Below are 72,089 nucleotides of genomic sequence, written 5' to 3' on the forward strand. Positions count from 1 at the left end.
AAAAATACTAAAATTTAGGAAAACTTATGAGAAATTTAGTAAAGTTATATTAGAATTTAATCAATATTTTTGATATTTTGATATAAATATATTAAATTTCTCATAACTTTTCTTAAATTTTATTATTTTTTATATTAAAATTTCTCATTGTTGCATTTTTTCCCTAGTTTGTAAAATACTTTTACAAAATTTAATATCAATTTTCTCTGCGTGTACAATTAAAGAAATTTGTTAATAAATTGTAATAGAAAATTTTTTGAAGTACCTAATAATTTTTAGAGTGAATCAGAATATATTCTTTATAGTGTTAGGGAAAAAGTCAAAATTTTGTTAGGAAATCAGAGAATAGTCAGGGAAAAACAAAATTAAATGTTTGTGACAATCCTCTGTTTATAATTATAAAAAGACTTTTTTAAGTAAAAAAAAAAATTGATTTTTTTTGAAATCCTTGACCAGAAAGTCACCTTAAATACATACACTCTAAAAAATTTAGGGAGTTAACGGACTCGGGAGTTGGGAGTGAAATTTTTCGAGTTAAAAATCAACTCCAAAAGAGAGTTAATTTCTAACTCCCTTCATTCAACACCCGCGCGAGTTATTTTTTCCATGGGGAGTTAGCATTTGGGTGTGAAATTTTAACTCTCTTTATTTAACTCCCCTGGCATTAACTCCCCAATGGGTGCGACTTTTATAGACCCCCCCGGGGAGTTAAAATTTAACTCCCTTTTTTTACAGTGTAGAAAAATAAAAAATTCCTCAACGGAAGACTGAGGTTTATGATGTGAAATGAGTGCAAAAGTATATAACCAAGAACATTCACGTATATGGTTATATACAAGTTGCAGGTACACGTGTCCTAGCGGCTCGCCTTTACGACACACACACTTTGATTCATGGAGGTCTGACTAGTGCGCGGCGTTTTTTTTACACCTGCAACACGACTTTATTAGAAATTCTGATGAAGCCGCTGCACTGAAGAGAGTGACACTCGATTCGAAGTCAACGACCGTATTTGATGCAATATCGTCATCTAATCATTCGATTTCTTGCTCGATAGCCATCACCGTTCTCCTATATATAAATAAAAGACCGCGAGGAACTTAATTGCATGTCATGGATGTGGTGACGTGATGACTATATTGACATGGTGTACCCGGTTGTTGTTTCTGGCATAAGCTTCCTTCTCTCCCTGTATACATGTATATATATTGCGAAACAGATGAAAAAAAACTAGTTTTGTTGTGCACCATAAAGGGAAATATTGCATTAGAACCGGGTGAAATTTTCTTATCCTGATTTTCTAATGTGTCAACAATTAATTTTACGATCGGTGTGCGTATTCCCGTTTTGGCGCAATTTTCCGTTTTAACATATGTATAACGCTTCACGGTAAAAAAGAATGCAAAAAAAATTTTAAGATTGGTTTTATGGTTGAAGATTTATTTTTCATAATTTGACATCAACACAGTTTTTACAGATTAAATTGCATAGAATAAAGAATTGAATATATAAATAATACATTATACAGAGAACAAATTGTTTTTATTTATCTTCACTTTAACCCTTTAACGCCTTACTTTTGTTTAGAAAAGAATTTTTTATAAATATTTAAAATTGCGAATGAATTTTTTAGAAATATTTCAAATGACGGATGAACTTTTTTAAATTAATCGGATTCGTTTGAAACTTGTTACTCTGGCTTTTTGGAGTCGCTGATTACGAATGTAAAATCAGTTTTTCAAATTTCAAAATGGTGGATCCAATATGTCGGACAAATTTTTAAAAATGGAATAAAAGTTCTATAACCTCCTCGTGGTTGATCTTGGTGATTACAAATAAAGTAGGCAAATTAAAGAGCCTCGCAAACATATTATTATAAAAATCCAACAAGTTTTTTAAAACTCGTCCGCCATATTGGATCCGCCATTTTGAATTTTGAATAACTGATTTCATATTCGTAATCAGCGAACCCAAAAACCCCCGAGTAACTATTTTCACACGAATACGATCAATTTGAAAAAATTCGTCCGCCATATTGGATCCGCCATTTTGAATTTTGAATAACTGATTTCATATTCGTAATCAGCGACCCCAAAAACCCCCGAGTAACTATTTTCACACGAATACAATCAATTTTAAAAAATTCGTCCGCCATATTGGATCCGCCATTTTGAATTTTGAAGAACTGATTTCATATTCGTAATCAGCGACCCTATAAACCCCCGAGTAATAAATTTCACACGAATACGATCAATTTTAAAAAATTCGTCCGCCATATTGGAACCGCCATTTTGAATTTTGAAGAACTGATTTCATATTCGTAATCATAGCGACCCCATAAACCCCCGAGTAACTATTTTCACACGAATACGATCAATCTGAAAAAAATTCGTCCGCCATATTGAATCCGCCATTTTGAATTTTGAAAAACTGATTTCATATTCATAATCAGCGACCCCAAAAACCCCCGAGTAATAAATTTCAAATCAAACCCATCAATTTTTCAAAATTCGTCCGCCATATTGGATTCACCATTTTGAATTTTAGAAAACTGATTTTATATTCGTAATCAGCGACCCCGAAAACCCCCGAGTAACAATTTTCAAACGAATCTGATCAATTTTCAAAAATTCGTTCGCCATATTGGATCCGCCATTTTGAATTTCGAAAAACTGAGATCGGATTCGTAATCAGCCACCTCGAAAACCCCGAAGTAGTCATTTTTCCTAATGTGTTACTGAAGAATATATGTTATTTATTTTACTTCATAAATTACCTACAATTAGTGACTCATGGTGACTCATAAATCACTTGGTCCAACACTTGAGAGTCAAAAGTCATTATGAGTCTTTAAAGAGTCTTTTACTTCTGATAAACGGTAAGTGATTTTCGAGGGGCTATACTGTTTCACAGTGACTCGCATGTGATTCGTTTTGACTCTTGGTGACTCATAAATGACTCAAAAATCACTTCTACAGGAATTGCTTAGAAGACAAAAGACAATATGATTCTCTAATAACACTACTATAGGGTTATTAGAGAATCATATTGTCTAATAATCTACAAGAGACTCTTGAAGACTCATAAATTAATTCTACAGGTGTCACTCATAACATTCGTTATGAGTCCGTTAAATATTTTTGACTCTGATTATGAGTTCGTCATGACTCTGTAACTTATCTGATAGTCTAATATAAGTGGCTCTTGAAGACTCTTAAATTACTATTAAGTGATGATGTCACTTTGGAGCCAAAAGTCGTTATGAGTCACTAAAAAGTCTCTGAATCTTGATAGGCGGTGGTGGAGAAACTCATAAACAGAGTCAGAAATATTTAAGATTCTTTGACGAATTGTAAATATTTTTTACAAGAATTACTTTGGATGTTAGGAGTCATAAAGAGTCTCAAATGAAACTGAATTTTTTAATAACTGATTCCTGAGGATTATTGATATAAATCATAGAGTGATTTTTGAATCATTAAGAGTATAACATACTGGTGTGACTCACTCTTAATTCAAAAATCATTGTCAGAGGAGTCATTTAGTAATTTAAGAGTCCTTATAAGACACTCAAAAGTTTATGACTCTTGATAATCCGCGTATAGGTGACTCTGGATAAATCATAAATCACTCCTGAAAAAATCACTTGGGAGTCAGAAATAAATATAAGTCTCTCTCGACTCTATTACTGGCTGATAATCCTTAAGTGACTCTTAAAGAATCAAAAATTACTTTTGCAGAAGTAAATTAGAAGTAAAAAATCGTGAGTCACTCAAATTTTTGACTCCTGTTAATCAGCGTCAGTGACTCTTGATGACTCAAATTACTTTTACAGGAAACAATTGAGAGTCAAAAGTAATTATGAGTCTTTCATGAGTCTCTGGTTCTGGATAATATGAAAGTGGATCTTGAAGTCTTATAAATCACTTTTTCTGGAGTCAACAAAGAGTAAAAAATTCATTATGACTCACTTAAAGTGACTCATAAAAATTTATGAGGAATCACTTTCACTCGAATAAGTTCGGAGTCAAAACTAATTATTAGTTTTTCATGAGTCTCGGACTCATAATAGTCTAAGTGTCTGTTAAAGACTCATAAATATCTTTTACAGAAATTACTTGAAAGTCAGGAGTGATTATGATAGTCTTTCATGAGTCTCTGATTCATGATTACTCGTAAGTGATTCCATATGACTTCTGCATCACTTGTGAGTCAGGAGTGATTATGAGTCTCACTTCTAATCAAAAGTAACCAGTAATTGATTCTTTGTGACTCATAAATCACTTGAGATTAAGGACTGATTTATGAGTCTCTGATTCACGATTGCGCGTAAGATATTCCACATGACTCATAAATAACTTGTGAATCAGAAGTAATTATGAGTCTCTAATGAGTCTGACTTCTAACTCATAAATCACTTGGGAGTAAGGACTGATTTATGAGTCTTTGAGTTATGATTCCCGGAAAGTGTTTCTATATGGCTCACAAATTACTTGAGAATCAGGAGTGATTATGAGTCTCGCATAAGTCAGACTCCAGATTATCATAGAGAGTGATTATTTGTGATTTATAAATCATTTTGAGCTAAAGAGTAATTATGAGTCTCTGATTCATGATTGACCGTAAGTGACTCTTTATGACTCATAAATCAGTTTTGCAGGAATCACTTATTAGGAATCAGTAGTAGTTATGACTCTGTGATTCCTAATAATTAGTTCATGAAAATTATTGATTTATAAGTGAAGGAGTCTTAAGGACTCATAAATTAGTTTTACTCTAAATTTTTAGAGTCCAGAGTCACTATAACATATATGTAACATAATTAACTTATTCTGACTCTTGTCTCCCGAAAGACTAGTATAAATGTGATTTATGAGTTATTAAGACTTTCTAACTTCTGAGGAAAGTTAATTGTCCTTTCAAAATCTCATGAATCAAGAACTCTCCTGAACAAGTTATTTGTTGTCACAGACTCATGTGAAACTCATAACTTTTTCTAAATCCTATTGAGTGACTTATGACTCATAGATGAATTCTAATGAGTGACTCCTGACTCTTTGGATGAATCACAACACTTCAAAAAGAGGTGTCTTATTTTGAGACATTTTTAGCGTCTTAGACACCAAAAACTTCTTAAATTAAGAAGACACAAAAAACACACACAAGTTTTTTGTCTAAGACACAAAAAACGTCTCAAAATAAGACGCCTCTTTTTGCAGTGAATGACTTGAGTGACTCATGATGTCTGCTAGATCACTTGTTCAACGAAAAAAAAATAATTTTTGTTTAAGGCTACTTTTTTTATGTATCCGTATGCGAGGGCGACTTCCAAGTGATCACAAGTCATTGAGTTAGTTAGGAATCTCAACATAGATAACAACTCTCACTGGGAAAACAAAATAAAAAAAGATAGATACATAAGTCTTCAATGATTGATAGAATCAAATATACTCCATTTGAATAGAAGTTTTAGAAAAAGTTTTCATAGTTAATTTTTCAAATTCACATATGCCACACAATTAGCAACATCAACTGCCCACTCATCATCTTCTCATCAGCTGACATTCACAACAAATAATCTGCTAATGACAACTTTCTTTAAAGAGTTGTGTTGAAAACCCTCATCCCCCCACAAATTTCCAAGCGCGAAACGAAGCACGTGGTGTTCCAACACCAGCACACGAGAAGAGACCCATTCGAATTGTGAGTGAACAAGGATGCGTGTGACTCTCTCATGCAATAGAAGAACATAAAGTATATGCAAAAGATCCAATAGTGTTTGAGTGTGGTAAGCTTTCGAAGTAGTCAAATGTTTATGGAGGGGGGATTAGGGGAATCGTCTCTTCAAGTGGAAGAGATAGCCAGTTCACTTGAGAGGGGAAGGGGAAGGCATAAGTAGTGGTGGGATACGAATGTTAAGGGGAAGGGGACGCCGGAGGCGGGCGCGCGCCTCAATTCACCAGCAACCAACACTCTCACCACATCTGGTGAGCAACTGACACACTATCTCGATTTATACATTTTTTTTTCTCAAAAAATTAGATATTTCTCTTCTTTTTAACCCTTTGGGGTTATTCTCGAACGATTTGTGGCAATATTACAGGTTTTGATCTTTGGCGATTGAGTGAGAGAGAGAGAGAGAAAGAGAGCGCCTCTCACGCTCTATGATTTATAAGGAACGAAAGGGTCAACAGGTAGTCGATCGTCTCCGAAGTTAAGTGAGGAAAATGAAAGGCCGCTTCAGATAAGAATCTTTCTCTCTCTGTCTGTCTGTCTCTCTCTCTCTCTCTCTCTTTTTCTCGAAGAGAGAGAAGAGAACGTACAGAGAGAGAGAGAGAGAGGAGTCTTCAACTTTTGATATTCTCTTGTATTTAGAGTTGAAGACACTGGGGAGTATAATCCGCCAAGATTGAGCTCCGCCTCGACACCCCTCTCTTTTCTCCTCACACTAGCACCCCTCCCCCGCTGCATCCCCCTTGACCAACTGGCTACTACGTCACACATGCTTCTGGCGCGAGCCGCCAAGGCTCTCCTCAGAGTTCAGTCGTTCAGTGAGTTACGAGTTGTGTCCGGGTTCGCCGGCGTCAATTGTAAACTACAAACTTTAGGTTTGTTTGCAACAGGTTTTTTTTTTGAATTTATGGGACAATAAAAAGAGTTTGGGTGCGTGGTGCGCGTCTCCTTTTTTTTTCCTGAATCGGATCCCTCTTTTAGCAAATTGTTCCTCGTCGCCCTAAAAGAGCGGTGGCTATCAAACTCTCATAAAACTGTCAGCCGTGAACCGCTGGGCTTGACTTATATGCTCGCCCCTTCCAGGTTTGGTCCCGTTCCTCGAAAACAGGATTCATGTGATGATCTTGACTTTGGAGAACATGAATGTTTGAGAAGAAGGTCTTCTATTTTGAAGAATGATATCTGATAATAAATACTCTTTTGATACTTTGAAGAATCTCTTCTGATACTTTAAAGAACCTCTTCTGATACTTTGAAGAACGTCTTTTGATAGTTTGGAGAACGCGTATTTTTTGATGATTCCTCTTTGGTGAACTTGTTTATTTTCTCTTCGGGGGGGAAAAGGGGGCGCGTGCGCGATGATCCAGGATCAGAAATAGCGGAAGACTGACGTTTAGACGGCTAAAGAAGAAAAAGACCCCTCCCCACCCTAAGCAAAAGGGAATATCTCTCCATTAGCTATCCCCACTCTTTTCGTAACACCCCTCTCATCCCTTGTGTGACGGGAGCAGCAGCGACGGAAGAACGGGGTTGAAGAATCCACCGCGGCAGCAAGAGAGACCAATCAAGGTTTGACGAACGGCGGGGATTGGTCGGTGTTCCTGACACGCAGCGCGGCACGTGACAGCTACCGCACCGGTTACGAGAACCGCGAGAACCGCGTTCAGTCCGATACCACCTCCCTCCGTGTACGCACCGTCGAGGATATTCCTCTTTTCTTTAATAGAAAGTTAATCCACAAGAGTAGTGACCCTTTCGATACGCCCCCGTGCCATCTTGAAACGTTTTTTCTGCTAATCATCGTCGAGAGTCTTTCTCAATGGGGCGCGCCAATAGGCCCTCACGATGGGTCCCGTAAGTAATTTGTGGTCATAAAGAAGCAGAAGACAGTTTTATAGCCCTCGGCCCACGTGGCGCTCGGTCCCGGTATTCAGCCTCTCTCTATTACTCACCCAAATATCCTCGGCAGGGATCAGGATTTCATTCTTAAGGATTATCGAATCATTTGTGAATATAAGTGATAATGCTCTCGAGTACTTAAATTTTTTTTTTTTTTGTGAATTGTGATTGTGAGTGAAAGAGCGAAGAATCATTAAAAAAAAAAATGAGTTCCTATCAGTTTGTCAATTCGCTCGCATCTTGTTACGCGAATCAACAACCCCAACAGCAACCACGGCCGACGCCAAATTCACCTGGTGAACCAATGCAAGCCGCCTCGCCTGCTGGTCCCGATTATTACAATCCAAACGCAGCGACTAGCAGTTATCCAACACCATGCTATTCCCCGCAACATTATCCTCAACATCCGTACGCAACCCCTGCGGGTGGAATGCAACATCCCGCCCCAACGGGGATGATCGACTACACCCAACTTCAACCTCAAAGATTAAACCCCGCGACAGCGAGTCAACACACTTTGCATTCACAACAGTCGCATCATCATAGTCAACAAATGCATGTCGATCCCACTGCTCCATTATTGCAGGCGGCTTCCGCTGCTGCTGCAGCTGCAGCCGCATCATCAACGTCGAGTTGCAAATACGCGGATTCAACATCCTCGACGAGTGTTGCGTCACCACAGGATTTGACCACCTCAACATCGAGGAATAGTCCCACACCAATGGGCACACCTGGTACCAGTAAAGGTGCATCTGGTCTCACCTCACCACCGGGAAGTTCCTCCAGGTCATCCGCAGCGGCTTCCGCATCATCGCCGCCGAGCGGTAGTTCCCGTGGTCTTGGCGAAGGTAGTTCCACATTGACAAATGCATCGTCAGCATCGTCACCTGCCAGTTCCACTTCCAGTACATCGAGCACTGGAAACAATTCGTCGAATAAAAATAATTCAAGTGGAGGAAATCCTCCGCAAATTTATCCCTGGATGAAGAGGGTTCACATCGGTCAAAGTGAGTAGTTTTTCACAACTAGTTGTTCTTGTTAAACAATTTTTGAGTTGTTGCAAAATGATTTGATTATACTATACTTATTGGACTATTAGGAATTTCTTTACCGAACCGTACCAAAACTCTATAAGAATCAAATCAGAATTAAGAATTTCTTTACTGAACCGTACCATTAAAACTCTATAAGAATCAAATCCAAATCTTAATAAAAAATAAACGGAGAGAAACTGTTCTAATATTTAACAAATAGATTATTTAACTTGATGAGCTATTCGATGTTTGCTATGGTCAAAAAAATGTTCCACAACACTGTTCCATAATTTAAGAAACAGTTTATTAAATTTGATGGGCTATTCGATGTTTGCTATGGTCAAAAAAATGTTCCACAACACTGTTCCATAATTTAAGAAACAGATTACACTCTAAATCAGAAATTCTTTACTGTACTATACCAAAATACGAGAAGCACCAAATAATTAATTCCAAATCATAATTAAAAATAAACGGAGAGAAACTATTAAAAAATTTAACAAACAGATTATTTAACTAGATGGGCTATTTGATGTTTGCTGCAGTCAAAAAAAATTCTAAAAGGTGTGACTACTTTTCAACTAATAGTTCCAATAATACAATAAGTCCTCACATAAATTTAAAAAGTTGTATTAACTAATAACTATACCAAAAAGTAGTTAATAGAACTAAGCATGAGCTTAGAGCAAAATCAGATTTTGTAGTTGTTAATTGAACTAATTTTTTTAGTCAAATAAACTATTGTTTATTAACAACTTTATACTTTTTCTAAAGATGTTAAATTGAGACAAAATAGGAATCAAAATTGTTGCAACGCTACAATTTTTATTCGATAATTCAATAAGTCCTCAAATAAATTTAAAAAGTTGTATTAACTGTACCAAAAAGTAGTTAAAAGAACGAAGAATGTACTTAGTAGAAAATCAGATTTTGTAGTTTAAATTTAAATAATTTTTTCTGTCAAATGAATTTTTTAACAACTTGACAGTTTTACTAAGAATATCAAATTGAGTCAAAAAAGAAATAAAAATTGTTGAATCGCTAAAATTTTGTTTCAGTAATTCAATAAATCCTCAAATAAATTTAACATGTATTAATAAGTCCTAAAATAAATTTAAAAAGTTGTATTAATAAGTTCTCAAATAAATTTAAAAAGTTGTATTAACTACCAAAAAGTAGTTAAAAGAACTAAGAATGTTGGTGCAAGATTAGATTTTCTAGTTGTTAATTTAACTAATTTTTTCATTCAAATGAACAATTATTTTTTAACAACTCTAGAGTTTTGCTAAGGATATCAAATTGACACAAAAAAGGAATCAAAATTATTGCGATGCAACAATTTTCATTACTTTTTTGTGCCAATTTCATATCCTCAGAAAAACTGTTTTTAAAAATAGTAAAATCAACCAGACAAGCATTGTTAGTAATTATCATAACTCAAAAAGTAATTAATTTAACTATTTTCTGATAATGGTAGTTAAAATTTCGACTACATTTCTTTAAAGTACAAAATATTAATAGAGTTGCTTGTAAAATGTCACAGCAAAAAAAAAAAAAGAATAAGAGACACATTCTCTTCTTTTCCATGTGACAATCTGCTAGGGACACTATTAAGATTTTTTTAGCAGACACTAAATAGCCCGGGTTTAATAATCTGTTTATCAAATTTCAAAATAAAATATCCTTCCATGTAATATTTTGTACACTGGAAAAAAATTTAGTCAAAAAATTCAACAACCATTATGTCCACTGAAAAAAATTCTTTTTCAAGTATCAACTACTTTAAGTATAGTAGAGTGAAAAATATAGTTAAAATAATTACATTTTTAGTTAATCTAACTCTGTTTGTATAGTAAATTTTACCATTTCTTATGTAGGAAAAAATTTATAATTTAATCGACTAAGAAAAGTAGTTAAATTTCAAAAACAACTACAAAATTTTATTTCATTAACTACCTTCTTATTTCTGTTAACAACTGTTTTGTGGTGAACATAAATTTTTTAATTTGGTTGAGGACTTAATTGAACTAAGCAGAGTAATAGTTAAAAAGTATCTACTAAGAATTTTTTTGAGTGCAGTCGAGTGAAAAATAGTTAAAATAATTACTATTTTAGTTATGCTTACAATTTTTGTATACGTATAGTTGATTTTACTATTTTTATGTAGTTTTAAAAAATAGTTCAATTTTTATAGTTCATTTGATTAAAAAAATTAGTTAAATTAACAACTGTAAAATCTGTTTGCCTCAACTACATTCTCAGATCTTTTAACTACTTTTTGTTATTTAGTCAACAAATAATAGTTAATTTAGTCAATACAAATTTTTAAATTCAGTTTCGGATGTATTGAATTATCGAGAGAATTATAAAAAAGAAGTCAAATCTACTAGAAATTATTTTGAGTGTATTAAATAGTTGAGAAATTGAGGGTCTCGATCAAAGAACCGGTTATAATTTTTTTGAACTAACAATCATTGTCAAATAAATCACAAGAAGAAAACTTTTTTAATTTTTAGAGGAGTTTTTTCGTAATCTCTAAAAATACGAAATGCTTACAGAAATTATAAAATTGAAAGTCCTTTTTTCATTTATGAGACGTGAATTTTGAGTCTTAAAAAATTATAAACGGTTCTTTGATCGTGGGCCTCAATTATGATGAAAAGGTGAAAACAATAAAACAATACATTAGAATTTGAATTAACAGTCAAAAGTTCTACTACAGAGTTGGTAGTGTAGAAGTTTTTAGGATTTTTAAATAAAATTTAAAATAATATTTTTCGGAAGAACTAATAATAGATGAAGAAGAGGTACATTCTTTGCTTACCACAAAGAAAAAGGAGTTCAATATCAAAAAAGAAGTATTGGGTGTAGCTTTTTTTTACGAAAATACTGGTAGCAATAAAAGACCGGTTATAAGAAATTATCGACTGTTGCCCCCATAATCATTGTGACGAGAAATTTTTTTATTGTCATGATGATAATGGTGAAACATTTCATGGATTTCATTTGATAATTTTCCAAAGAATAAGTTCTTAAAATAATTCAATATTGTTGAACTAAATATAATTCAATATTTTTAATAAGATAAATTTATTGTATTTGTACTAATAATTACAGAAGTAAATACAATTTTTTTGATTTGAAAAAAAATATTTTGTTTGAATAAAAATTGGTTAATTATTATTACCATATTTTATTTTAATATAAATTGGCTCTTATTATTACATAGTATTTTATTTAAATAAGAATTATTTGATACAAACAAATATTTGATAATAGACAACTAGTGGTTTGTATTTGAATCGAATAAATTTTTTTTTCAGTACATTATACATTCTAAATATTAGGTAAATAATCAGACATTAAAATTCAAAAAGTGCGTCAAGATTATTGAAAAGTAGTGATAAATAACGATAATTAATGCCAATTTGCAAAAAAGGAGACCGATTATACAAAGGTATTTGAAAATTCAATTACTTTAAATGTTTCTTTTCTTCCTTTAATTTTCAAAAAACTTAAAAACTGTCAATTATATTACACAATGATGAATAATATTTTCCTCTCGAAATTTATTCATCATTTCTGTTTACTATGAATATTGTTTCTTTTTTTCACAAAACGATTGCTTTCGAGCAAGAAAATTCAAAGTCAATTTCGAAAAAAATCTTTTCTAAATAAAGAAAAAGTTAAGGAAAAAAAATTTCGAAAACCAATTTTCAAACTATTTTTGAAAGCTAGTATCCTCAAAAAAAAATTTGGAGCATACTTTTGTATTTCTATGGGTTTCGCATATAATACAGTTCGGGAAGTTCCTTCAAGAAAACAAAAAAAAAGAGAGAAGAGAAAAAAACCTTGTCTCCGTCCATGTGTGGTCGACAAAGAAAAGGAAGTCACAAAGCGCACATGTTCCGTGTAAGAGAGCATCCAGCGGTATTTTTTTCCGTGCAGATAAATTCGTTTCATGTGCCCGCGCCATTAAGGAAAAACTTTCTCGGACCTTACGCTTTAATTTTTTTCCCTCCCCCTCCCGATTTTGATTAAATTTCCACTAAAGCGGAAGAAATAAATTTCATAATCGAAAATTCTTCATGATACAGAAGATGTAACGCTTAGGCTTTGATTCTTTCTCTTCTCGACTGTTTTAGTTTACTTTTGACTGAAATTATTTACAAGAAGAACTGTTAGGACCATTTTTGACTGAATTTCAGTCCATTTTTGACTAAAACTGTTTACAAGAAATTTAGAATAATTTTTAACTGAATTTCAGTCTTATGAAAGTAGGAAAAAGTAAGTCTTAGTTTCAGCCTATTTTTACTATAACCGTTTACAAGAAATTTAGACCAATTTTTGACTGAATTTCAGCCAACTTTTGACTAAAACCGTTTACAAAAAATTTTTATCAGTAAAATCAGGAAAAAAAAATTATTTTTCAAAGAAATTATAAAAAATAAGATTTTTTTCTACTTATTTTAAAAATTTGAGACTTTTTCTACTTTTTTTCCAAATGTTGCAACAAAATACCATATTTTTTAGAATAATATCCAACTTATTTCGATTTTTATAGTGTAAAAAATAACTATGAAAAAATATTCCAAATTATTTTTGAATTATTTTTTAACATTAATTAAATTTGTCAAATATGTCTCTTAATATTTTTGAATAATAGAAATTTTGTAAAATTTAATTGAAAATTAATAATTTTTGCATCAAGTATTTTGTTACAATTTTTGAAAATCAACTTTTGAAGAATTTTAATTGCAAATTTTGAAAATAATTGAATTATTAAAAATTTTAATAAAAAATCTTAAAATTGTAAATTTAAAAGTGAAAATTAATGAAAATTAGCTTCTAATTTTTTAAAATTCAATATTTTCAGTATTTTCAAATATATATTGCCGAAAATTTAAATACATACAAAAAAATAACATTTTACAATTATTTTAAACATTTTTTGTAAAAAAAATCATTTTCAATATTTTTAAATTGATAAAAATCAAAAAATTACTGAGTATTTTTAAATACTACAATTTTTTTTCAACAATTTTTTTAAGAAATTCAATTATTTTCGCAAAATTATACACTAAAATATTTTTAAAGACTAATTTTTAGAATTTTTTTATGATAATATTTCAAGATTCAATTATCTTCGAACAAAGTAAATAAATATTTATAAAAATTTACTTTTTTAGACTTAGTAAAATTTCGGATAAATCATGGTCATTTTTATAATCGAAATTCTTCAGAACTTTGAATTTATATTTTTCATTTATATTTTTCATATTTATATTTTGCAAAAATTCAATTATTTTTCATAGATTTTACCAAATTTCAATTGTTTGGAAATTTTTCAATTTTATAAATAATTAAAAAACTATTAGCTTTCGAAAATTATTTTAAAATGTTTTTCAAAAATTAATAAATTGTAAGATTTTTTTTATCAGAATTTTTTGAAAATATTATACCTTAATAACTTAGAAAAAAAACATGGACAGTTACAATTATTATAAAGAATTGAGTTTTTGTATTTAAATATTGGAATTCTAAAAGAATTTTCAGAAAATTATTAAAAATAATTAATTTAGAGACGAAGTTTACTTAAAAATAGAAAAGAATTTATATTTTTGGAAGGATTATAGTTGTAATTTTTAGAAATTATTAAAATTCATCAACTTTACTCATTTTTCGTAAATTTTCATATTTTTTCCTTAAAAAAAAAAAAGAATTTTGTCAGGGAAAATAATTTTAATGTCAGTAAATTGTCAGGGAAATTGATAAACTGAAACCTGTGACCACTCTGAATATAATTCCGATCAACTTTCGACCAAAGCGAACGAAATAAATTTCCTACTCGAAAATTTTTTACATATTCAATTTGTAAAAAAATAAGTCACAGATTAAAAAAAATGAAGACATTTGCATATTTCTTCTAGTTTCTGCTTATAAATTTTGCAAAATGAAGAAAAAAAATTGTCAGCTAAAATAACTAATTATATATGCTCAAAAGAACCGTTCTCTTTAAAAAAAAAAAAAATGAAAAATTGTCAGCATTTAACACAAAAATTATTTGAATATAGGTAGCTTGATGTAGAGGTATTACATTTTGTTGACTCAATAAATTTACATAACGACTGTTTACGAATATAAATTTAAAACCATAGTGTTAACTTCCCAACTATTTCTTTTTTTCCTCTCACGCAAATTTCGAAAATTCTTCAAACAGTTGCATAACATTTTTTATTTTCAATCAGTGGGGACAGATTTTTTTCTGTTTTCTTTTCTATTTATTTATTTTTTTTCAAAAGGCCTTTTTTCAAAATTCCTCTTTCGAGAAAAAATAGAGAAAAAACAGAAAATTTTCTTATTTTTCGACTCTTGGCGATAATAACCGAATTATATCGTCGGAGGGATTGAAGATCATGAAGACATGAAAATACGGAAACATGCAAATAGAGAGTTGTTATAGGCTCAAAAAAAAAAAAAAAAGAAAAGAAAAAAAATATCCACCTGCCCCCGCGGTTTCAAAAGAAGATAAGACAGCAGCAGCGGCAGCGTTGGTCGCGTTCACATTAGTCGCCTTGTGATTTACTGTGCGGCAAGTATGATTCAGTCAGCGGGGAATTTGACGAAGAATTAATGGTATTATGATATCGTGTGTAACTCTATGTATGTGCGCCAGGCTATAAATCAGGCCGCATTGTGAGGCGGGGGGGCCCTTCCTTTGCTCTCTTCTCTCAAACTTTAGTATTCTCTCGACCTTATAGCCCACAGTTTGATTCTAGCCCCGTGTGTATATATATGTATAAACGAAAAGCAAAAGTCTTTTCTTCTGCCTTTTTGGCCTCTTCGTTCGTTTCGCTTCTTATATTCCTTGCAAGGTTAATGTGCCATCCTTTTTGAAATCCCGCCCCCCTCCCCTCACTCCTTTTGCCCCCTTTTCACTTCTCTTTCACCCCCTTCTCGCGCCCCTCTCTGCTTTATATTCAAAAGCTGAGAATTTTCAAACAGCCTTTTAAAGTAATTGCCTTAGAATATATTATATATGATGACCAAAATGGTCATGCCTCACGAATTTTACTATTTGCTTTTATTTTTTTTCTGTTTATACAAAAAATAAAGTTGTTTTTTTGTAAAATAAATGTAAATTTGCATAAACGCTAATAATCCCACCGCTGTCACCTATTTGAAAACGATCTTTCGTTTAGTTATCAATTAGCAAATGTTAATTGCACACAATCCCACCGCTGCCACCTTTTACTTTAATTTCATTTTTATCTAATTGTAGAAATGTAGGGCACACTCAGAAAATTTTTATTAATCCAAAAATAAGTAGCAAAAAATAAGTAACCAAAAAAGTATGTTTCAATTAAACATATTTTATAATTGAAATTTGAAATAAACGTTATTTTTATTGAACCAAATTTATTATATATTCAGGCCTCGGATATTATGACTTTTTCTATTTCTGTCGCCTATTTTCAAAGAATGCACCTTTTTTCGACTAATTTTCGAAAATTGCGACTTTTTCTAATTTTCTTTCAAATATGACAACAAAACCTCAAATTTTCAATGTAAAGTGCAACAAATTTGAATTTTCATAGTGTGGAAAATAACTACAGACAAATCTTTCAAAAATGATTTTTCAATCATTTTTCTAATATAATTTTTAAAATGTAGAATTAAAAATACAGTCCTTCCTCTTTCAGGAAGCAAAAGATTTTGAATAATTGAAATTTTGTAGAATTTAATTGAAAATAATTGACTTTTTCATCAAGTATTTTATTGAAATTTTTAAAAATCAACTTTTGAAGAATTTTAATTGCAAATTTGGAAAATAATTGAATTTGCAAAAATGTTAATGAAAAATTGTCAAGTGTAAATTGAAAAATAAAAATTAATGAAAATTAGCAATAATTCTTTCTTTTTGAGGAAGCAAAAGATTCTGAATAATTGAAATTTTGTAGAATTTAATTGAAAATAATTGACTTTTTCATCAAGTATTTTATTGCAATTTTTGAAAATCAACTTTTGAAGAATTTTAATTGCAAATTTGGAAAATAATTGAATTTGCAAAAATGTTAATGAAAAAATGTCAAGTGTAAATTGAAAAATGAAAATTAATGAAAATTAGCAATTCTTTCTTTTTGAGGAAGCAAAAGATTCTGAATAATTGAAATTTTGTAGAATTTAATTGAAAATAATTCACTTTTTCATCAAGTATTTTATTGCAATTTTTGAAAATCAACTTTTGAAGAATAATTTTAATTGCAAATTTGGAAAATAATTGAATTTGCAAAAAATTTAATGAAAAATTGTCAAGTGTAAATTTAAAAATGAAAATTAATGAAAATAAGCATTTTTTGAAAATCAACTTTTGAAGAATTTTAATTGCATATTTGGAAAATAATTAAATTGGCAAAAATTTTAATCAAAAATTTTCAAGTGTAAATTGAAAAATGAAAATTAATGAAAATAAGCTTCTAAAAATTTTATTAAAATATTTTTACAAAAGTAACTCTTTGTATTTATTAATTCTAATTTTTTATAATTTAACTATTTTCAATATTTTCAAGTATATATTTCAGAAAATTTAAATGCATACAGAAAATAATAATATTAAAATCTTTTAGAATTATTTTTAATATTATGAAGAAAACAATAATGTTTAATTTTTAATGAAAATTCTTAAAAAAATTAATTCTTTTTTCAATTATACTGAAATTCATTTAAGAAATTAAATTATTTTAAAAAAATTATATTACAATATTCATGAAATATTAATTCTTAGAAGTGTTTTGTCACAATTTTTTAAGATTCAATTATTTTCGAACAAAGTACATTGAAATTTTTTTAAATTTTACATTTTTAGACTTCTTAAAACTTAGGAGAAATAATGTTCATATTTATCATTAAATTTTAATTTAAAAATTCAATCGAAGTAAATTTAAAATTCTTCAAAAATTTGATGACTTTTTTATATTTATCAAAAATTGAATTATTTTTAGAAGATTTTACCAAATTTCAATTATTTTTAAAAACTTTTATCAAATTTCAATTCTCTTTAAATTTTTCAATTGTAGGTATGTAATTGAAAAATATTATTAAGAATTATTTTAGAAATATGTTTAAAAAAATATTTAAAAACATTTTTTTTTTAATATTAAAAAAATTGATTTTAAGAATTTGTTTATGATAATTTTTTACAAATATTATACCTTAATAACATTTAAAAAAACATGAACAGATAAAATTATTATAAAAATTGAATTTTTTTATTTAAATAATTGAATTCTCGAAGAACTTTGGGAAAATTATTAAAAATAATTCATTTGGAGACGAAATTCACTTAAAAATAGAAAATAATTAAATTCTGAAAGCGTTATAGTTGAAATTATTAGAAATTTTTAAACTTCAGAAGGTTTCAAATTGAAATATTTTGAATCTTATTTCTCGTGGGAAACAAATGAGAAGTAGGTATATTTAAATATTTATTTCTCAAAATTAGTAAAGTTTTGAATAATTGAATTAAGAAATCAGTGAATAGTCAGGAAAATACAAAATAAAATTTTAATATTCATAGAAAATTGTAATTTTTATTCAAATGCAACTTTTAATTGTTTAAAATGTTGAAAATTAAATTCTTTACGCTTCCAATAAACTGAATTTAAAATTTATTAATTTATCGTTTTCTTATAAAATACAAAATCAGGACATTTAACTAAATTTTGATGAAACTGAAGTTACCAATTTTCTCGTTGACGTAAAAAGTGAAAAATATTTTTTAATAAATAATTTTTAATAAAAAGAACTTAATTATTGTTTTCATTACATTTTAAACAGATTTTTGATCAAGACTGGTCATTTTTTCAAAAAGTGTAAATTTTAAGATTCTTTCTACGAAAATATTTTGTTTTACATAATTTTAAATATAAGTGTTCAACATATTTAATTAAATCAATGAAAGTTTAGACAAAAATCGCTTTTTCAAAACTTTTTACACTTCTTTAAAAAAAAAAAACGATGGTCATCTCCCCCAAACTTACCCTATATATAGAAATTTTTTACTGCTGAAATAGAAATGATTTCTAGACCAATTTTCGTAGAAAAACAGTTCATAAATTCCAATCTTGAAAATTAAGGGAGTGAAGGAGTCTTTTAAAAAAGAAATAATCGAATAAAGAATGTTTCGTATATGAGGATGGTGAATGTTCTCAAATTTTGACAGTAAAAATAATCAAATATAACGAAAAATAATCAAGTATACGAGAGAAAAATTAAATACCCCTAGAAGGAATAATAAATACTTGCCGGATAAGTTTTCACGCACTTGACGTTTACCGTCGTCTCCAGTATAACATGTTTCTCTAAAAAAAAAATTTTTTCCTTAAGATGAGTCCAAGTATTGTGAAAATAAACTTTTATTTCTTCACTAATCAGAAAAATGTTGAAATTCATTCGCATAGTTTTTTCTATTTGTGAGATGGGGAAAATAAAATTAGAAACATGTAAAAACGTAGTAGTTTTGTTGTCTATTATAATTATGAATAATCGTAAATAAAAAAAATTATCATTATTGAAATGAACGAATTTTTCGCTACTATATGATAAATATTTATAAAAATTACTGACAGTTATGAAACGCAAACACAAAATTAAATATTTGGAATTTTTACAAGACCCCGACGCTTCCATTTTCAGACATAGTCCAACGTTTTTTTTTTTTTTTCTTTTTACATTTTTTTTTCTTTTTTTTCATATTTTTATTTATAAATTTTTTAATTTGAGAACAATCAATTTATATTGTTTAGCAGAAGTGTTCCTCTTTTGTAGATCCTTTCAATAACTCAATTGCCTAAATTTATTTTTTAAAAGCAGTTATAAACAGAGTTCAAAAGGTGGTCCAACCCTGACTATGTTCTCCTAATTTCTTAGAGACGAAATATTAACAATAACAATATTAATTAATTAATTAATATTAATAAATAATAAAATATTAACTTGCCGAAGAAATAAATAAAATTCGTTTATTTTAAAGTTCAGAACTTTGTGAATATAAAAAAAAGTAAAGTACAATAATATTGTGTCACTAGATTATAATGATGTAATATTTCTTTGGAATTGTTTTCATTTCTTGCGTGTCACATTAATTATCATTGACTGCGAAGGTTGTCAACATTCATTGTCATTTAATCATCGATGCTAATAATATACCTATGAGTTTGTTTATTATCCATCAGTTGCCAATTTTAATTTTTAACTAATCCCACCGCTGTCACCCGTGATATTTTTTTTTTTTATTTACTTTCGTTTATTTTGTCTCCTATCTAAACTAATCCCGCATATTTTTTTACTTTCCCTCAATTTGTTTTCTATTTAAAAAAATATGTTCCACTTTACACTGATAATCATACTTCTGGATAGTTGAAAATATTTTCAATTTCAAATGACCTCAATTACCAGCGCAGTTAAAAAAAATATATCACTAAAAATATACCATTAAATACACCATTAAATATCAACCGCACTAAATGCACAATATCCACCAATCATCAGTCTAATTTCCCCTTGATTATATATTTAAAAAAAAAATTCGCTTATACATGAAAATAAATGAAAATAAATCCGCAACATCCAAGAAATTAAATCCATAACATCTCGAAGAAAATAACTCAATTTCCAATTTTGTGCGTAAAATTTTTGCTCAACGAAACGAAGAGGAGTATACAAAACTAAATACCAGCAGCTATTCTCGAGTGCTATGGTATATAATAACAAATTGAAGAGTAAAATATTGAAAAATTTAATGATAATGATAATGATAATCGTTTGGGGGGCTCATTTTGCACGCACATGAATGAAATATATAATAACGCAATTATTTGCCGGCGAATCGACAGCTAATGCACTATTAAATAGGATAAGCGATTTCTTGATATTGTTTTGAGAGAAGGGTAAAGGAGGGGGGTAGGGGGTAGGGGGGGGGGTATAAGAAAATAAGAAGGTGGCTTTCGCCGAGGAGGCATAATTACAATCTGATCGTTCCGCCATAAATAAAAGGCCGTGAATCGAGATGACGTAAGGGTAGCTCTCGTGAACCTAATTCGCAAAGATATAAATCCGTTTGTTATAACCCTTTCCTCGCGAATTTTTACAAGGTCAATGTTCTGGAAACTGGTTTTTTGCTTTAGTTAAATGAGATTCTCTTTTCTGCATATAATGGCAAATATATAGTTACGGTGATTAATATCTTAATTGTTCGTTACATTTAATAATTACTGCTGCTTCAAGAATTTTGTCAGTAACAAAATTAAATGGTAATGTTGTAATTTAAGGGTTGCCACAGGTCAGGAAAATTAGGGATTTTTTTGTGGTAAAAATTTAAATAAAAAACTACTGGAATCTTGTGGGTGGTAAACTTTGTGGGTAGTAGCACTGATCGATTTAGCCGAAACTATTTGTTATTAATTCTTCGATTATCGGTGAGTGGATTGTATAAACAAGGAAGAATGATTCTCAACGAATGGCTTTTCCATATACATTCGTGATTCATCGAATAAAAGTGAGGAAAAAAAATATTCTCATTTTGATGAATCTCACACTACTCTCGACGTTTATTTATCATTCAAACTATTAATAGGATTATTAACACAGTTCACCATGGTTACAGGTGGCACGCCTATTAAAAATTATTGTACTAAATAAATAAAAATATATCACTTTTAAAATTATATAATTTTACTGGGAAACTATTTTTTTGTCGTTAGGACAATTTCTATATTGTACGCAAAGAAACACACGCTTCCTTAACTGATTTTTAATTACCACGCGCTTCTCACTTTTTTCCGGTCTTTTCGTCTTAAGGGGTCAGAAAGTGTGAGTACAAAATTATTTTCCAAGAAAAAGTTAATTTGAAAAAAATAATTACTGTGTGAAAATTTACAAAAAAAAAATACTGCAGGGCTTGAAATAGGTCCGTAAATTTGCTTAAAGTCGGTAAAAGTAATTTTTTTTTAAAAAAAAGGTCCGTAATGTCCGCAATATGATTGAGAAAAGACGAAAAGTTCATAAATTGTACGATATAATTTGGAACAGTTTAGAGGAATTACAAATGATTGCAAAAAATCAATTTTATTTTTAGCAAAATTTCAATTATTTTCAAAAATATTTCTCAATTTAATGATTTATAATATCTATTATTTTAATAAAATTTTCCAAAAGAATTCAATTTAAAAAAAAAATTTATTAAAATTCTACGCAAACCTTTAATTATTTTCATAAGATAATAAAAATTTCACAGGAATTCAATCATTTACAAATTTCTTATAAATTTCTTCGCAATTATTCAATTATTTTAATAAAATAATAAAATTTTTACAGGGATCCAATTATTTTCGTAAATAATAAAATCTTTTTAGGAATTCAATTTATTATTTTCTCGAAGAATAAAACTCATTGCAGAATTTCAATTATTTTTAATAAAATTATTTAAAAATTCAATTATTTTCAAGAGTAATAATATTTTTCGCAAAAATAATACAATTTTTCTTAGGAATTCAATTATTTGTACAAATAATGAAATTCATCACAGAATTTCAATTATTTTTAATACAATTTTAATCGAACTTCTCGAAAATGTAATTATTCATAAAAATTTCATTAAAATTCGTCCAAAGAATTCAATTGTTTAAAAATTTATTGATAAAATTCTTTATGGAAATTGAATTTTAAGAAACATTGAATTATTTATTCAATAAATTGTTTATTTTTGTATACATATTTAAATAATTGAATTTTGTAGAATTTTCTAATAAATTATTTTCAAAAATTTTAATAAAATTCTTAGCAAAATTTCAATTATTTTTATAAATAGATAATAAAATTCTTCTCCATAATTCAATTATTTTCAAAGGTATAATCAAATTTCTTCGCAAAAATTCAATTATGTTCAAAAATTAAAAAAAGTTCTCGTCAAAATTTAAATTATTTTCATAAATAATAAAATTCATCTCTAACATTCAAATATTTTCAAAAATTTTAATAAAATTCTTAGCAAAATTTTAATTATTATTATAAATAATAAAATTCTTCTCCGAAAATAAATTATTTTCAAAAGCGATAGAATTCTTCGAAAAAATTCAATTATTATTGTTCAAAAAATAAAAATTTTCGTCAAAATTTTAATTATCTTTATAGATAATAAAATTTTTATCCAAAATTAAATTATTTTTGAAAATTTTAATAAAATTCTTGTCAAAATTTCAATTATCTTTAAAAATATTTTAATTCTTCTCCAAAATTCAATTATTTTCAAAAATTTACCTCAATTTATTGATTTTCAGCACCTCCTATTTTAATAAAATTTTCCAAAAGAATTCAATTATTATTTAAGAAATTGTTGATAAAATTCTTTTTGAAAATAAATTTTGAAGAAACATTCTATTAATCAATAAATTATTAATTTTTGAATTTAAATAATTGAATTTTGTAGAATTTTCTAATAAAAATAAAAATTGATTAAAAAGTGTATTTCAGTTAAAATTTTAAATTATAATGGAATATTAGAAGCATTAGAGTGTGAATTTGTGGAAAAAAATGAATTTTGAAAAAGTTTCAAATTAAAATCTTTGAAAATTTGAATATTTCATATTTTTAACTTAAAATTCTGTAGAATTAATTTTTTTGAAATAGTTTAATTTAAATTTTTTGAAACTATTTAATTATGTCTAATACATGTATGGAAAAAATAACTTTACAAAAATTTTTTACAGTGCGTTTAGAATTAATCTTTTTAAGAAAGTTTAATTGTGGATTTTTTTTAAAATTATTTGAATTTTTTATTTTCTAATATTTTTTTTCAAAAATTGTTAAATAGAAGAATTTAGAATTTTAGTTAAAAACACGAAAAAAAAATTAATTTAAATCAAATTTCTGGAAAAATGTAATTATTTTTAAAAAAATTTTATTAAAATTCGTCGAAAGAATTTAATTATTTAAAAATATCTTGGTAAATTTCTTTATGAGAATTCAATTTTAAGAATTATGCAATTATTCAATAAATTATTTACATATTTTTGTATTTAAATTATTGAATTGTTGTAGAATTTTCCAATAAAAATTGATTTGAAAAAATTTAATTTAATTTTTTTAATATTATTTTAAGTTTTTATTTTCTAATACCTATTTATTTGAAGAATTTACGAATAATTGAAATTTCGTAAAATTGAATATTGTAAGCAAGCACCATGTTGATCAACGAAAAAAAATTGTTTATTTAGTAAATTAATTATAAATGACGTAGCAATATTGACACAAAAATATTTAGAAAAAAAAAGATTGATGTTTATATTTTGATAATAATTATTTAATATTTTACAATTAAATATTAAATTAAAAATAATACTTGAATGCATTAAATAACTTTTTTTTGTTGATAAACCTTGTGGACTTTAACTTCGTATATTCTAATCAAAATGTAATCAATTTGAAAATTGTCAACGATCTTTTTCGAAAATTATTAAAAATAATTGATTTAAAGAAGTATTTTAGTTAAAAATTCTTGAAAATAATAATTAGATTGATAATGATTTTATCACTCGGTCGTTTTTAATTATAATAAAACATGAAGAAATTGATCACTCAGAGTCGAAGACTCGGAGTTATTGATATCTTTATGTTTTCTAGTTATAAAAAATTTAATTTATAGTTTTATGTAAAATGTTCTCTTACTTGACTCGGACTGGTTATATATTTTAGGAATTTTTTTTTTAATTTTAATTTTAATTTTTTTTGTAATTTTTTTTTTTGTAATTTTTGTAACAGTATTTATAATTTGTATTTTTAAATACTTTAACTACGGTTTGAGCCCAGCTACTGGAATCTTGTTGGTATAAAAATACAATATCCAAAATTAACGCTTCTCGTTTTAAAAGAAGCAAGGGAATTTTTTTATCGGTTAGATTCGATAAAATGGAAAAAGACAAAAGAAAGATAGAAAAAAAAGATAGAGAGAAAAAAAAGAGAGAAATAGAGAGTAAAAAGAGAGTAAAAAGAGAGTAAGAAGAGAGAAAGAGTGAAAGAGAAGATTATAAATTTAAATAGTAACCACCCACCTCAAATGGGATGATCCTAAACACAGCATATGTAAGAGGGAAGTGGGCCGCCTGTTGCTGCTGCAGGACTCAACGGGGGATTCTTGATCCTTTTGCCTTCTATGACTGCAGAGCCCCATCGTCGTCGTCCGACAAATCTCCTTCTCCCCCCTCGTTCAAGGTGGATTGCCCTGAAACAAAATTTACGATCACTACGTGAATGCCAAGGAAAAGTTTTTCGCGGTTTTGACGCAACACGAGTACCGGAACAACCACCAAACAATAATTATTATTGATGTTCCCCCATTTTATTTGCCCTCTATCCATGACATTGAACTTGATTTTAAAAAAGAATCTTTGTTCAATTCAGTTCATTGTTCCCCCCCATCGCCTTTCGTTCAAATCATAAACTGTTAAAGGCCATTCATATATAAAGCCATCTCTCGGGTCATATTTATCATTCACCAGGCAAATGTATATATGTATAAGAACCGGCTGAATTACAGTATTATAAAGTCCATTTTTTAATTTTCTTCTATTATTCACTTCTATTTTTTCATTTTTATTCACTTTTTATTTACTTAATTAATTTATTATTATTTTTAATTAATTAATTTTTTTTTTATTTTCTATTGCCTCCTCATGGAAGCATTGTTTGCAGAAAATTTTCAATTTCTATGCATATCTTCATGTTTATTGACCTCACCGAAAAAAAATGTTTTCAATTTCACGAGGATTCCTCTTATTTTGATGCATTTTTTCCTCAAACTAAAGTTTTCCTTTCTAATTCTATTTTTAATTTTTATAGTGTAAAAAGTATAACTATAAACAGATCTTTGAAAAGTTATTTTGGAATAATTTTTCTAATTAAATTTTTGAAATATACAATTAAAAAGATTTTGAATAATTGAAATTTCGTAAAATTTAATTGAAAATAATTCTTTTTTTTCACGTATTTTATTCCAATTTTTGAAAAAAAACTTTTAAAAAATTTTAATTGAAAATTTTGGTTATAATATTCTCAAAAATTTTAATGAAAAATCTTAGGTTATAAAAATAATATTAAAATATTTTTGAAAAAACTAATTCTCAGAATTTTTCATTTTAATTTTTTAAAATTCAATTATTTTCCACATTTTTGATTACATATTACCAAAAATTCAAATATATTACAAAAATAATAATATTCAAGAATTATTTTTAAGATTTTGGAGAAAAAAATCATGTTCAAAATTTGTAATTAAAATTCTTCAAGAAATTAAATAGTTTTTTTTTTAAATTATATAAAAATTCTTCTTAGAAATTCAATTATTTTCGAAAAATTACTATTTTTATAAAAAAAACTAATTCTTCGAATTGTTTTATCATAATTTTTTAAGATTCAATTTCTGTTGAAGAAAGTAAATTAAAATTTTTTGAAATTTACTTTTTTAGACTTAATAAAATTTCGGAGAAATCATTTTTAATTAAAATTCTTCAAAAATTTTATTATTTTTTAAAAACTTAATTATTCTGAAAAGATTTTATCAAATTTTTAATAATTTTTTAAAAATTTTACCAAATTTCAAATATTTTCTAAAAGATTTGACCAAATTTCAATTATTTTTTAAAAACTCAATTATTTTGAAACGATATTATCAAATTTCAATTTTTTGGACATTTTAAAAAATGTAATGTACTTTAAAAATATTGTCTTTCAAAAATTATTTAGAAACATTTAAAAAAAATTAATTTTAATAAAGAAATTAATAAAATTAATTAAAGAATTTAATTATTTCAATAGAAAAATTCAATTTTTTATAATAATTGAATTTTTCTATAGAAATAATTAAATTCTCGAAGAACTTTCGGAAAATTATTAAAAATTAATATAGATAATTAATTTAAAGATGAAGTTTAGTTTAAAATTGTAGAAAATAATTTAATTTTGGAAGGGTTATAGTCGTAATTTTTAGAAGTTGAAATTTTTTAAATTTTATTTCCCGTGAAAAAAGAAATAAGAAGTATTTAAATATTTATTTAAATAAACGACTTTTTTCTATTTTTAATCGACTAAAGCTACTTTTTTGGTTCATTTAGGTTGATGCGAGGTCCGAGATATTAAATTTTTAAACGTCTATAATTTTGAAAAATAATACTTTTGAAAATTTTGCCAAAAAGTGTAGGAGGAGCTTTAAAAGTCGCTTAACCAACTTGTAGAGCATTAAAAATCGCATCGATTGACCTATTTTTGAACCTAATTCGATCAGAAATTATTTGTTTTTTAAAAACTAAAAATTATAAAAAAAAGTTCTATTTTTGAATCTAATTCCTATTTTTGACTTAATTTTGAACCTAATTCGATCAGAAATTAAGAAAATTATTGGTATTTCAAAAAGTAAAAATTGTGAAAGTCTTTTGAAAATTCTGTTTAAAAAATATGAAAGTAACTGATTTAAAGGTTAAAAGTATAATTATTGTTTAATTATCATTGAAATTAAAAATAAATTTGCATAGTTGATGATTCTTTGATTGATTGAAAACAAATTGAAAAATTATAGAGACAAAAAAAATCCTCTTGGGAAAAAAGAGAAATTATATATAAATAGAGAGAGAGAGAGAGAAAGAGAGAAAGGAGAAATGGTAATTGTGGCGCGCAAAGACCGGTAGCAAGTGTAATCAACATAATTTCAGGATCAAGTAATCGTTGAGATCTCTCGAAAGAAAATGTAGGCGAGTCACGTGCAACGCAGTGAATACTATTAGATGATATAATATCAGTATTCTCACTCGCACATGTGTGTTATACTGTGTAAATAAATTACGTGGGATCAACGATTCGTTGCACTTACGTCACGCTATTAAAATGTGCGTCACTATGGCAGATTTTCGTTCCGCAGTTTTGCGACCTTAAAAAAAAACAGAATACAATGAAAGGTCCTATTTTTTTTTTGGTTCTTCATTATATAACTTTATATTAGCCGAATTTTTTTCAGTTACTTTTTTATTTTCTTAAGTTAATATTTTTATATTTCTTTATGATTTTTAAATAAGTTTCTTTAGTCGAAAGTTGAATTAAAATTGAATCAAATTGAATTGAAAGAAAAAAAAAACAATTTGAAACAGACGAATTCCATAATTTTTTATTTTCAATTAGCAGAAGTGAAAGACTTGAACAGAACTTGAACAGAATTGAAAATATATTTAAAATTTTCAAAATTTTTTTTACAGGAATTAATATTTTTGCTATAGCAAAAATATTAATTTCTGGAAAAAAATTTTTAAGGCGAGAATAAATTGCAGACACGTGATTAAAAGAATCCTGAAAAAAGAATATTTTCCCTTGAGTTGAATATAAAAGTATTTAAGGAATTGATTATGTGATTCGATTGGCGAGAGATAAGAGCGAAAATGTCAATTGACAGTGGGCACCAGTTGAGTATGAGTATAAATTGTGATGTGACGTAGGGCAAGTATAACCTCATACGGATAGGAACACGCACACAAGAATTGTTCCCGGTGCAGGAAAATTAATGACTTACCTTCAACGCAACAATACAGTCAGCTGCGACTATATGTGCCTCAGTTCCATTTATACATGTATAGAAACCGAACACAAACATTGAAAGCCTATAAGTTTCACAAAAACACAAATGGACGTGTACACGTGCGTGTATGGATTGATCCGTTCGCATTTCAGGCCACCGACATTGCGAACAGTTTTAATATTTTCATAAAAGTTATTGCTTCGAAAATTAACTATGAGTAAATGGTTATACGGATAAATAGTTGGCTAAATAGTTAACCAAATTTACCAATTAACCAAATTATTGTTCTAAATAACTATTCTTAATGATCCCACCGCTGCCACCTACTATAATTGAAAAGGTTACAGTTCCGTTCTTTCGATTAGTTAACAATTAGCAAATTTGTTTTTGTGTTTGTTACTGAGTCCTGAGTCCGTCAAATGTAAGCAATAATAAAATCCACTTTGTTGAATAGAATATTTGAATTAGAAAGAAAGTTATTCTCATAAATTGAAAGAATTCGGTTTGCAACAATAAAGTCCTTAAATTTCCATTTTTCAAATATATTGGAGATTAGATTATTGCTTATATCTCTTTTGGTGCGCTGTCCGTTTTGATCGTCCACTGCGTTTCTTCTAGTTACACCACTCACGGGAACCTCCAAGAGGCGAAGCATAGGTTCTACGTAGGTATATACACATAAGCCTCGCGCGAGCATTTATTTATGGCCCGAGGTCGCTGGGGTACGCTTGGATCCGCCCCTACATCGAGCACTTTGCACTATACACCACCTACAGTTGGAATGAAGTTGTTCCCGTTCCATGTGTGTCTATATTGTACATTGTCCTTGATTTCTTACAATCTCTCGCGGATTTAAACGTCCTGCGTAAACAAGAATTTACACCTATTCTTTCGAATATATTTTACCCTTCTTTTCTTTCTATTTTAGGGGGAGGGGGATTTTTTCATCTTTGTATCTTCGACTCCTTCATTCACGAATGTTTACGAAGTCAGAAAGTCCTCCACGATAAAAGATGATGGTGAGGATATCAAATTGAGACAAAAGAAACGTATCAAAATTATTGCCAAGCAAACTTTTTGATGCTTTTTTTTATTCTCAATTTAATATCCTTAGAAAAAGTGTAAATTATAAATCATAAATTTATAATTCTTGTTGAAAATTATCACACTTGAATTTAATTAGTTAAACTATGATAATTTGAATGTTCTTTCATTCATTCACTTTTTCTATCCCTCACACAGTAAATCGGGAGGTATTAAAAAGTGTTGCAGATTAAATTAACACCAAAAAAAGAATAAAATAATCAATTTTGGTGTTATTTTTACAATGATTGAAATTTTAGTTCATTACATTTTTTTACAACTATAAAACATGAAGATATCGATAACTCCGAGTCTTCGACTCGGAGTGATCGACTTCTTCATATTTTATAATAATAATTAAAGATGACCAAGTAATAAAATCATTATTTTATATTATAAGACTATTATACTTCTTCAAAATTATTTTCATTATTTCAATTCAATTATTATTTTCAAAAATTTTTAACTATAATTTTACTTTATATCTATTATTTTTAATAATTTTCGAAAAAGTTCTTTGGCAATTTTCAAATCCATTTGTTTACAATATTCAATTTAACGAATTTTCAATTATTCCTAAATTCTTTAATTAAATGCATATTAGAAAATAAAAACTTCAAATAATATAAAAGAAAATTCAATTAAACTTTTTTAAAAAAATTAATTTCAAAATTCAATTATTTCTAAAAATTAACACTATATTGCTTTTAATATTCAATTATAATCTAAAATTTTAACTGAAATTCATTTTTATGAAATGAAAATCAATTTTTATTAGAAAATCCTACGAGAATTCAATTATTTAAATGCAAAAGTAAATAATTTGTTGAATAATTGAATGTTTCTCAAAATTCAATTCTCATAAAGAATTTTATTAACAAAGTTTTAAATAATTGAATTTTTTTGTCGAATTTTATTAAAACTTGCATGAACATAATTACTTTTTTCAAGGAATTCAATTATAATTGTATGAAAAATAATTGAAATGCTGCTATGAGTTTTATTATTAGTAAAAATAATTGAATCCTTGGGAAGAATTTTATTACTCTTGAAAATAATTGAATTTCTGCAATAATTTGTAACTTTTCTAAAATTAAATTTTTTTCTAGTGTTTTTAACTAAAATTCTTCAAAAAATCAATTATTCTTAATAATTTTTAAAAAAGTTCTTTGAGAATTTTCAAATTCATTCGTTTACAATTCAATTTTAGAAAATTTCAATTATTCGGAAATTCTGCAATAAAATATTTATAGAAAAATAAAAACTTGAAATAATTTCAATAAAAATTCTATTAAACTTTTAAAAAGAATTAATTCTATACAGAATTGTTTGTCAAAATTATGAAAAATTAGGAATTTCAATGAATTTAATTTGAAACTTTTTCAAAATTTAATTATTTCTAAAAATCCACGTTATAATGCTTTTAATATTTCATTATAATCTAAAATTTTAACTTAAATTCATTATTAAAACCATTTTTATTAGTAATTTCTGTTCGAGAATTCAATTATTTAAATACAAAAATTAATAATTTATTAATTTCATGTTTCTTGAAATTAAATTCTCATAAAAAATGTTATCAACAAATTTTTTAAATCATGAAATTCTTTGGACGAATTTTAATAAAGTTTTTAAGAATAATTACATTTTTCCAGAAATTCGATTAAAATTGCATTAAAAATAATTGAAATTATTGTATGAGTTTTACTATTTATGAAAATAATTGAATTCCTAAAAGAATTTTATTATTTATAAAAATAATTGAATCCCTATAAAAAAGTTGTTGTTTATGAAAATAATTGAATTATTGCGAAGAAATTTATTAAAAAAATTGTAAATAATTGAATTTCTGTAAAAATTTTATTATTTATGAAAATAATTGAATGTTTGCGTAGAATTTTATTCAAATTTTTTTTAGTAATGGAATTCTTTTGGAAAATTTTATTGAAATAGTAGATAATGAAAATCATTTAATTTAAGAAAACTTTTGAAAATAATTTGAAATTTTGACAAGAATTTGATTAAAATTTTGTAAAATAATTGAGTATCAGAGAAGAATTTCATTATTTATAAAGAGAATTGAAATTTGGACGAGAACTTTAAAAATTTTTGAACACAATTGAATTTAGTGATTTTTGTTGAATTTAGTAACTATGTTACTAAGTTAGTTAGTAAGTTAGTAACTAAGTTAGTAGCTAACTTGCTAACTTACTGTTCTTCCTGGAGAAGCTAAATTCGTTGATTTTTTACAAATCGTTGACTTTGGTGTTTTATTTAAATTTTAAAGTAAAATTTCATTTATAGTTAAAAATAACACCAAAATAGATTTGTTTTTTGTTAACTTTAGGTAGATTGTATATTATATTATTATGTTATAATTATTTTTATTTTATAATTATAATTCAAAATTGTAATGACAAATAGAAATCATCAGAATTTTTTTCACTTTTTTTCATCAAAAGACTAAAATTTTGTTAAATATTATGTTTTGTCAAATTAAAATTATGCAGATTTTTGTTCTTTATTTCTAACAAAATTAGAAAATTATTAAACAACTGTGGTTAGGAAATAGAAAATTTATTTATTTTGCATTACTTTTGTTTGGGAATCACAATTTTTTAAAGAAAATTATTATTTTGTTTTAGAAAAAGAAGAAAAATATTTGCACAATTCATATTTTTAATCTTATTTTTGAAACAGGATTTTCCACAGGAATTAAGACGTTAAAAAAATTCAAATTCAAACCTTTTTTAAATTAAACAACTTATAAAAGTATTGTTATAAAACATGAAGATATCGATTGCTCCGAGTCTTCGACTCGGAGTGATCGATTTCTTCATGTTTTCTAATAATTAAAGATGACCGTGAAAAAAGAAAAATTTAAATTAGAAAATTTTAAAATTCTATTATTTTTAAAATTTTTATTTTTATTTAAAAATGGTAGCAAGAAGTTAGTTGCTCGTTAAAGGATTTATAATGATTGGAATATTAACAATGATTGGGGTATTAATAATAATTGGGGTATTTATAATGATTGGACAATTAATAATAATTGGAGTATTTAGAATAATTTACAGCGATTGGAGGACTTAAATTGACTGAGTCAGTGCAATAATGAAATTCGTGGAACAAAGTGAAAATTAGATATTGCAATCGTACTGATATAGATAGGCTTGATGTCGATGTCCGAAGATAGAGAAATGCATCTTGAACATGGTAATGCATTCTGAGATTGTCTTGAGTCACGTGCGTCGGCTGATCGGACCACCGTGTGATGGATGGAAACACACGCGGTCTCTATTCTCATTCCTCTCTTCAATACGCAAAGAGAAATCCACTCCATTTGTATAGTCTTATTTTTTTTCTTTTCTGAGACCATCCCTTGTAACACTTCTTCTTTTACTTATTACAAAATATAACCTTTTGTATACCGAAGATAAAAATCCAAAGGAGATTAAAAATCTATTAAATTTTAAACGGACTCAATTTTGTTTAAAATTTAAAAAAAAAAATTTTTAAATTCTCTTTAAAATTTCAATTATCTTTATAAATAATTAAATTGTTCTTCACAATTCAATTATATTTTATTGCTTAGAAAAGTATTTCTATTGGGTTTGTTCCATTGGAAGAAATTTATTTTCCTGCGACGTTTGGATGCATATAGAAGCCTTGAAAATTTGCCCGCAATTTAAAGGTTTACGTGAATTATTCGAATCGGACAAAGTGTTGAATATGTTCGAAAACGACAAGAACTTGTACCTCTGGCTTGCGGCCAGTCTCACGAGGAAAGTTTTCCTTACATTCGCCAAAAACTCCAGAGTCCATGGGTAATTTAAATTTACCTAGGGCATATGTTTTGCGTCATTCAAAATCAACATCCTGATTTGTGTCATTTTCCTTCTCGCACACCTGTTATCGATCGTGGCCAAAAATTTACTCGAAATTGAGAATCACACCTGCTCGAAATTGTCAGTTAAAAAAATTAATCTTTTCTTCTGGTTTCTTCTTTTGAATTCTGATTTCGGGATTAAAATTGTAATTGTTTCTTTTGTTTATAAATTTTGAACGGAAGCATTGACAGTAAAGAAATTGCCCCTAAAATCCCAAAGTTTTCATTGCGGAGGGAGGCGTTAATTGAATTTAGGTTCACAGGATTATTGTTGAAGCGTTTAAAGTGGCCAGAAACAAACCTATTTGCGTCAGAGAGCTTTCTGCGGAGATAACAAATGATCTTGGGAGCACACCGCACAAACTTGGGCATAAAAGCTTCGGTGAGAGCTGAGGCGCCCTTTTCCTTTTTCTCCCTCTCTCGTACAGTTTTCTTTACCACTTTCTCTCTTTCTCTCTCTCTTTCTCGCTCTCTTTTCGCTACTTCACACCCCGTATATATACCATCAGCATTCGGATAGAAAAGCTATAATTTTTGAATCTATTTATAACTGTCCGACCCACCGATTCGGAGTGCCACTGCTCTCTCTCTCTCTCTCTTCGAGTATTGACCTCATTTTAAATTTATCAATTTTTATCTTCATTTCTCCCACCAAAAAAAAGAACCTTATCCTTTCAACTTTAATCATCAATTTCTTTTCTCTCATCAATTTCAAAACACGGAAAAAAATTCATACTTTCCGATTTGAAAATTAATTATTACGATTCGAATATATGTAGCGGTTGACAATAAGAGGGTTGCCACAAAAATTTAATTTTGTTTTTTCCTGACTTTTTTCTGGCATCCAGACAAAATTTTGACTATTTTCCTGACACTAAAGAATATTCTGATTCACTCTAAAAATCATTAGATACTCAAAAAAAAATGTTCTATTGCATTCATTTACGAATATCTTTACAGTCGAACCTGTCGGAATGCAACTCTATATTTAAAAAAATTTTTTGCATAAAATAATCTCGAACAAGAATTATTTTCACTTATGGATAAAGAATATTATAAAAATATTACAAAATTAAAGTATAAAACAATTTTTTAATGATTGTTTATTGTAATAAAATTTAAATAACGAAGTTATGACAGGTTCCACTGTAATTGTAAAATTATCCGAAAACATCAATAATTTCTTTCTTAAATAAATATTTAATTATTATTATTATTTTTTCATAGAAATAAAAATTTTCAAAAATGGCAAAACCTTTTTTAATTAAACAACTTAATTTTATAATTTAAGATAATTATTACTGTAACTTCTTTCAAATTATTTTCATAATTTTAATTCAATTATTATTTTTTAGAATTTTTAAATAAAATTCTTCTTTACATAAATTATTTTTCATAATTTCTGGTAAAAAGTTCACTGAGAATTTTCATATCCAATTGTTTACAATTCAATTTTTATAAAATTTCAATTATTTGACAATTCTCAACTTAAAATTAAATTAATTATTTAAAATTTTAATTAAAATTAATTTTTAAATAAAAGTTTTATTACAAAATTCTACTAGAATTCAATTATTTAAATACAAAAAAATTATTTATGGAATAATTGAATGCTTCCTAGAATTGAATTCTCATAAAAAATGTTATCAACAAATTTTTAAATAGTTGAATTGTTTCAACAAATTTTAATAAAATTTTTAACATAATAATTATCACATTTTTCCAGGAATTCAATTCAAATTGTATTAAAAATAATTGAAATTATGCATAATTATAATTAAAATTATTGTTATGAATTATTTATGAAAGTAATTGAATTTCTGTTAAAAAAATTTTTTTTTATTGCGAAGAATTCTAATATTTTTGAAAATAATTGAAATTAGGAGAAGAATTTTATGACTTATAAAAATAATTGAAATTTGGCTAAAAATTTTATAAAAATTTTTAAAAATACTTGAATCTTGAAGAAGAATTTTATTATTTATGAACAGATTTGATTTTTTTGCCAAGAATTTCATTAGAATTTTCGAAAATAATTGAATTTTTGAGAAGAATTTTATTATTTATGAAAAGAATTGAATGTTTGTTAAGAATTTTATTAAAATGTTTGAATATAATTGAATTTCGGAGAAGAATTGTATAATTTATTAAAATAATTGAAATTTTCAAGAGAAATTTTAAAAATTTTCGAAAATAATTGAATTTTGGAAAAGAAATGTATTATTTATAAAAATAATTGAAATTTTGAAGGGAAATTTTGACAATTTTGAACATAATTGCATTTTTGCGAAGAATTCTATTATTTATGAAAATAATTTAATTTCTGTAAGAGATTTGATTATTTATGAAAATAATTGAATTATTGCGAAGAAATTTATAAAAAATTTGTAAATAATTGAATTTTGGAGAAGAATTTTATTATTTCTGAAAAGAATTGAATTTATGCTAAGAATTTTATCAAAATTTTCGAAAATAATTTAATTTCATAGAAGAATTGTATATTATTTATAAAAATAATTGAAATTTTGAAGGGATATTGTAAAAAATTTGAACATAATTGAATTTTTGCGAAGAATTTTATCATTTATGAAAATAATTGCATAATACATGAAAATAATTTGTAAATAATTGAATTCCTGTGAAATAATTATTATTTATCAAAATAATTAAATGTTTGCGTAGAATTTTATTAAAAGTTTTATTAACTAATTGAATTCTTTTAGGAATTCTTATTAAAGTATTAGATATTAAAAATCATTGAATTGAAGAAAGTTTTTGAAAATAATTAAAATTTTTGAAAATAATTGAATTTCTGAGAAGAATTTTACTACTTTTGAAAATAATTGAATTTGTGCAATCATTTGTAATTGCTTCAAAATTCAATTTGTTTTAGTGTTTTTAACTAAAATTCTTCTATAAATCCATTATTTTCAATAATCAATTAAATATATATATTAAAAAATTTAACTAATTTCAGAAGAATTTTAGTTTAAAAATTTTTTTTAAATCTACAAGTTTTTTTTAATATTTTTAATTAAATTCATTAAAAATTGAAATTTTACAAAATTTTAAAACAAAATCTTTGAAAGTTCATCTACTTATGAAAATTGCCAACGCAATTCTTTTAAAATTGAATTAATTTTGAAATATTTATAAGTAAAATTAGATTTCAAGAATAAACAACAATAACTTTAGAAAACAACAATTTTCCAGGATTTCGATCAAAATTCCCTGACATTTCCAGGTTTCCAGGTTGCATAGCAACCCGAAGTAGAAAAAGAGGAAGAAAAGGAAACAAACATATCAAAAAAATGATCTGATTATCTCTATACTTGAAACTAAGACGATCACGGTTAAATCGTGTTAAACTCTCTAAAGATAGTAAGATTTCTTAAAGGTTCCTTTCTCGTGATGCCTGGGACCACCTAGGTCACAAGATGTAATCATAATTGTATAATAGCTTTGGTTAAACTGGTTGGGTTATTTATGATCTGGAGCTTTGTCGGTGATGTCAATGCGCTGTAAGATTCGAGTCTGAAAATTATAATATAGTGAAGCGTCGAGTTCTTTAGATACTATTTTTGATAGCAAATTTACACGAGTATCATTAAGCTGGCATATTCTATTTGTTATACAGTTCGAGACATTTATATCTCTTCGAGAATTTAATTTCTCTTTTTCTATACAGAACAAGAAAAACTATTCAAAACTAATAGTTTCGGTAATAAATATTTTGCTGAAACTACCCAGTTATATTAGCTTCACCCACTTAATATTGAAAATTAAATATTTTTGTTCTAAAACCGCAACAAAAAAGAAAAATTAAGTATTGATAAATGTTTCTCCTTATGGAAAAGAAGAAAGCCTCTAAGAGAATTAAATTATTCAATTATCACCTTTTGATGAGAGTCTAAAGGCATATTTTTAACGAACCATATAAAGTAGGGAAGATTCCTCAGAATGATTTGATTTCTCAAAAACTGATTCTGATCGATTAAAATTGATGGAGAAATCCGATAAGTTCGGAGTGAGATATATCAACGATAAGGGGAAAGGGGTGTCAGTCTACTTGCAAACTGGAATGTAAAGAAATACACGAGTAATGTCTATGCATTTTATAAACAAACACAAGGGGAAATACATACAACTTGGAGAATGCGATATATAGTCGGTGTGGCAGTCGCTTTCAAACCGTGAGACAACCTCGTCCCGTTCGCAATATGCGCACCAACTTGAACTTTCGCTGGGGAATGAAATTAATGAATTTGAAAAACGACATCATTTCTTATCGATTCTTTAACTTTTCGATTTTGAAATCGAAATTCGCCACGTTTGTATAAACTGATCTCAAAACTAAACTAAACTGTTAGCATCATTCATTATAAACTAAACTATAGTTTATAAGAAGCAAAATAATAGGAGGGTACTAAACTATATACTAAACTGTATAGATTAGTTTATAATCAATGTTGCTAATAATAATTCAAACCTTGTGGAATTTTCAAAACTTCGACAACATGTTTAATTTTAACTAACATAACACAAATTAGTTATCGAGAAAACTATTTAAATTAAAATTTTTCTGTTTCTTTATTTTGGGAAGAGTGGAATTTTGTTTTTGGAAAAATGAGCGGATGTTTTTAAAAAGAGAGAGAGAGAGGAAGAATTTTAAGAGGGAAAAAGACGTTTGTGTGTATGTAGAACAGGGTCTGAGGACTGACTTTAAGCGCAGGGCCATGTCGTGTCTGCCATCTCGATGTCACTTGTCTTCTAAACGAAAGTTTTCAAGCTTTGCTCTTAATAGAACGCGCACACGATTCTTGTATTTTGCATTGGGAGTCTTTACAAAGACAGCCAGTGACGACCGAACGTCTAACCGAAAGAGTTGAATGACTGACCAGGTTCGCCACATTTTATCATAATGATCCATCTCCTTTCGTATACAAAATTAGAAAATTGATTTTCAAACTTCAGCTCTTGGAATTATTCCATCAAATTATTATCGATAATAATTAATAAATGTTACGAATTCTAGATATTTTTTAATTATAATCGTAATTGTGATTATAATCAAAATTTGAATTGTAATCCTAATTTTAATTACAATTATAATTGGAATTGTAATCGTAATTGTACTTGCAACTGTAATTAGAATTGTAATCGTAATTCTACTTGCAACTGTAATTGGAATTGTAATTTCAATTGGAATTGTAATTGCAATTGCAATTAAAAACTTGAAACTGTTATCTCTGGTGCTAAATGACGAAAGGAGAATACTTGTTGGGAACGATAAAAGTATAAGTAGTTCTGTCAAGTGGATGTGCAAAGTGCCGAACGAACACGCGTTGAGTTATAACGCACATCAAGGGTGTCCATTTATCATCCTGAGCATAATCTGAATGGAATTCGATCGTGATGCCAAATTCACTTGTACAATTTCAACACTAAATCTCAGTTTCGCAATTTGAAAATCCACCTGAAAATTAGGTGGAAAAAAATTCAATATAGTATTTCCAAAGAAAAACCAGTTTCCTCCTGAGAAGTTGGCGAAAACCTTGAAAAAAGTTAGGCGAAGCAATAGATGATTTTTTCTACTATTAACACTTTAGCTAAAGTTAGAGGAAACAATGGGAGATTTTCGAATCCCCCAAGAAGCAAAATCTTTTCTATTAATACTAGGAAAAAGTCAGAGGAAGTTAGAGCTATAGGTGGTTTTTGCCACCATTAAAAGATTAAATCTTTCCTATTAAACTTTGCTGCAAATTAGTGGAAGCTATGGAATAAACTTTGCTAACAGTTAGAGGAAGCTTTAGGTGACTTTTGATACCGTCAAAATTTCGAAAGATTAAAAGAATAAAGAATAGAAATGCAACAAAAGTTAGAGGAAGCTTTAGGTGATTTTTGAAACCGGTTTCAAAAATCACCTAAAGCTTCCTCTAACTTTTGTCACTTTTTTTTCTTTTGATCAAAAGAAAAAAAAAACGACAAAAGTTAGAGGAAGCAATAGGTGATTTTTGCCACTCTGATTAAAAAAAATTAACAGCAAAATCTACAAGAATTAGTAACACGATTACACAGTTGGCGTATCGATGTCGGCGGAACACAGGGAGCAATTAATCACGATGAGATCGTGGATCGCCCGACAACAACGGACGAAATCCCATGCGTGTCCATCGTTTTCAGCCGAAAGTATCTTTAAGATAATGAGTGCGCTCTACCAAAAGGTGAAGGAAGAAGAAAAATGATAATAAAAAGGAAATAAAAAGGCAAACAAAGAAAAATGATAACAACAAGTAGGCAAGGAATATATATAGAAAAAAAATGTTAGATATAGATGAGAACTTGTCAAGTGCGTGTGGAAATTGAAATTTATCGAGATCAAGGAGATGTCTGAGTGAGACAAATTATTTGCTCAAGGAAAATATGGTTCTTTAGTGCCAAAAAAACGAAAATCCACTATAGGGTGAAATTTATTTTCGTTCTTTGATTTCTGTAAAAGTACTCTGATCAACCGAAAGTGTCTTTTTGATTGGTATTAAGTAAAATCAGTCCCAATGGGTTTAAAAATTTGGAAAATTTTCCATCTTCGCACTTTTTTGGTGCTATTTTTGACATTTTATCTAGATGCTCTTGTTTTACCTCTTTAATTATGTTTTAGAAATAAAACTCTTTATAACTTTTGACGCAGTCAAAATTCACCTAAAGCTTCTTCTAACTTTTGACGCAATCAAAAATCACCTAAAGCTTCTTCTAACTCTCGATGCAGTCAAAAATCACATAAACTTCTTATAACTTTTTACAGTTTCAGAAATCACCTAAAGCTTCTTCTAACTTTTTACAATTTCAAAAATCATCTATAACTTCCTCTAAATTTTGACGGTATTCAATCATCTTTAGCTTTTCTAAATTTTGATGCTGTAAAAAGTCAACTTAAAGTTTCTCTAAGTTTTGATGGTTTCAAAAATCACCTATAGCTTCCTCTTACTTTTGACGGTGTCAATAATAATCACCTTTAACTTCCTGTTAATTTTGATGCAACCAAATTTTCTCTAAGTTTTGATAAAGGCAAAAATCACCTAAAGCTTCCTCTAACTTTCAATGTTGTCAAAAGTCAGCTATAGCTTCCTCTAATTTCTATTCTGAAAAAATCACCAAAAGCTTCCTCTAACTTTTAATGTTGTCAACAGTCAGCTATAGCTTACTCTAATTTTTATTCCTGACAAAAATCACCTAAATCTTCCTCTAACTTTCAATTTTGTCAAAAGTCAGCTATAGCTATCTCTAATTTTTTTTCCTGACAAAAATAACCTACATTCTTAGCTTTCTCCAAGTTTTGATGGTTTCAAAAATCATCTACATCTTCCTCTAACTTTTGTCAGTGTCAATAATCACCTTTAGCTTTCTTTAAATATTGATGATGTCCACAGTCACCTATAACCGTCTTTAAGTTTTTACAGAGGCAAAAATCACCTATTGCTTCCTCTAACTTTTACCAAAATGCTTTAGGAGGGGGGGGATTTATTCCCAAGAGCACCTAGAAGCATCTAAAAAAATTCCATCTAAAGGGACATGAACCCAAATCCTAAGTTCCTATCTAAAAACCATCCGTTACTAGACGAGACTCTTCGGGGACTACTCCTAGAAAATCCGTCTCTGAAAATTCCTCAAAAATGGACCAAACAATCAGTTTTCATTCCATTCCCAAAAATGATTATTAACACAATTCTTGCAAAATCGCAAGAAAAAAGAAATTCGTTTTGCGCTAGAAAAGAAGCAGCGAGGTGTTGGTTTTGCGATATGCAACCGAGCAGCATACATTCAGACAGCGGGGAACTATTTATTAAAAAAGTCTGCCTCGGTTAGCGACGTGCTACATCGGGAGGAAAGCGATAACGCTGGACTGGTTCAGTCATTAAGCTCTGACTCTATATATGTACTTGCAGAGTGCGCTCTCAAAAGTAACCCGCCTCAATGTTCAATGTTCATGTCCAAGCACCCGTTTTTCCGTTCTCTTCCTCATCGTGGTGAAGTGCACGTCGTCGACGTGCAACGAACACGTTAGGTATCTGTCTGTACCAGTCGTTTTCCTTCTCCCTCGTCGACTCTCGCATGGACTATTAATAGTGCATTCATTATTGCTGTAAATGAGCCGCCTCTTTAATATCCGCATCGTTCTAATACTAATATTATATAGAGAACCTGCACCCGTTTTCTCTCATCAAACAAATAATAACATCATGATGTATATATGATATCGTGTATTTATCCTTTCATCAATTCACCTGCAATTATTTTGCCTCAAGTTGCTTATTTGTTTCTTTTCCTATATTGCTTTCACCAGAAGTTTCGTCAATTAGTGATCGATGATCTGATTAACTTTCGGATCTTTCTGTTTGAAAAAGAATTCTATAATAGTCACTAATTAATTCAATTTTCTGGAGCAAATTGCTATGAAAGATTTGGACCAAATTGTCGCCAAAAATTGGAGCAAATTGTCACCAAAGATTTGGACCAAACTGTCATCAACTTGCAACAAATTGTTGTCACAAATTTTGATCAAATTGTCACTAAAAATTGGAGCAAATTGTTACCAAAGATTTGGGGCAAATTGTCATCAATTTGGACCAAACTACTGTCACAAATTTGGATCAAATTGTCACAAAAAATTGGAGCAAATTGTTAACAAAGTTTTGGACCATATTGTCGCCAAAAATTAGGATCAAACTGTTATCAAAAAAAATTTATATTAGCCACTAATTGATTCAATTTTCTAGACTAAATTGTCATCAAATATTTGGAGCAAATTGTCACCATATATTTGGACCAAATTGTCACCAATTTGGACCAAACTGTTACCAAAAATTTGGATCAAATTGTCACCAAAAATTGGAGCAAATTGTTACCAATGATTTAGACCAAACTGTTGTCAAAAATTTGAATCAAATTGTCACCAATAATTGGAGCAAATTTTCGCCAAAGATTATGACTGAATTGTCAACAATTTGTACCAAACTGTTACCAAAAATTTGGACCAAAAAGTCGCAAAAAATTGGACCAAACTGTTAATAAAAATTAGGATCAAACTATTATAAAAAATTTGGATCAAATTTTGACCAAATATTATTAATTCGTCGCAGATTGATACTTGGAAAGTAGTTCAAGTAAAGTTCCCTTAGAATGGAATTATAATTTCGCCAGAAATGCTAAATTTAACCATACGTCCTGTCAATATTTATTAACCCCCTAGGGACAAAAAGTGACACCTCTTTAAGTACGTATGCATTTCTGCGAAATTTCTTTAACTTGGTGACCATAAATACAGAAATTAATGGCCCATATCGGAGTTCCATAGCAGCATATATTCATATGTATATATATATACGTATATAACTCACGACGCACAACACTCCGTGTAATGCGTTCAAGTCACTCATTCGTAACATCGACTCAGCTATCTACAAAAGATAATTGTTTCATTTTACATTCAGACGCTCTTGTAGACGACTTAATTACAACTTCTCGTTCTTCTTCTTCTTAAACAATTATCAATTTTATCCTCGCTAAATAATAAATTTTCCCTTTTGTAATTAGATACTCTATCTGTTTAATTATTTTGCTGATGACATTCTACATGTTTTTCTTCACCTTCGCTGAATTATTTAGAAGAAGACAAATAAGGATCGTGATAAAGTAGCAACATGTATGTAAACATATGGAAATTTTCAGAAATTCATTATAATGTGAAAATTGTAAATTTACATCTATATTCCATACGGATGTGCTACCGTGATGATGAAATAGGTAGAATCGCTAATTTTTAATTGTAGATTTCAAAGTGTAAATTGCTAATTTCAAATAGAAAATTGATAATTGGTAATAGCAAATTGTAAATTGATAATTATAAATCGCAAATAACAAACTGTAAATTGCTAATTCTAAATAGCAAATTAAAAATTGATAATAGCAAATTGTAAATTGCTGATTATAAATCGCTAATAACAAATTGTAAATTTTAAATTAAAAATTGAAAATTACTAATTGCAAATTACAAATTGTCAATTGCGAAATGTATAACGCAAATGACATATTTTTAATTGCTAATTGTAAATTGTAAATTACAAATTGTGAAGCGCAACAATTGTTAATAACAATTGTTAATTGTAAATCGCAATTTCTTCAATTATTATAAATTGCTAATAGTAATAGCAATTTGTAAGTCGATAATTTTTAATCGCAAATTACAAATTGTAAATTTAACATTATATAAATGGTAAATTACCAATTAGTAAACCGAAAATTGTAAATTGCAAATTGTAATCCGTAAATAGGTAATTGCTAATTACAATTCACAATTTGTAAATTTATGATTGTAAATCGCAAATTACAAGTTGTAAATTGTTAATTGCAAATCGAAAATTACCAACGAATAAATCGGAAAATGTTAACGGCAAATTGTAAATTTCTAACTGCAAATTACAAATTGAAAATCGTAATTTATAAATTGCTGATTGTAAATCGATATTTACAAATTGTAAATTTTTAATTGTACATTTGTATTGTAAAATACAAATTGTGTAATTGTTAATTGCTAATTGTAAATTTCAATTTGTAAATTGATGATTTTAAATCGCAAATTACAAATTTTAAATTGTAACTTGCTAACTGCAAATTACAAATTGTAATTCTCTAATTGTAAATCGAAATTTGTAAATTAATTAATGTAAATCGCAAATTACAGATTTTCAATTGCAAACTGCTATAATTGTAAATCGCAAATTACAAATAACAAATTGCTAATTGTATATCGTAAATTACAAATTGTAGATTTTAAATTAAAAATTGTAAATCGCAACTTGCTAACTGCAAATTACAAATTGTAATTCGCTAATTGTAAATCAAAAATTTGTAAATTAATGAATGTAAATCGCAAATTACAAATTTTCAATTGCAAACTGCTATAATTGTAAATCGCAAATTACAAATAACAAATTGCTAATTGTATATCATAAATTACAAATTGTAGATCTTAAATCAAAAATTGTAAATCGCAAATTGCAACCACAGTTTTTCTATAAAAAAACTGTGATATTATAAACTCAAATTACAAATTCAAAAATAGAAAATCCGTGTGAGATTGTAATTGGATAATTGTAAATAAGCGAAGTTGGGGATTTTAGATTTGGATTATATATATGTGTACGTGTCTTGGCAAATTAGGGTTAAGATGATTGGTATTCGGCAGCGCCAAGTTCGGTATGAAGTTCTGGTGTAATATGTAAGCGGAAAGTTGGTGTAATAGGCGGGGTATCGTAATAATAGCATTGCAAAATTATTTATGACCAAGGCGTGTTAAGCAAATAGGTAAAACAGCTGCCAAGTGACCAGGTTATTCGCGATCCAGTAACACCGGTGGTGGAAAAGCATTAACCACGACTCGTTGAAATAATTAATGAGCTCGTCACGCATTACCCTCAGGGTAATACGCTTCGTCTACAATTTCCCTTTTATTCAAACACACTTCAAATCGAAATTTCGCACTCCCACCCATTTGTCCTCATCTTTTAAATCAAATTTTTCCAGTTTAAAAAAAAACTAATGGGAAAAAATAATAATAATTGATTCAAAAACAAATTGTGTTTGTAAATCTGAATCAAGAACAATTTGTTTTTGGATTTATTTTTATTTTTTACATTTTTTTTAGTTTCTTTCTACTATTTTTTTACTCATTTTCTACTGCTTTTACTCTTTCTACTATTTTTACACTCTTTCTACTAGTTTTCTACTTTCTTTCTACTAGTTTTTCTTGTTTCTAATTTAATTATTTGTTTGATTAATTAATATTAAAGTATTATTTTAATATTAAAAGATATTTAAAAATTAGCGACCCACTTTTAGGATCGCTAATTTTAGGATTCGCTATAATCCCAACGCTGTCACCTAATTACAAAACTTTATAGTTTCGAAACTAAAAGGAAGCGGGAAAAATAGAATAAAATATTTATTTTAAAATCTTTTTGAAATTTTTCAATTTCTAAAAATTCTAACTGAGATTCTTCCAAAAATCAATTATTTCTTTGTTAAAATATTTTTTAAAATTAAATTCTTATAAATAATTTTAACAAGATTTCTTAAAATATTTTAACTCTTTCGAAGAGTTTTAATGAAATTTTTAAGAATAAAATTGCAATTTCAGTAAAATTCAATTTAAAATTAAATTAAAAATAATTGAAATTATGCGATATTTTTTATCATTTATGAAAATAATTAGATTCTTGGTGAAAAATTTTATAATACATTTTTTAAATAATATTAATATTCGGAAAATTTTATGAAAATTGTATTTTAAAATAAATAATTCAATTCTTGCAACAATTTAAATATTTATGAAAATAATTGAATTTTTGCAAAGAATTTTATTAATATTGAATTATTTATTAATATTGAATTAATATTGAATTACTGCGACAAATTTTATTATTTATAGGTAAGAATAATAAAATTGTTAAAAAATTTTTCAATGAATTTAAGTAAAATTTCATTGAAAATAATTCAATTCTTATGTAGACTTATATTAAAATTTTTTAAAATAATTGAATTTCCGCAAAAAGTTTATAAAAATTCTTTTAAATAATTAATTTTTTTTTTCTAATAAATTGAATGAAAATTGTATTATAAATACTTAAAACGTTTACTTTTTCTGTAAAAATTTTATAATTTATTTAAATAATTGAAATCGTTTGAAAAATTTTATTAAAATTGTAGATATTGAAAATAATTAAATTAGATGAGTGTAAATCAATTATTTTTAATTTTTAATTCAATTTTAATGAAATTCCTCAAAAAATGTAATTATTCTTAAAAATTTTATTAAAATTCAGCAAAGAAATTCAATTATTTTAAAAACTTTTGCTAAAATTTATTTATTACAATTTAAGTATTATTTTCAATACATTTTTAATTAAATTTCTTCAAAAAATTGAATTATTTTCATAAATAATGAAATTCTTGGTAACAAAAAATTTTTTTTTAAAATAATTTTCATAAAATTTTTGGTAGAAATTTAATTAATTTCAAAAATTTGTCAAAATTCAATTATTTTTAATGTCTACTATTTCACAAAAGAATTCAATTATTTAAAAAGATATTTTAATAAAATTTGTCTCAGGAATTCAATATTATTTTCACAAGTATTTTAATTCTTCGCAGAAATCCAATTATGTTAAAAAATTTACAAAAATTCTCATCAAAATTTCAATTATCTATATAAAAAATTAAAATCCTCTCCGAAATTCAATTATTTTTAAAAATTATAATAAAATTCTCGTCAAAATTTTAAATATCTTTATAAATAGTAAAACTCTACTCCGAAAATCAATTATTTTCAAAAGTAATAAAATTCTTCATAAAAATTCAATTATTTTCAAAAGTATTAAAATTCTTCATAAAAATTCAATTATGTTCAAAAATTGAAAAAAATTCTCGTCCAAATTTCAATTACCTTCATAAATAATAAAATTTTTCTCTAAAAATCAATTATTTTTGAAAATTTTAAAAAAATTCTCGTCAACATTTTAATTATCTTAATAAATAATAAAATTTTTCTCAAAAATTCAATTATTTTCAAAAAATAAAAAATATTTTTCTCCAAAATTAAATTATTTTTAAAAATGTTAATCTCGTCAACATTTCAATTTTCATTATAAATTATAAAATTCTACTCCGAAAATGAATTATTTTCAAAAGTAATAAAACTCTTCTCAAAAATTCAAATATTCTCAAAAATTGAAAAAAATTCTCATCCAAATTTCAATTATCTTCATAAATAATAAAATTCTTCTTTAAAATTCAATTATTTTTGAAAATTTTAACAAAATTTCAATTATCTTTATAAATATTATAATTTATTCTTTTCCGAAAATAAATTATTTTCAAAAATTTTAATAAAATTCTTATCAAAATTTCAATTATTTTCAAAAAATTTTTTCAATTAATTGATTTTTAATACCTACTATTTTAATAAAATTTTCCAAAAGAATTAAATTATTTAAGAAATTATTGATGAAATTCTTTTTATGAAAATTCTATTTTAAGAAGCATTTAATCAAAATTTCATAAAATAAAATTGTAAAAAAAAATTTGAAAATTCTCAAACAATTTTTTCAAAAATTATTTTTAAAAAATTGTTGATATTTTTGATTAATTTTCTTATTAAAAACCTGGAAAAATTTCGTTTTTTAAACTGGAAAATCTGGAAAAGTTAGGGAATTTGAAAAGAGCAAAATGATTTGTTTCTTATGTGCACAAGAACAAAAAGGACTATTTTGACAAATCTTGCCGACCCTTTAGATTAAAAAAAAACCGATTGAACTGAAAGTGACAAATGTCGCGCGTTCCCTAATTAAATACAAATGACAAACTCGAAAATGTCCATTAATAATGCAGAAATCAGTAGGTTGATCAGAATTTAGAATCAACTTGCGCCGCTAAATTCTGAGGGAATGTATAAAAGAAAAAAGAGAGAGAGGGAGATAAAAAGAAGGATAATTTACAACATAATAAAAAGTATTTTAAATACTGGTTTTATGCCTTAAGAGTTTTGACTCGTACAAATTACCTCGACGATTTTTAAATTAACGCAATAAATCTCCCTTGTTGCAGGTACTGTAAACGCGAACGGTGAAACGAAGCGACAGAGGACGTCGTACACGAGGTATCAGACCCTGGAGCTGGAAAAGGAGTTCCACTTCAACCGCTACCTGACGAGGAGAAGGCGCATCGAGATCGCACACGCCCTATGCCTCACCGAGAGGCAGATTAAAATCTGGTTCCAAAATCGGCGGATGAAGTGGAAGAAGGAGCACAAGATGGCGAGCATGAATATTGTACCATACCATATGTCGCCCTACGGTCATCCCTACCAATTTGCCCCGCATCCCGGTCAGTTTGCCCATTTGGCCACATAGGACGAGTTCTCGCCCGCCGAGCTCGGAGCACACGCTGTCCGGTTTCCTGGGATGTACGGCGAGCAGAATTTCTAAACTTCAAATATAACTTCTAAATCAAAAAGAAAAAAAAAAAAAATGTTTCGAAAAATAGAATTCCGTCTCTCGATTCTCATCATTTTTCATTTTGTCTCATACAATATTTATTTCTATCGCATACTTTTCTTTGAGAAACAAATATTTATCTCAAACATTTCAGTAAATCAAAAAAAAAAAAATAAATAAAATTCAGTAATTTTTATTAAAAAATAAATTTTTTTAGAAACAAGTCTTAAACTTAATCTTAATTTTTCAGTAATTTTAATTAACAATTTTAAAAAATTACTTAGTTCTAAAATTTATTTCCATCTCATCATTTTTTTACAAACTAAAATAAATGTTAAATATTTGTTCAGTAATTGTTAGCAAAAATTAAAATTACTGATTAAAAGACAAAAATTACTTATTTAAAAATTACAATCAGTGATTGAAAGTTAAAAATACATTAATAATTAAAAAATTAAAATTACCAACTGACTGAAAAATTAAAATTACTGATTAATACGTAAAAATACTTTAGTGCTTCAGAAACTAAAATTACCCACTAATTGAAAAATTAAAATTCCCTCAGTATTTAAAAAATTAAAATTACTGATTGAAAGACAAAAATTACTTATTTAAAAATTACAATCAGTGATTGAAAGGGAAAATTACATCAATAATTCAAAAATTAAAATTACCTACTGATCGCAAAATTAAAATTACTTTAGTATTTCAGAAATTAAAATTACCCACTAATTGAAAAATTTAAATTCCATCAGTATTTCAAAAATTAAAATTACTGATTGAAAGACAAAAATTACTTATTTAAAAATTACAATCAGTGATTGAAAGGGAAAATTACATTAATAATTCGAAAATTAAAATTACCTACTGACTGAAAAATTAAAATTACTGATTAAAACGTAAAATTACTTTAGTACTTCAGAAATTAAAATTACCTATTTATTGAGAAATTACAATTACTGATTAAAAATAAAAATTACGAATGAAACATTTGCAATTACTGCTTGAAGGTTAAAATTACATCAGTTTTTCTAAAATTGTTCAAAAATCAAAATAACTTACTGATTAAAAAATCAAAATTACTAATTGAAAATAAAACTTCTATTACAAAAATTTCTATTATTGAAATCGAAATAAAGGATTAAAAAATTACAATTACTGATTGGAAGTTGAAACTACATCAGTAATTCAAAAATTGAAAATACCTACTGATTTACAAATTAAAATTACTGATTAAAACATTAAAATTACCTACTGACTGAAAAAATAAAAATTACTGATTCAAAATAAAAATTACCGATGAAAAAATTGGAATTACGAATTGAAAATAAAAATTACTGATTAAAAATAAAAATTACATAACTATTTCAAAAATTAAAATTACCTATCAGTTAAGGAATTAAAATTACTGACTAAAAATAAAAGTTATTAATAAAAAATTTAAATTTACTGCTTGAAGGCTAAAATTACATCAGTTTTTCAACAATTAAAATTATCTACTGATTATAAAATTAAAATTACTAATTGAAAATAAAAACTTCTGTTACAAAAATTTCTATTATTGATTGTAAATCGAAATAAAGGATTAAAAAATTACAATTACTGATTGGAAGTTGAAACTACATCAGTAATTCAAAAAATAAAAATTACCTACTGACTGGAAAATTATAAATACTGATTCATAATAAAAATTAATCATTAAAATAAAAATTACTGTTCGAAAAATTTCAATTGTTGATTGAAAATTGAAATAACAAATTAAAAAATTACAAATACTGATCGAAAGTTCAAATAACATCATCAATTCAAAAATTAAAATTACCTACTGACTGGAAAATTAAAATTATTGATTAAAAAAAAATAACTAATAAAAAAATTAGAATTACTGATTAAAAAAAAATAATAACTTATGAAAAAATTAGAATTACTGATTGAAAATTAAAATTACTGATTAAAACATTAAAATTACCTACTGGTTGAAAAATTAAAATTGCTGATTGAAAACAAGTACTGATGAAAAAATTATAATTACTGATTGAAAATAAAAATTACTGCTGAAAAAATTGCAATTTCTAATTGAAAGTTAAAATTACAGATTAAAAAATAAAAAATTAATGATTAAAAAATAAAAATTACTGATTATAAAATAAAAAATCATCAAAACTAAGAATTAATTTTTAGATTCAAGAAAAATAACAGTTTTCTTTTAATCATTAATGTTTATTTTCGAAAAATCATCTTGTCTGTAAAAGAAATATTTAAGTAATTCATTTTTTTTTTTCAAAGTGTAACAACATTGTGTCTGAGTTCTGGCGAAATTTAAACATTTGCTGATAATGATTTGAACGAGAGACAGAGTACTCTTTCATATAGAAACTAGACAACATTTTGAAGTTGAAGTGAAGCCAAAAATTTCTGCAATAATGTGCCGTTGCATCTAAACTATCATAGACTGGACGCGCTCTGAGGGGCTCTCGTTTAAAGTGATTTCATTGAAAATTAGTGAAAAAAAAAAAATATTTTCATTATTAATCGCTGAGAGCCTTCCTCTGCGGGCGAGATAGCCGAATCTTTAGCATAAGTTTAGAAACTAGCTGATCTAAATTAAATAATTACGCTATTTCTAGCTGCACACTCTTTTATCGTTGAATTTTTGGATGAGCAATCTCATTTTTTTCCTTACAAAAATTTTTCATTTTCGATTTTGTTTCTTTAGAAACAATTATTTTCTATTTAGAAAAAAGAAATTAAAATCCGAGGTTAATATTAATTTTGTTTCTTAAAATTGAATTTCATTTTCAATTTTAATTTCAATTTACAACTTCAATTTTCGTTTTCCCTTTTATAAGTCCGTTTCCATGTAAATAAATAAATAAATAAAATATTTCCAATTTCACTTGTACAGAAAATCAAAGTGAAAAATAAAACTTAAAATCAGTCAAAGTATAAAAATTAGAGAATAAAATTTTTTCTTTTTGTCGCGAAATTATCAAAAAAAAAAAAAATAGTTTGCTCAACCTTGAGTCAAAAAAAAATCAAAGTACTTACTTTTCCAAGGAAAATATCTAACGAGTGTCTAATTTAATTCTTCAATTGCTCGAAAAAGGCAAAAAATAAAAAATAAACACGAGAGAAATGGACAAATCTTATCGGCTAGATATATCGAAAAAGATTTATATATATTATATATATTTAAATAATAAAAGAAAATGAATGAACTTCGATGAAATGCAATATTGATAAAAAAAAATAGAAACCTAGTTTCTGAAAAGAAAAAAAAATACGTCGTGTAATATCGCAGATTTTTTTTTTTAGAATATAAGATGCCTGCTAATGCTCAAAGTGTTCTTGGCCAAAATCGAACGTTCGGAAAGAGTTGGCATACTTTATTATGTATATTGTATATTGTATAATTAATTTAACGCGATACGCGAAGTGCCCAAAGACTTTTTATCTGTTTGATAAAAGAGCAGAGAATAATAAATCACAAAGATTCTTTTAAAATTGTAGGCGAAACAAAAGAAGAAATGTTATTTAAAAAATTGTATATTTTATAAAATGCAATTTATGTCATTGTGTTAAAAAAATTTTTTTTTTTAGTGTATTCTACGTGTTAAGAATTTTGATAAATATTGAAAAACTAATTTGCAACTCATTTATGTCAAAGTTAATCAATTAATAAAAATAATGGATTTATAGAACAATTAGTCTCCAAAATTCAATTAATTTCGAAAATTTTAATAAAATGCTTAGCGAAATTTCAATTATTTTCATAAACAATCAAATTCTTCTCCAAAAATCAATTATTTTTAAAATTCGTCTCAAAAATTCAATTATATTTAAAAAATTTAATAAAATTCTCTTCAAAATTTCAATCATCTTTATAAATAATAAAATTCGTCTGGAAAATTCAATTATTTTCGAAAATTTTAATAAAATTCTTAGCAAAGTTTTAACTATTTTTAAAAAAAATCAAATTTTTCTCCAAAATTCAATTATTTTTAAACATAATCAGAATTCTTCTCAGAAATTCAATTACATATGTTCAAAAATTTTAATAAAATTTTTTGCAAAATTTCAATTACTTTCATAAATAATCAAATCCTTCTCAAAAATTCAATTATTTTTAAAAATAATCAGAATTCTTCTCAAAAATTTAACTATGTTCAAAAATTTTTAAAAAATTCTCTTCAAAATTTCAATTATCTTTATAAATAGTAAAATTCTTCTCCAAAATTCAATTATTTTCGAAAATTTTAATAAAATTCTCTTCAAAATTTCAATTATCTTTATAAATATAGTAAAATTCTTCTCTAAAATTCAATTATTTTCAAAAATTTTAATAAAATTTTCTCTAAAATTTCAATTTTATAAGTAATAAAATTCTTAGCAAAATATCAATTCTTTTCAAAAATTTTATATAAAATTCTTAACAAAATTTCAATTATTTTTATAAATAATCAAATTCTTATCCAAAATTCAATTATTTTTAAAAATAATAAAAATTCTTCTCACAAATTCAATTATGTACAAAAATTTAAAAAAAAATCTCATGAAAATTTCAATTACTTTCATAAAGAATAATAAATTCTTCTACAACATTCAATTATTTTTAAAAAATTTAATAAAATCTTCGTCAACATTTCAATTATCTTTATAAATAAAAAAATTCTTCTCTGAAAATCAATTATTTTCAAAAAAAAAAAATTCTTGTCATAATAATTTCAATTATTTTTATAAATAATAAAATTCTTCTCCAAAATTCAATTATTTTCGAAAATTTTAATAAAATTCTCGTTAACATTTCTTTATAAATAAAATCTTTCAATTATCCTTATTAATAATAAAATTCTACTCCGAAATTCAATTATTTCCAAAAGTAATAAAATTAATTTTTCATAAAAATTCAATTATGGTCAAAAATTGAAAAAAAAATTCTTGTCCAAATTTCAATTATCTTCATAATTTTCTTTCTTTCTTAAAAATTCAATTATTTTTGAAAATTTTAACAAAATTTAAGTCAAATTTTCAATTATCTTTATAAATATTATAATTTATTCTTCTCCGACAATCAATTATTTTCTAAAATTTTCCTCAATTCATTGTTTTTCAATACCTACTATTTTAATACAATTTTCCAAAAGAATTAAATTATTTAAGAAATTATTGATAAAATTCATCATCAAAATAAAATTTTAAGAAACATTCAGTTATTCAATTAATTATTAATTGTTGAATTTAGATAATTGAATTCTCGTAGAATTTTCTAATAAAAATAAAAAATTGATTTAAAAATTAATTTCAGTTAAAATTTTAGTTTATAATTGAATATTAAAAGCATTACAGCTTAAATTTTTCGAAATATTTGAATTTTTTTTTTAAATTACATGAAGTTTTTATTTTCTAATATATATTTAATTGAAGAATTTGCGAATAATCGAAATTTCACAAAATTGAATTGTAAACAATTGAATTTGAAAATTCTCAAAGAACTTTTTCAAAAATTTTTAAAAATTATTCACTTAGAGGAGAATTTTATTTGAAAATTTTAGAAAATAATAATTCAATTGAAATGATGAAAATAATTTTAGAAAATAATAATTGAATTAAAATGATGAAAATAATTTTAAAAAAGTTACACTAACAATATTCTTATAATATAAAATAATGATTTTATTAATTGATCATCTTTAATTATTATAAACCATGAAGATATTTCTTCATGTTTTATAATAATATTCTTATAAGTTTTTAAATTTTACAAGATGTTTTAATTTGAAATTTTCGAAAATCTTAATTCCTATATGAAAAAATAATAATAAATAAAATTAAATTAAAAAATTACTGAATTAAAGAATTTTGATAAATATTTGTTTGAAAATTTAAAAAGAAAATAAATGCCGAGTTGCAGTTTAGTATTTTTTTTTTATTATCGTTTTTCGAGTGCAGTTAATGGGTTTCCGTATCGTGATAAAGAACTCGATGTATTCGCCAATAATTTTCCAGTTTGTGACAAAAAAAAAAGGTGGGCACCTGAAAAATGCCCGAAAAATTTTCATTTGTAAATAAAAAAAAATAAATAAATTTACACCGTATTGAAACCAACAGGTCTCCAAGGGGCAATCACGTTTTGTTCCTATACCGCAGTCTGTAGGTAGTTATATAGATAAGATATAAGTATATACACGAGACCTGCATCCGCGATACTGAAACTTGGATAAAAAATCCTTTCCGAAGATAAAACCTATTAAAAGTCAAGTCTAAAAAATGTCCACCATTTTGTCATATTTTTTAATTGAAAAAAAAAATAAAAATGTATCGTTTGAAAATATAACTTCAATTGATCCTCCGAATAGAAATAATTAAAGAAGAATAAAAAAGAGTAAAAAAGAATAGAAAAAAAATAAGGAAGAATAAAAAAGAATAAAAATGAATAGAAAAGAATAAAAATGAATAGAAAAGAATAAAAATGAATAGAAAAGAATAAAAAGGAATATAAAAGAATAAAAAAAAATTATAAAAAAATATTATATTTAAAAACGGTTATTAAATATTTTATATATTTTTTCTTCAAATTTGAAAATTACGTGCGTTTTTATTAATTTATTCTTGTTTTAAAAAACACTAAGTTATGTTGTATTAATAAATGTTGAAAAGAAGAAGAAGTTTTCTCGGTGTTTAATGTAAGTTTTATTATTGAAAAAAAAAAATTGTAGGTATTATATTGTAATTTTTAACCGCAAGTATCCAAGGTTTATTGTAGTGGATGGTTGTCTCGCATTAGTTTTTTTTTGCGTGTGCGTTGGCACCCCACCTTCATTAATTGGTTTTGATAAATTCAAAAATTAATTGACCGTTAATTCGCAGGTGTACAAAGAGATTAAAATTTTTTTTAAAAATTCAAATAGAGGGTAACAGTCGCACATGCGTAAATAATTGGATATATCTTGTGATACGAAATGCCGTCGCTCTGTGCTTAGAATATTATTGAGTTTAACGAGGTCGTGCGATATTCGAAAAAGCAAATTCGGAAGCGTACAGGGATCCTAAGTATACGATCGATGCTGATGTGAATTAAAAAAAAAATATATATATATATAATAGGATTATACTGAATTGTAAATAATTATTGAATATAAAATACTAGCGAGAAAATCGACGAAGTTATAAAAAATTCCATCCGACACTCCAAAGATGTTAGTAAAATACAGCATAATGCGAGTCTGCGCACAAGTCATTGAAACTCATGCGCAAACTCATTAGATCCTTCTTTTTCTCCTCAAAAAAAAATCTACTTTTTCAATCTATTTATTTTTCCCCTCTTTGGAATGTCGAATGGAGAAAATATTTAAAAAAATGAATTGAATTTTGAATTTATTATAATTACGGATTATCGAGAGTGAGTCTGTTATGCTAATTTGGTCCAGTGTTAATATTGTATTTTATTTGTTTCGTTATGAATATTTTTTTTTTTTTGTTGAAACCGCCGCGTGTCGGTGATATACACGCTCCCGTACCTAACGTATATAATTATAAATAAATAATTAAATGAAAAACAAAAAAAAATGAAGTTCACTTTCTCCATCGAATGGAATATTTGTGTATAACAGAACTGATATATTAGTCTTATTGAATTTCGATTCAATGGAAAAATGTGAAATGTTGAGAAAAAAAAGCAATCGAATAAAAGAAAAAAAAGTACATTCTCTCCGATTTTAAATTAAGCTCAAGTATTACGTTCGCATAGCGTTTTTTCAAAATGTTACACTTCATTCCATGTAATATACGTAATAGTCTAAAAATTAAATACCTACTTACTACATCTACGTAACTTAGAGCACACCGTAATGTGTAAGATCATATAATTGTATAATTTAAATTGTAATTATTAAATGGTATAAAATAATTAAATTAATTTCACTCTCTTTTTTTCTTCATCACCTTAAAAAAATTGGAAAATAAAATTGAACTTAAGTTTTCATATAATTTTCATATAATTCCGAACAAGAATTAATTATTTTATTCTTAAATTATTATTTATAATAAAAGTGGTATTATTTCTTTCTGTCCATCACATTCTTTCTGTTTTTTGTGTATACTTTTTGTTTTTAGTCAAGTTTTTAAACATAATATTATATTATAATTTTTTTTTATTTTATAAAAATAAATTTATAAATTTAAATAAATAAATAATTAACGCGAAGCGCTCCCAAGAAAGAAGAAGCAGAAAATTTAGGTTATGTTTCTAATTTTTTTAATAAAAATACTCAAAGTGGATTAACGCTATAAATATAAATCACTGAGTTTGAATTTTCTTTTCATCTGAAATATTTAATAAAAACCGATATTATTTTTATATAATTAAATAGAAACTTTTAATTAAGGTAAAAGTAATGCAAACATATCCTTAAAATGATATGCTTTTTAGGTATACCATTCTTCGAAGCGCGTGTCACAAATTCAAAATTTTTATGATTATAATTACTAAAAAAAATGTTTATTAATTTTAAAAAATTTATTGCTTTTATTTATTAATTATTATTTCATTAAGAAAAAAAATTATTGCAAATTTTTTCCCTTTTGAGGAAATTTGAACTATTATGACGTCACATTTTTAGAAGAAATGATTTAAATAAATTGTGACGTCAAATTGATTCAAATGCCCTTAAAAGGAAATGAAAACTTTGTAACGAAAATAATTGTAATTGACAAATAAAAATCATGCAAATTTTTTTCATTTCTTTTGAAAAAAAAATTTTTGTTAAACATTGTTGTTTGACAAATAGAAATTGTGCTGATTTTTATTTATTTCTACGCAAAATTAGAAAATTCTTAAAATATAACAATTAAAAAAAAAATAAATACCCATTTTGCATGTTTTTTGTTTATAAATTGCAATTTTGTTAAAAAAAATTATCTTTGCTTTAGAAAGTAAAGAAACCTATTTGCAAAATTCCTATTCATTAATTACAAGTTTTGTATAAAATTTTGAGTTTTTTTTGTTCACATAACTTTCACTTTTAATAAAAAAAATTTCCACTTTCAAATTCACTAAAAACATTTTCACTTTCAAATTCACTCAAAAAATTTTCAGTTTAACGCAAAAAAATTTTCGCTTTATCCCACAAAATTTTCACCTCCACTCAAAAAATTCTAACTTTTAATCAAAAAATCTTCAACTTCACCCAAAATATTTTGACTTTCACAAAAAAAATTGTTACTTTTACTGATTAAATAAAATAGTTTTTCCTTAAAATTTCACACAAAATACTTTCACTTTCTATGAAAAAACTTTCACTTACACTTTCAGTTTCACTTAAGAATTCTCACTTCTATAAAAGATTCTTAATTTCAATTTTGCCAACAAATTTTCACTTTCAATTTGACCGAAAATATTTTTATTTACTTTCACTTTCACAAAAAATATTTTCACTTTCAATCAAAATCTTTCTACTTTGAATTTTACAGGAAATATTTTCACTTTCACTCAAAAAATTTTCGCTTTGAACTTTACGAAAAATATTTTCACTTTCACTCAAAAAATTTTCACTTCGAATTTTACGAAAAATATTTTCACTTTCACTCAAAAAATTTTCACTTCGAATTTTACGAAAAATATTTTCACTTTCTATGAAAAAAAATTCCACTTATACAATTTTACACAAAATTTTTTGATTGAAAGTGCCAATTTTTTGAGTCGAGATGAACATTTTTTGCGTAAAAGTGAAAACTTTTTTATTGGAAGTGAAAATATTTTAGGTGTAATTAAAGTGAACAATTTTTTTTAGTGAAATTGAGAGTGAAAATTTTTTGGGTGAAAGTGAAAATTTCTTGTATAAAATGAAAAGTAAAAGTTTTTTTCGTAAATGTAAAAATTTGTTTGGTTGTAATTGAAAGTAGAAATTTTTTAAGTGAAAGTGAAAGTTATACGTAAACGCACCCGAGGAAAAAAATTATATTTTCCACTCTCGATTTATCACAATTTTTCAACAAAATACCAAAGATTTTTTTCAAAAGAAAACTTGCGGAATTTTTATTTTTTAATGACAATTTTTATTACCAAAATTTGCTGATTTCTTTAGTAATAAAATTAAATTCCAATTCATATTTTATTTCTATAAAAAAATTTTTATTTTAAATTTTTAAATTCCATCATTTTTGAAATCGTTAATTTTATATAAAATAGTAAATAAAAAGTTAATCGCGCGTGAATTATAAATAAATATTTAAACATAAAAAAATAAAAATTAGGGGAATATAGCATAGTTAGGGTTGGATGACCTTTTGATCTTTGTTTTTAACTTTTTTTAAAAAATAGCGGTCGCGGTGGTCCTACCTTGACTATATTATCCTATAAATAAATATAAATATAAATATAAATAAAAATATTAATAAAAATATAAATAAATAATAAAAAATAAAAATAATAAGAAATTTTCAAATTTTGCTTCAAACCTTTTTTTTCATCAAGAAATGGAGATATTTTTACAAAATCAATTGCAATAGATAAATTGAATAAATTCCATTAGGACATAAAGTAAATTTTTGAATATATCAGCTTTTAAAATTCATCATCATCGTTCTTTTTTTTAATTTCTTTTTATCAAAAAACTAATCGCAAAGAACCTTTGATCTAAACGAGAGTTGACTCGATTTATCAAGTTTATCGTGCACTTTTTTTTAAATCTTGGTTTTAATATTGTTACACAAATGACGACCGGATGTCATAAAAATTTAACTTTGTCGCAATGACATATATATAGAGACAGAGAAAGAAAAAGAGACAATAATAATTAAGCAAAACATGTGTTATACGCAACATTATTATAAGTTACATATATATTTCAAGACTTACGATAAATCATTTTCTCTTTCTCTGTGAAAAGTTCACGATGCGAAGTTTTATTATCTTTACATTATTATATAGAGAAAATGAACCGCGGGGTCACTTTTGTTTATATAAATACTCTGAGGGTGGGGAATTGTTTCCGAGGTTTTTCCAACTTAAGTAATAAATAATCGTTATTTGCCGCTTTTTCTATAGTGTTTACGTGAATCATTTAACGGACGATTATCATCCATCTGTTTTGTGCGCTCGCAGATTAAATAAGAAAGACATATTTTTCTAAACGTAAATAACTTCCTTTTATTTCCCATTTAATTAAACAAGATTAATCTATTTTTTCGATAAAAAAAAGAAGAATATATATATATGTAATATTTCGTGTAAGTCATAATAAAGTTTCTTGATAAAGAATAAATGATAGACGCTTGGGGTTATCAGTTCTGCTTTCTTATTATTCTTTCAAGTGCGTTCATTCTTTTTTTTTGGGTTATTTTTCATATTTTCTTTAACGGAATTTGTCCTTATCAATTCAATTTTATAGTTATTAATTTTCTATTTATTTTTTTAAAGTCATTTTTGGAATTTTATGGTACTTTTGTACTTTTAGAATACTTCTGCATTTTTAGAATATACTTTTGTACTTTTTGAATACTTCCGTACTTTTAGAATATACTTTTATACATTTAGAATTCTTTTGTGCTTTCAGAATACTTTTGTACTTTTAAAATATTTCTATACTTTCAAGATAATTTCATACTTTTAGGTTACTTTTGTTATTTTAGAATACTTTTTTACTTTCTTCTGTACTTTCAGAATACTTTTGTACTTTTAGAATACTTCCGTACTTTCAGAATACTTTAATACGTTTGAAATTATTTTTGTACTTTCAGAATACTTTTATACTTTAAGAATACTTTTGTATTTTTAAAATACTTCTGTTCTTTCAAAATACTTTTATGCTTTGACAGGCTTCACATTCAATAATTAATTTTTAAATAAGTAGCAAAAAGTAGCTTTAAGACCGAAAAAAGTATAGTAAAATGCAGCTATTAAAAAATTAAGTTTAATGAGTAAAAAATTCCTTTTATAGACGATTCACAAAAACAATACAAATATTGGATTTTGTATTTTATTTCCCTGATTTTTGTCTAATTTTCATCAAGAACATTTACGTTTTTTCATATGCTGCTAACAACTTCAATACTAAATTTTTGCAAACTCCAAAAATTTTTTAAATTTTAATTTGAAATTCTTCAAAAATCGTCAAAAATACGATCTTATATAAACATAATTTTTAAAAGTAGAAAAGAAATCTCTAAACTATATAATTTATTAAATTCAAATTTGACAAAATTTCCAAACAATTCGAAATATAAATTCAATCTTTTTAAATTATTTACGCGGGAATTTAACAATCAAAAAAATTTTAATTAAAATTTTTCAAGAGACTAATTTTTTTCATACTTTCCAAATTAAATTAAATTCAAAATTTAAAATAATTATTGTTAAATAAAAATTTAAACAGTTATTAATTTTTCCAAAGGAATTTAAATATTTTAAGAGATTAATGTGTAAAATCTTTTTAATATTCTACAATTTCTAAAAGTTACAACTGTAATTCTTCTAAAATTCAATAACTTCTTTGTTGTGCAATAAATTTAATTCTTCGGAAGAATTTTAATAAATTATTTAACAATAAAATTGCATTTTTCGAAGAATTGATTCAAAACTGCATTAAAAATAATTTAAATTTTACAATAATTTTTATTATTTATGAAAACAATTAAATTCATGTTAAGAATTTTATAAAAAAAATTTTAAATAATTTTTTTCTATTTGAAAAATTTTATAAAAATTGTATTTTAAATAATTGAATTCCTGTGAAAATTGTATTATTTATGTAATTAATTGAATATCTGCGAAGAATTTTATTAAAATTGTATTTAAAATAATTGAATTTATCTAAAGCATTTTATTATTTATGAAAATAATTGAATTCCAGCGAAGAATTTTATTATTTATGAGAATAATTGAATCTTAAAAAAAATTTCAACGTGTTTAGTTAAAATTTTATTGAAAATAATTAAATTCTTATGTAGAATTTTATTAAAAGTTTTGAAAATAATTGAATTTTAGCAAGGAATTTTATTATTTTTAAAAATAATTTAATTCCAGCGAAGAATTTGATTATTTTCGAAAATAATTGAATTCCAGCGAAGAATTTAATTATTTATCAAAATAATTGAATTCCAGAGAAGAATTTGATTATTTTCGAAAATAATTGAATTCCAGCGAAGAATTTTATTAAAAGTTTTGAAAATAAATGAATCTTTAAAAATATTTAACCGTATTTAATTAAAATTTTATTGAAAATAATTCAATTTTCATGTAGAATTTTATTAAAAGTTTTGAAAATAATTTAATTTTAGGAAGGAATTTTATTATTTTTGAAAATCATTGAATTTCAGAGAAGAATTTTATTATTTTTGAAAATAATTGAATTTCAGAGAAGAATTTCATTATTTTTAAAAATAGTTTAATTCCAAAGAAGAATTTTAATATTTTTGAAAATAATTGAATTCCAAAGAAGAATTTTATTATTTTTGAAAATAATTGAATTCCAAAAAAGAATTTTATTAAAAGTTTGGAAAATAATTAAATCTTTAAAAATATTTAACCGTATTTAATTAAAATTTTATTGAAAATAATTCAATTTTCATGTAAAATTTTATTAAAATTTTGAAAATAATTTAATTTTCATGTAGAATTTTATAAAAAGTTTTGAAAATAATTGAATTGAAGCGAAGAATTTAATTATTTATAAAAATAATTAAATTGAAGAGAAGAATTAAATTATTTATGAAAATAATTGAATTTCAGAGAAGAATTTTATTATTTTTGAAAATAATTGAATTTCAAAGAAGAATTTCATTATTTTTAAAAATAATTGAATTCCAAGGAAGAATTTTGATATTTTTGAAAATAATTGAATTCCAAAGAAGAATTTTATTATTTTTGAAAATAATTGAATTCCAAAGAAGAATTTTATTATTTTTGAAAATAATTGAATTCAATAAAAGAATTTTATTATTTTTAAAAATAATTGAATTTTAGGAAGAAATTTTATTATTTTTGAAAATAATTGAATTCTCAAAAAAAAAAAAAAAAAAATATGAACGAATTTAATAAAAATTTTAATGAAAATATATAAATTATTTAAGAATCTTTATTAAAATTGCATTGAACTGAATTGAATTCCTGAAAAAATTTTATTATTTATGAAAATAATTGAATACTTGCGAAGAACTTTTTAAAAACTTTTTTTTTTTAATAATTGAATTCTTTGGGGGAATTTTATTAAAATAGTAGATATTGAAAATAATTGAATTTCGAAACTCTTTTGAAAATAATTGAATCGTTTAAAAGAATTTGAATAAAATTTTTGAGATTAACTTTTTTATTTCAACTTTTACCGAATTTGAAGTTGTACAAATTCTCAAAAACAAAAAAGTAGCTTTTAGTGTCACAAATAATATAAAAAAAAGTATCCAAATAGTAGTAAATCATACAAAAAGTATTAAATATAGTTGGCTTTAGTAGATGAATTTTGATGATGATGATGATGATGATGATTATTATTATTATTATTATTATTATTATGATTTTCATAAAAATTAGAATTTTTACAAGACTTCAATTATTTAAAATACAATTAAGTATAAAGTCTGTTTTTAGAATACTTTTGCAATTTTAAAATACTTTTGTACTTTTAGAATTCTTTTGAACTTTTAGAATAATATTCTCATTTTTAGATATACTTTTAGAGAATACTTTTATACTTTTAGAAGACTTTTGTATACTTTCAGAATAGTTTTAGTTAGACAATTTTTATAAAACAAAAGAGTTTTACACTTTCAAAAGAAAAACTCCTAATTCTCAAGTTCTGAGTAAGTTGAAATTAAAATTTAAAAAAAAAGAGGCACGTGGATTTGATAAGATTATATATAGAGAAAAAGTATACTTCCGTTGGTTTAACGGTAGGAGATAAGATCGCGTGAGAGTTGTGGGGGGTCGAGAAAGGATGATAGCCCAATTCAAAAGCCAACTTTAAGTTGTGTATATCTAACAATCACAATAAAAATGTAAACTAAAAGAAGCGAATGAAAAAAATGACACTCCAAGAGAAGGATCGTCAACGCGAGAAGATGGAAGTCACGATTCATCCACTCGAGACTTGAGAGCTAAATTTATTATCCAAGCTACCGACGATGACTTTGCATCTGAAGATTCGTCTCAAGACATGCCTTTATTATCGAGTCCTGTGACTCTAACTCTTGCCCCCACTGGATCTTGACTGTTCGAGTCTTTGAATTGATTTTTTTTATTTTTTTCTATTTTTGACACTTTTATTAACGGAAATTAATAGAAGGAACTTATTAGGAGTTTTCTACATCGACAGTGGAGTCGGTTCAGCAGAACTGCGCAGAGGAGGAGCAAACCAGGTGCTACTGCGCATTCACTGCGCAGACCCTGGTCATTTCGATTCCTACTGCGCATCGGATGGTAAATCAGCGCTGAACGTTGAAAATTCGTCCTTAGAAGTCAACTATTGATAAAATAAATCCGTAAGTGCTAAAATTCATCAAATACTTAAAAAATTGTAAATGAAATGTAATAATTTTAATAATAATTTAATAATTTAATAATAAAATAATAATTTAAATAATTATGAAACTTATGAAACTATTAGTTTGAAATTAGAATCTCGTTTATGGAAAATTGTCAACTATTGATGATTTATCGTGACGTTTGAGCACAACACGAGGAAAGATGATGCTGAAAAAATACGATTTTGTCTAACTTTCTGTACTAAATCAATGGCTTATAAATATCGTCGCGAGAGTTGACATAAAGATTTAGAATCGGTTTTCAACATTCTGAACATGGAACTTGCGACACCTGCCCACGCAAACAAAGAAAAGACAACTGGAAAAGCTTGTTTTTAATTCCAGAAATTCGTGATGCTACATTAGTTTACCTGCGGTAAACATATTTATAAAACCAAAATTTCGCTTTTCTATTTTCTCCTCTCTGGAAATTAGAACAGAAAATCTTTTATAAATAAAAACGGAAGAAAGATAAAAATAACGAATGTGATACATTTTAATGGGGATAAAATCTATTTGAGTACAACAAACAAAAAATATATATAGTGAACAAAAAAGAAATATAGTGATTGAAAAAGTGATGAAAAAGAAATATAGGTTTTCTTTTTGGAAAAAATTAAAATTGATCGCGTGAGAAAACAAAATGATTCTAAGTTTCAAAAAGTGAATGTTGAAAACAAAACCTGTCCAGATGGTTGCATTTGATATGAATTTATCGTGGTCGCGATACAGGAATATTTTATTTTTTCGACTTCGAAGCCGCTACTTAATAACTCATCGTTCTGAATGCCATTGGATTTCTTGTTACTCAAAGATCTCGCGTTCTTTCCGCGTCTTATTCCCATTCCCGCATACCAAAAGACGCCAAAGGGAACTGTAGTGCAATTTTCACTAAAGCGAAATATCTGTTCGCCGATTAAATATAATTAATGTTGGTTGGTTTCTAGCAAACTTGTCTCTCGTTCTCTTGTGTACTTTTATGTATTTGTATATATATATATATATATTTTAGTTGGTATGGTATCGACATTCTTCGCTGTGTCAAACTCCGGACCCCAAGTCAAAAACCTCTCTCTCCTCTTAATTCTTCCCCTCTTTCTCTCTATGCTCCCTTTACCCCCTTTCTCAACTCGGCACTATGATCTCGAACCTTGACTCTTCATTAATCACACCGCGGTATCAATGACTGACTGAGTGACTGACGGCGGGCGAGAGGTATTATATACATATATATACCTATATAGCAATCGCGAGTCTCTGATATTTTACATCACTAGAAATTCTCTCGATTTCAATTCACAGTTTTGAATGGAAAATTTGTTGGGAGAAAAGATTTTTTGATAACTAATCTTTTAATGCGGGAAGAAAGACGCGGGAAATGTTGAGCTTGCTACTGGCGCGCATGCGCTTCTTGGCGCAGGAGTGGGGGTAGAATGAGAGTGACAAAGAAGAACTGGACTTTCTCTCTCTGTTTCGTTATATCCCCACCCAGGCGCATGCGCTCTACTGCACTGAGAAAACAATCTCTATAGTTAAATAGATTTAAATTAAATAGATTATTTCAAAATACTTTTATCTTAAAAGCGAATTTTCCTTTTAGTATTTATTTAGAAGTATTTTTCTTTAAGACAAAAGGAGTTTTTTAAACTATATCCGTTAATTAATTAAGAAAATGTTAAAATGAGCTCGTTTTAACATTTTCTTAATTATCTAATACCACCGAGCGATAGTATCAAAATTTTGTAATTTAAATTAATTATTAAAAGAATTTAGTTTATTATTAAAAAGGACATGTTTTTGAAAGAAAAGGAAACGAATAGTTATATTAATTTTTTAATTATTAATATTATTAATAAAGACAAGGTTACCTTATGTCAGGAAAAAGTCAGGGAAAGTAAAATTGGTCTGGGAAAAGTAAGAGATTTTTATTAAAACTACTGAAAAAAATTAAATGAATAGAATTTATAAAAAAATTCTGAATTTTTTGTGTCCCTTTGTTTGTCTCATAAACTATGAAATTACCACAAATTCTTAAAGAAACTTTCAATTTTCTCTATTTCTGACAATAATTTATTTTGAATAACTTAATTCTATTAAAGAAACTGTCATAAAGTTATTCCTTATAAATCATTTAATAAAGTATTTTTTTGCAAAATTTTAATTTCAATTCTGTTGAAATTAGTTTCAATTTTAAAATATTCAAAGCAATTTTTTTAAAGAATTCAACTATCTGAATAAATATCAAAATTCTTTCCAGAAATTCAATTATTTTCAGAAATTAAAAAAAAAACTCGTCAATATTTCAATTATCTTTATAAATAGAAGAATTCTTCGCCGAAATTCAATTATATTGAGGAATTTTTATAAAATTAATTGCAAAATTCAATTATGTTTATAAATAACAATATTCATCACAGGAATTCAATTATTTTCAAAATAAATAAAATTCTTTGCCGAAATTCAATTATTTTCAAAAAATTTATTAAAATTGTCATCAACATTTCAATTATTATCTTTTTAAATGAATAGAAAAATTCTTCGACAAAATTCAATTATTTTCATCAGGAATTTTAATAAAATTAATTGCAAAATTCAATTATTTTCATAAATAATAATATTCATCACAAGAATTCAATTATTTTCAAAAGTAATAAAATTCAATTATTTTCAAATTTTTTTTTTAATTCAATGATTTTCAATATTCTATTATTTTAATCAAATTTGCCAAAAGAATCCGATTATTAAACAAAAATTTTGATAAAATTTTCTATGAACATTCAATTATTTTCTAAAAAAATAAAAATTACACAGGAATTCAATTATTTAAAATAGAATATGCATAAATTTTTTCGAAAAAATCAAATATTTTAAAATTTGGCATAAAATTCTTTGCAGTAATTCAATTATTTTCAAAAAAATTTTAAATTCCTAACAGGGATTTAATTATTTTCATAAATAATAAAATTATACGAAGGATGTCAATTACCTTCATAAATAACAATTTTCATCAAAAGAATTCAATTATTTTCAAAAGTATAATAAAATTCAATTATTTTCAAAAATTTTAATAAAATTCATGGCAAAATTTCAAATTTATTTTCAAAAATTTACATTATTTTCAAAAAGTTTCCTGAATTAATTGATTTTCAATTTTTACTATTTTAATAAAATTTTCCAATTAAATTAAATTGATTAAAAGAAATTTTATTAAAATTCTACGCAAACGTTCAATTATTTTCATAAATAATAAAATTTTCACAGAAATTCAATTATTTACAAATTTTTTATAAATTTCTTCGCAACAATATTCAATTATTTCATAAATAATAAAAATTTTTACAGGGATTCAGTTATTTTCATGAATAAAAAAAATATAATTTTCTGTATCCCTTTGCCGAAAGTACTGCCTTCCCGGTCTGATTTGGCTCCGGGAATAGCGACTTTTGTGGCCGGCTCGACAGACCCAACGAGCGCTCTGATTGGTTACAAGAATTTCAACACACGTACATGTTAGCATAGCAACCACACAAACACGTTACTTACAGAGCTCACGTTTTGAAAACAACTGACAGTCATCAAAATAATGCATGAAATTTCTTATTTTCTTTTATTATTTTTTAATTATTAAATATTTATTTGTAAAAGAAAATTTCTTGTTTACTATTTTTTAAATTTTACTTAGGGGAGAGTGGGGCAAAATGGGGTAGGCGGGTCAAATGGGGTACCTCTGTTTTTCCATGATAGGTACTTTTAATTTTTTTATCCTCGACATATATCATTCATGTTGATAAGAAACTGTTATTAATTATGAAGACACTCCAAAGAAAATTTTTTTTTGAAAGTTATACAACTTTTAAGTTTTAAGCAAAAAAAATATGAATTTTTTTCAAAATTAAAGTGCTTACCAAACTTTTTGGGATAATGCATTTAATTTGGCAAGTGTGGTATCTTTTTCAGTACTTATTCTAGAGTAATTTCCAATAGAATAGATTGTTTAATTGTTTACAATAACTTGTAAACATTGCATTTTGTTTTAATATGCAGTGTGTGGCAGAATGGGGTACCTAAGTGTGGGGCATGCCGGAAGCTACGCCGCTTCATTAAAACTATTTAAAAACATTATATTATGCATATTTAAAGGTTTCCTGCAGAAGAATCGATATTTTTGCTTCGAGGCATTTATACTATCGATGTTTCATTATTAATATATCGATATTTTGCAATATAGATGTTTTTTTGTTAAATTCCAATAAATATTACTTGTTTTTTCATAGTAATAAAGAATCCTACTTTTTGTTTGTATTTATAATCTCATACAACAAGAATTTAATGAATTTTGAAAAAATATTCCATGTTTTGTATAGTTATTTGATGACACCCCATTTTGCCCCACGGGTGGGGCAAAATGGGATTTTAGCACTTTCTCAGAAAATACGATATAAGTTCTTTCAAAAATTTTTTTCTCCGCTATTATCATAATTTCCTCAAAGCTAAGTGTACAAAGAAGAATTCTGAAGTTTAGCTGAATCGATTTATTCGTTTGGTTCTCTGTAAACAGCCAATTTCAAAAAGGTACCCCATTTTGCCCCACTCTCCCCTACAATTATTTTTTACTTATAATTTTTTTTTCATGCCCGCCCCGACCAGCTAAGTCTCGGCTTCGCCTCGACTTTGCAAAAGTCGGGCGGGCAACTTATTCAGCTATTTTATTATTCAAACAATAATTATTTAACGTACTTTCGGCTGGGGATACAGAAAAATTGTATACGACACACGGCCAGAAATTTGGATACCCTAGCGAGCGTGATATATAAAGCCTCGGCTTCGCCTCGGCCTTATATATCACGCCGGCCAGGAAATCCAACTTTCTGGCCTAGTATCGTAATATACTATTTATATATTCAATTACTTTCATAAAAATAGTAAAATTGATAGTAGAATTTTAATTATTTTTAATACAATATTAATCGAATTCCTCGAAAAATGTAATTACTCTTAAAAATTTTATTAAAATTTGTCGAAAGTTCTCAATAATTAAAAAATTTGTTATTACAATTTTTTATAAGAATTCAATTTTAAGAAACATTTATATTATTATTAAAAAAATTGTCTATATTTTTATTTAAATAATTGAATTCTCGCAGAATTTTCTAATAAAAATTGATTTAGAAAAATTTGCATAATTTAGATCAGTCAAACGAAAATTTATTATATAGAAGAAAGCATATAATATACAAAATGGATGTTTTTATTTGTTAATCATATTTTTTTTTAAATTTTCTAACTTTCTAATTGCAAATATTATGTTATTATAAATCATGAAAAAATATCTATTTTTCGATTTGTCAAACAATATTTTTAAAAAAGCGTACAGAAAAACTAACTTCAAAGTGTGGACTTTGAAGAAAGAATGAAAAAAATGAAAGAATGAAAGAATAGAAAGATTATTATAGTTAATTATACAATATTTAATTTTATCCAAAGAAAATGTTGTAATTGCAGTTTAGATAGAAAATATTGTTCTAGAATGAAGAGAAGAGAAAAAATCCGGATAAAAGAAAAAGACATGCAGCACTTCTTCTTTTGAGCGCTGACGAAATAATTTCTTGAGCCAACGAAAAGAATTTTTCTTTCAACATAACAAGCGCATGTCATCAATTAATCTCAGAACACTCAAATCAAATAAATGTCCATCACACATACATCAACTAGAACATAACTACACCGATTAATAAATACTGACTCGCCAACCGACAAATATTTAAATTACAAAAGAAAATTCGTTCTCAATGTTATGAGGAATGTAATAAATAACGTTTCGCTGTCAGATGTTTTTGTCGGTGGGACCTAAAACGCGTAAGTGGGGTGTGTGTCGTCCAAGTAGAAGAAATAATAACAGGTTAACAACGGGGTTGCGATGAGATGATGGGGAGTAATACACATCAGGGTGTATATAATATTTCCTCGCGCACGCATCACACATATAGCAAAAGGATGCGAGATCAGAGAGAGAGAGAGAGAGAAGAGGAACGGGATGCAGTTGGAATGGAGGCCGCGCGCATTAATAAAACATTAAGGTTTTGTAGACGATGTATCGATGTAGTGTTTATATTATCTTCTTTGATGTCGACATGTGAATTGGACAGATTTGTTATTCAGACTCCGTACATAAAAGTGGTGAAGTCTTGCTCCGCTCCGTTTGTGGACAGGAACCGACAAGACGGACATAGACGAACGAACAAACGGACGAAACCCAAGGAATACTCCTTTCCATCTTTCCAAGTTCAACTTTGGTCTGCTTCTTCTTCTTCTTCATCGTCTTCGTCGTCTTCTTCTTCTTCCTTCCAAAGACTACTGCCACTCACCCCGCATGCAGAAGGTTTATCACCACTCACTTACATTTCTCTCAGTTCGACATTTGAGGGACTTTTAGAATCTTCCTACTTCTTCAAATAGACTCACATTTCCGTCACTCATCTCTTCATTTTATATCATCATATTCCTCACTTGCTTTTTTGCAAGAAAAAAGCACATTTTAGTCATCATTACTTTTTCAAAACTATCGCTTTCTAATAAATATTTATCAAACAACAATTTCTTTTAGTTTTGTGACGATTGTAGAACACTTTTCCCAAAACATATTTCCCAATGATTTTTTATCAAAATTTTTTTTTCCAAAATAAACTTTTTCCATGGACAGTATTTCATGGAAAAAAAATTTATTTATTATTTTACGTTTTTATTTAATAATTTGTAGTATCAGACAGTACACTTTTTCAAAAATAAGATATCCAACACTGAGAAAAATTTTTTCTCAATCGAAAAATAAATAGCCAACCCAAAAAATATGTTTGAAGTAAACATATTTTATAATTGAATTAAACGTAATTTTTATTGAATCAAAATTATTATGTTTAATTCAAAAATAATGTTTGATTCAAATATATTGTTTCCTCAGCGAACAGTTGACAAAGTTGCATATTTTCCTTTCCGAGATTTAATTAATGGAACTGACACACCAATGCAAAAGAAAGCGAATTTGTTGACAAAACAAAATTTAAATTTCATGTTTTCGAAAATTAACTATTTTTTCGAGAAATATTTGGGAGAATAATATTATAATAAATAAATTACAAAATAATGATAAAAAAATTTTTTTGGGAAATATTTGGGAATTATTTTGGGAAAATACCATTTCACTGGGAAGAGTATATTTTGGAAGATTGGACAATTTTTCCAAGATCCGTTTCCCAAAAAAAAACTTTTCTCAAAACAGTTTATCCCAAAATATTTTTTTCCCAATGCTGGATTTTCCAAAAAATAATTTTCCCAAAAAAGTTTCTCAATGTTATATTTTTTCCAAAATGTATATTTATCGCCAAATTAGTAGTAAATAATCACATTCGAATGTAATGTTCAAGTGATTGTAAATACGTAACAAGTTTGAAAAAATAATGGTTTGAGTAAATTCTATTTCGAAAATATAATAGTTTAAATAAATTTTTGTTTAAAAAAAAATACTTTAAATAAATTGTAGTTTGAAAAAATAATATTTTAAAAAATTGTAGGTAGTTTGAATAAATTCTAGTTCGACAAATTAATAGTTTCAAATTTCGAAAAAAGACTAATTTCAATAAATTCTAGTTTGAAAAAATAATATAGTTTGAGTAAATTCTATTTCGAAAAAATAATAGTTACAATAAATTCTTGTTTGAAAAAATAATAATTTGAATAAATTGTAATTTGAAAAAATAATAGTTTGAGTAAATTCTAGTTCGAAAATTTTTTTTTTTAAATTCTAGTTCGAACAGATTGGTGGACAATGTTGGATTATTTTTTTTTGGGAAAGAAAATATTGGGAAAAATGATTTGCTTGGGAAATTTTTTTTTGGGAAATATAATACTGGGAAAAATTTTTTTTGGGAAAACATTTTTTGAGAATAATTTTCTTTGGGAAAAAAAATTTTGGGAAAATTGACCCCCCACCATTTTGGAAAAATTAAATTTTTGGGAAAAAATATCTTTGGGAAATCTGTTTTGGGAAAAGTGTCCCCCTACTTTTTGTGACACAAATTTAAAGACAGCAAATTGATGATGCAATAGAAATTAAGTAAAAAAGTATTTAAATTTTCGCCAATACATTTTGCTTGTCATGAATATTTTTCTCTTGTACAATGAAAAAAATATTTATTTTAGTCAATTAAAATGGTTCAATTCATATTTGCTTCAAATACTGAAGAATAAATTTTTAAATAAATTTTTAATAAATTTTTGTTCAG

The 72,089-nt window shown here is 26.1% G+C and overlaps 1 protein-coding gene across 1 annotated transcript; it reads left to right on the forward strand.

The window, feature by feature from the left end:
• Positions 1 to 6,551: 6,551 nt before the first annotated feature.
• LOC122503690 (homeotic protein Sex combs reduced-like) lies at positions 6,552 to 48,455 on the forward strand. Its single transcript, XM_043614325.1, has 2 exons — positions 6,552 to 8,639; positions 47,909 to 48,455. Exons 1-2 carry the CDS (start codon positions 7,838 to 7,840, stop codon positions 48,211 to 48,213), a joined length of 1,107 nt encoding a protein of 368 aa, XP_043470260.1. The 5' UTR covers positions 6,552 to 7,837; the 3' UTR covers positions 48,214 to 48,455.
• Positions 48,456 to 72,089: the final 23,634 nt, after the last annotated feature.

This window comes from Leptopilina heterotoma, unplaced genomic scaffold (genome assembly GCF_015476425.1).
Source record: "Leptopilina heterotoma isolate Lh14 unplaced genomic scaffold, ASM1547642v1 Lhet_268, whole genome shotgun sequence".
Lineage (NCBI taxonomy): Eukaryota > Metazoa > Arthropoda > Insecta > Hymenoptera > Figitidae > Leptopilina > Leptopilina heterotoma.

Coding starts and splice junctions, on each gene's coding strand:
- LOC122503690 (XM_043614325.1), top strand. CDS start 7,838: ATGAGTTCCTATCAGTTTGTCAATTCGCTCGCATCTTGTTACGCGAAT. Junction 8,640..47,908: donor GAGGGTTCACATCGGTCAAA/GTGAGTAGTTTT, acceptor CCCTTGTTGCAG/GTACTGTAAACGCGAACGGT.